We start from the raw sequence: 70,420 nt of genomic DNA, 5'->3' as shown, positions 1-70,420 counted from the left end.
CTGACAGATTTTTAATCATGCTGTAGTGGATTTTATCCGGGCCTACAGCAGTATTCCCTGAGCGAGAGATTGCTGTACATAGTTCTATTCTGCTGAATGGCACATTATATTCCTCATTAGATGGAGAGTGGAAGTTTAGATATTGTTTTTCAGATTGCACTTTGTAAGCCTGAAAATCCTTTGTATACATACTATTGCTGGATGAGGACGAAAATGTTTCACCCAAACAATCAGCAATACCTTTTATGTCACTGATTATTGTGCCATTATTTTCCAGCATGGACAGAGAGTGAGAAGCATATTTTCCATTAATTTTATGGATTTTATCCCAGACCGCTTTTGAGCTGGTGGAAGATGTTATGCTAGATACATACTTCCTCCATGAATCCCTTTGGCTTTGCCTCCTTATTTTTCTGGCATTTGCCTTTGCTTTTTTAAAAGCTATCAAATTCTCAGCAGTGGGGTATCTTCTGAAGATCCCCCATGCTTTCTTTTGTTTTTTAAATGCTACCTCACAATTTTGATCCCACCATGGTTTCGGATGTTTTGGATATCTGGTTGACGTTTTCCCCATTGTTTTTTCGGCTGCCTGAATAATACTCGATGTGACAACTTCTACTGCATCATTGATATCGGCAGTATTGACCATTTCCTCAGTGATGTTAGCCAAAGAGGAAAATGTAGGCCAATCTGCCGTTTCAAATTTCCAGCGTGGTGGACGGGCTGTTTCACAGCTTTCTCTGCCTCGATATTTTAAAAATATTGGGAAGTGGTCACTAGAGAGTGGATTAGATCCAACTCCCCATGTAAATGCTGAAAACAAGTTTGGGCTAGCTAATGATAAATCAATGGCAGTAAATGTTCTTGTTGGGGCATGGAAGTATGTCACTTCTCCGGTATTAAATATATACAGTTGGTGATTGCCTATAAATCTCTCAATGGCCCTGCCACGACGATTGATGTCGGGACTGCCCCACATTGGATTGTGACCATTGAAATCACCAAGTAGAAAGAATGGAGTTGGCAGCTGTTCAACCAAGGCATCCAATTCATCGTCATTGACTCTGACATCTGGTGGCAAGTATATCGAACAAACTGTGACAGTAACGCCAATTGAAATTCTGACTGCCACAGCTTGCAGTTCTGTTGTTATTTGTACCGGTAAAGACGGGATGCGGTTTGAAACCAGTACAGCCACACCTCCACTGGCGCGGGTGTGGCTGTCGTCATCTTTACGGTAAAGATCGAATCCTTTTAAAGAAATTCTTTCTCCAGGTTTTAGATGTGTTTCCTGGAGTGCCACGCAGAGAGATGAGGTAGAGTATGTCAGGTGTTTAACGTCAGAGAAGTTGTTGCGGAAACCACGACAGTTCCATTGGATTATTTTATAATCCATTATGTGTTTGAGGTAGCATTCTTTGCGAGGGTATCCCTCTTTAATTTAACAGGGGGTCTCTCTTTTGGAGGTGACTTTGGTTTCGTAACCTCCGTATTAGGCTCTTCGTCAGATATGTCAGAAAACTCACTCACAGATTGAGCTTCTGATTTTTTTGAAACTTTAGAGAGGGCTGCTTTCACTCTTTGTTTGTTAAGTGGGTTCTTACTGGCTTTTTTAGAACCCACATTTCTGGTTGTTACCCCTGATTTACTTACAGAGGTTTTAGTCTTTGTGATCTCCTTTTCTTCTGATTGGGTAGATGGGATCAATAAGCATCTTGCATGGCGTGTAAAAGATTCGCTTGGGAATACAGAAATATCTGTTTGAACCTCACGTGTCGTAGTAGATTTCAACACGGCAGCAAATGTCTTTTGTTGCATAGGTGCACTTGGAGTGACCATGCGACGAGCCTCTGGATATGATATGTTTTTCTCAGTTTTTACCCGTTGAATTTCTTTTTCTCTTTGCCATGCAGGGCATTTCCGGGAGTAGGAAGGATGGGCATCTTTGCAGTTCACACAGTGTGGAGTACTTTTACATTCAGTACTGTCGTGACCTTCAGTTCCACACTGTGCACATAAGCTTTTGCCTCGGCAAGACGTCTGAGAATGTCCAAATCGCTGGCATTTAAAGCAACGCAGCGGATTTGGAATATACGGACGAACTGCACAGCGCAGATACCCGGCTGTAACAAAGGATGGCAATGCAGGGTTGTTGAACGTGAGGATTAAATGTTTTGTGGGTATCAACTTGCCGTCTCGGCGGATCGAAATGCGTCGAACGGAAGTGACACCTTGGTCTGAGAGGCCGATCTGAATGTCTGATTCGTCTTCAGACATTAAGTCAAACTCAGATATCACACCACGTGATGAGTTCAAACTTACGTGTGGTGTGACCGAAATTGCCATGTCTCCAAGAGTCTTCATTGACAAAAGCTTTACTGTTTGTTGAGGAGAGGCTGTTTCTACTAGTAGATCCCCTGACCTCAATTTTTGCGTTTTTTTTAAATGCCCGATGGTTGATTCAAATAGCTTTTGAATCAAAAAAGGAGAACACTTAGCAAGGGGTTTTTCTCCAGTTGCATGTACTATTAAGTAAGCGGGTTGGCTGGAGGTCTGGTTCTTTGTCGCTTGTTTGTTGTTTTTAGGATCCATATTTAAGAATTAATATTCAGCTCCTAGTGACCCCACCCACCATGGAGTCCAACAAGGGGATGCCGTCACATGGGAGACTCCCATAGACCGTCACACCAGGGTTTCCCAGGAGCTATACCCTCACAATGCAGTCAAGAAGAGCACATCTTGTCTGACGTGTCTGCCCGGTCTGCATCGATCGGTTGACTCCAAGCCGAGGTCAACAATGACTCAACGACCAGCCGATTGACTCAAACGGAGCCTGATTTGAGCCTCCCGTTTATCCGAAGCAGGGGCCAAAGCAGTGTGTTGGGGATGGTATGTTGCCCCTCAACTACCAGGATCCCCCTTTCCGGCATACGGGACACCACGCACGGCAAACACGTGGGTGGGCGTTCAGATCCCAGCGATGGTAAAGAAGAGTTTCTAAACCATCTCTGGGAGGTCCCCTCACCACGGACAGGAACCCACATCGAGGGGCCTCTACAAGTAAATCTCCTGACCTCAATTTTTGAATTTTTTTAAGATGCCCAATGGTTGATTCAAATAATTTTTGTATTAGAAAAGGAGAACATTTCGACAGAGATGTTTCTCCCATAGCATGAACAATAAGGTAGGCTGGTTGGTTGGTGGAAATAAAATCGCTTGGTGGTGATGCATTGGTACATGGTGTTTTAGATTTTAGTGAATCCATATTGAAAAATTATTATTCAGCTCCTGGTGACCCCACCCACCATGGGGCCCAACAAGGGGATGCCGTCACATGGGAGATTCCCATAGACCGTCACACCAGGGTTTCCCAGGAGCTATACCCTCACAATGCAGTCAAGAAAAGCACATCTTGTCTGACGTGTCCGCCCGGTCTGCATCGATCGGTTGACTCCAAGCCGAGGTCAACAATGACTCAGCGACCAGCCGATTGACTCAAACGGAGCCTGATTTGAGCCTCCTGTTTATCCGAAGCAAAGGCCAAAGCAGTGTGTTGGGGACGTTATGTTGCCCCTCAACTACCAGGATCCCCCTTTCCGGCATATGGGACACCACGCACGGCAAACACGTGGGTGGGCGTTCAGATCCCAGGGATGGTAAAGAAGAGTTTCTAAACCATCTCTGGGAGGTCCCCTCACCACGGACAGGAACCCACATCGAGGGGGGAATTAGAGTAAGATTAGAATAGTGTTATTAAATGTTTAATATTTTATTTTTAAAAACACCCTCCAAATAGTATTATTTTTTTCATTTCTTTTATTGTTCTTTTTAGTATCTTTGTTATTTACTCGTTCACTTTTTTTGTTAATTTAATACTTTACTGCAGTTTAAAGACCGATATTTACTTAATATAGATTTATTTTTATATTAACTTGACGAAACTACCGCGAGAGGGCTACTGAGATCTGTTAATTTTTATTTAATTTTTTCTTGATTTATTTTTCAGACCCTCCGAATTATTGTTGTCAAGATTATTACATTACAAGTTTAGTAATTTATTATTAATTATTATTTACTTTGAAATTGATTTTTTGAATTAGTTTTATAATTTTAAAATTTTTTACATTAAAAATAATGACATGAGTGTAACGCCGAAAAAAGCCACGAGGGGGCTACAGAGCGCATCTACCACGGATGACTGCCATTGACAACTAGACAGCTATTTGTTGTAGGTTTGTAGTAAATTTTAATAAGCTAGTTTAACCGTGCTAGAATTTAGTATTTTAGTGATGCAGGCGGAGTGTAATTAATCGAATCTTGTTATTTATTAGGGATAAATAGCGGAAGTGAAACACTTTTAGCGAGAAGCTAAGACCACGTGTAGCGGGATTAAAGATGTTTTAATTTTTTAATCATTGCAAGAATTTGTTATTATTTGTAAAAGAGAAGGAGCTACCTCCGAAAAAGCTGTAGACTTTTAAATAATAACTATTGTACGATTTGTATAAACACCAGAAGTGCCTACAAGAGAGTCAACAGTGTAATGTTATTAATGTATTAAGTAATGTTGATAAATAAAGTTAATGATATAATCTAGGGACAGAAGCGACCGAACGGCCGACTACACTGAGATGCAGAGAATGTCATTTGGTTGGGAAAGTGTCGAAAAAAACACTCGGGTAAGTATTAGGAGAGATAATCGCTGTGCCGGAAGGTGTAAACAAGGTAACGGAAGTAACGGTCCCAGAAAAGCAGGAATAAGATAACTTATTTATACTTATATAACTTCAATGCTGAAAGAGAGGCGGCGACGGATGTCAGCTCAGTAGGCAACTAGAGAATATGTTCAGATTTTAATATCGAATCGAAGGCCGACACAGATAAAGGTATAGTAAGCTGGGACCAAAAGCTTTAATAATTACATAGGGACAGTAAATATTAGGGATTTTGTATCGTGAATGTGTCAGAATCTGAAGCATAAGTAAGGACTTTTTTAAGTTAAGCGAAAGCAACATCTGAAAGAAGGGCGTGGCCGTTGCCACGGCAACAGACCCCATGTGGTGAGGTGACCTAGATAGGTGTGGAAGAACAAGAATGAAGGTAGAAAAAAGTTACGATTCTGCATATTGCTAGCCTGGTAGATGAGTAGTACAGTATGTGTTTATTTCTTAAATTCTAAAATTTTTAAAGTATGCTTAGCCCAAAATAAGCCTTGCCAATAGTTAGAGAAAAGAGATAAGATCGTGCCGATATTACTCTACTTATGAATTGTCTAATAGCTTGATCGTTATCTGTTAGTGGAAGAGAATGAGGAATGACAGAGTTGAGAGTTTATAGTCGTAGTTAGGTGCTCAACAACCGGCAAGAAGAGTTAGTTCGGGCCGTAAAGACCTGCGCACTGCCCAAAGCAATTTTTAACTAAATTAAACATTTCTTCGTCACTAGTTAGCTTGTTACATGGCACCGGCCAAGCCACTAGACGCGTCGCGAAGGAAGGCTATGATCCTCATCCGCTGACGATCGAAAAGACTACAGTCATATAATATATGTTCGATTGTATCGGGAACGGGGAGGCCGCAATTGCAATTTGGATTTTCTATAATTTTGAATCTATGCAGGTAATAATTTAGTCTGCCGTGTTGGCTTAGTAATGTCGTCGTTATCGAGTCGTGCTCGTTGTATTTAATTTTTTGCCTATCTTCGACAGTCGGGAAGAATTTATGAGTTATAGAACCTTTATCGTCAGATTGCCATCTAGTTTCCCATATTCTCATCGATCGCCCGCGGAGAAGGGCCCTGGCGAAGGACAGGGGAAGGGTTGAGTAAGCGATATCGTCATTTAAATAGGCGGAAGTCGCAAGGGCGTCGGCCAAGTCATTTCCTGAGCAATCGCTGTGACTTTTTACCCAACAGGCTCGAGTGTTAAACGATATCACGCATTTTTGGAATAGTTTGTATGTTTCCAGAATTAATTTAGACGAAATTTTAGGTTTAGTTAAGAAAGTAAGCACGGTTTTAGAATCAGTGCAAAGTAAAACGTCCTTGATTTCATTTTCTATTATATAATTTAGACTATTTCGTACAGCGAGAGTTTCCGCTTGTACAATACTACAGTCCGAGTGGAGCTTGTAGTTTGATTTGTGGATCACTTGATCACCCGACAGAAATGCAAAGGCCGCGCCCACGCCTGCGAGCAGAACGGGAACCGTCCGTGAACAGTTTTAAAACGCGCGACTCATCATAAATTACAATTGCATGCTCGTGATTGTACGCAGGGTGAGGCAGCGATTTGACCGAATCTTGCGTTTCAAAAGAAAGGGAAACGTCTCCGACAACGGAGGTCCCGGTAGATTTTATGAAGAAATAATCGTAGCGCTCTTTCAAGTGCACGTCTAAGGGTATTTTATTGGCCAAAAGTATCGCGGATTCTCTAGAAATTGTTCTGTAACCTTTAATTAATCTGATGCAAATTCTCCTTTGAAATTTAAGGAGCATTTCTCTATTTTTTTGGTGCGTGAGCGCGTCCCCCCAGACACCTATAGCATAACCCAAGAGTGGTAAAATCACAGCCTCGTAAAGAATGCTAATTGATTTGGAGTGAAGACCCCATTTAAGAGTAGCGACCCTATAAAGAGATTGAAGTAATCTTTCGACCTTCCCCAACTGAATTCGGATGTGCGGCGACCAAGAGAGCTTGTCATGCAATATAACCCCAAGATATTTCAGTGTATTAACGTATTCTAGTACCTGCCCATTTAAAGTTAACGTTGGCTTTTTGACTTTAAGTTTTCGCGTTACAAAAAGCAATTTTGTTTTTCCCGTATTAAAGGATAATTTGCATTTATCAGCCCATTTTTCTAAATTCTCTAGGATTGATTTACATTTCTTTTTTAGATTATATATATTTTTATCGGTCGCCGTCACAACTAAATCGTCGGCAAAAGCCACAAGTTCACTTCCGGGGGGAGTTTAATATTAAAAACTGTATTTATTAGAATATTCCAGAGGACGGGCCCTAGCGAGGAACCTTGGGGAACGCCTAGGGACACGAATTTAGACGCAACGGCCGAATTGTAGGTTAAAGTAGCCTTCCTTTCTCTAAAATAATCTGCTAGAAGATCGTGCAAGTTTTTTGGTAATTCCGCTCTGCGGAGCTCATACAGTATTAGAGCAGGCCAAGCTGTATCAAACGCAGAAGAGATATCTAACGAGATTAATATACATATTTTTTTATTGGTTAGAGCGTCCTTCATTCGGTCGCGAACCTTAATGAGTGCATCGGTTGTACTTCGCTGCGGAGTAAATCCAAATTGGTTTTCGTTTAGAAATTTTTTTCCGTTTAGATGGTTAGTTATTCGATTTACAAGTAGGCGTTCGAGAATTTTTCCTAACACCGGAAGGAGAGAAATAGGTCGAAATGATTTCGGATTGTCTAGAATTTTGCCTGGTTTCGGGATGATTTTAACAATAGCTTGCTTCCAGGCGGCCGGAAAGCGCCCAGAAGAAAGACACGTATTATATATATGTGATAGAATGTTAGGGGATAGTCTATAGGCTTTTTTAATAATTTCTGCGTTTAATCCATCCCGGCCTGGGGACTTTTTGTTTTTCTGTGCCGAAACAACTTCTCTTATTTCCGAAATTTCGAAGGGTAAGTCGTCGTTCATGGAGTAAGGCTTATCAATGGAGTCACGGATTTCCTTATGGTAGGAATTATCTGATTGAATATCATCTGATCGAAAGAAAGTATCTAAAAATAGATTAGCAATTTCTGCATCGTTGTATATGGTTTGGCCAGAAGAGTTTTTTATAGACAATTTTTGAATTCGGGTATTGTAATCGTTTCTTAATAGCTTATATACTCTGCCGAACGGATCCGAGTTACCCTCGATAGTGCAAAAATTTTTCCACGATTCTGTTTTTGAGTTTCTTATTAATTTTTGATAGTCCCTTTTGGCAATTAAATATCTATTTCTAAAAACCGCACGATCTGGATCATCATGTCTTTGAAATCGGCGTCTTAAACGATTAACTTTTCTCCTAAGGGCCGTCAACTCTTGATTCCACCAGGGAACAATATGTTTGTATTCCTTTTTAGTAGGTATTGAGTTATCTGCGGAAGATTGGATAGCTCTAGTGTAGCTGCTTACTAGATAATCGACCGAGCAGTTTTTATTAGTTAATAAAGGGTCCAATATTTCTATTTCTTTATAAAAATCATTGTTAAAGTTATCCCATTTAGCTTTAGTTAGATTATAATTTTTTGTAAGATGATTTTTAGGTAATGAAAAATTCGAATCAATTTTAATATCGAAAGTTAAGTATCTATGTCCCGACAACGTTTCTTCTAATTGGACTTCCCAGTTTAATATCTTATTCCCTATTTCCCCTTTAGTTAGAGTAAGGTCGATATAGCTTTGTCCCTGATGAGAATAAAAAGTAGGTGGCCCTTCTCTATTTGCTATACTTAAATCTAGTTCGTAAATAAATTCTAAAAGGCGTTCGCCTCTCTTGTTAAGCAGTCTGTCAAACCACACTGGGGATCTTCCATTGCCGTCGATGCCTATTAGGGCAGGAAATTTAATGGCCGAAAAAAGCGGTTTTAAAGTTAAGAGCTGTTCCTCGATACAGCCAGAGGGAGTAAGGTAAGTTGAATTAATTATGAATTGGTAATTTGGAAAGCCAATGAGTACAGAGGTGGAGAAGTCGTTTGACAGTTCCTCGACAAGAGAAGCTGAAAGATGCTTATTAAACACTAGGACTGCTGATTTAATACTTAAACTTAAACAAACAATACTATGGGGAATTCCTAGAATTCTGTTAGTTGCGTAGGGGTCTTGAATTAGTGCTATGTCAACATGATGATCAAACGCGTATTTAATTAAATGGTCGGTAGCGGCGGAGCCCTTATCTAAATTAATTTGAATTATTTTCAGAGCCATTATGAATGTTAGTCACGAAGCTAGAATTTATCTTAATATTGCTTCGTAGAAGCATAGCTAAGCTTTATATGATACTTAAGTACAGGGCAGTTTCTGCTCCTTGCACTATGATTGGGGTCCACACGATCCTTCGGTGATCTGCAAGTTTTGTTGTATTTCAAACAGTTAATACACGTGTGATCTTCGTCTAATTCTCGACAATCTTTTGTAGGATGAGCATCCGACGCACAGTCGGAACAGATTCTTTGCTCCTTACACTGTGCTCTGGTGTGTGTATACGACCAGCAATTAGTACACCTTTTGTACTGATGGAAATCGTATACTTTTTTGGTCGTCCAGCGTACGTAAATTTTGTCTCCTTGGTCCTTTATCTTTCTTCTAAGTTTTGGGCTTACCGAGATCACCCAAGATCTCACTTTCCTGTCTTCTTTGCCCATAAAAAAGATATGTTTAATATCTTCGCTGTTCGAATATTTGTTGTCTTGTCCGAGGACGCATGCCCTGACGTCCTGCTCGGACAGATCCCAATGTAAGTTTGGGATTATTATTCGTGGGTCTCTTAAGGCTGGAGTTCTCACCTTAATATCTTCCCGTTTTTTTAATACCTCGGATAACTTATTTGCGCTGTTTGAGTCGTTGCAGCTCACTGCATACCCTTTTCTAATTCTCCGGATGTTCTCGATTCCAACTCCAATAGAGGAGGGGTTGATCTCATCTGCAATTTTATTCATTACCTCCTTAGCCTTTTCTTCTTCGTTTGGATATATTAAAATTACCCTATCGTTTGGGGGTAAAGGAGGACGTTTCACTACTTCCGCATAGGTGGCATGTTCTGGGGTTGGCTGGCTCGCGAGTGCTAAAGTGCCAGCTTTGTTAAGTTGGTTTTTGAGATGCTTGTTCTCTTCCGCCAGAGTTATGAAGGCATCCTTGAGTTGATTAAAGAGGGAAGTGGCTTCTTCGAGATTGTTGGAAAATAGATCTTTCAGCTCCCTGCTGAAGTTTTTTGATTTGTCTACAGCTGCTTTCGCGTCCTTTATTTTGTCGCCGAACGACTGGACGATCGCCGCGAGAGTCGACGGACGAGGGGACTGATTGCTAGAATCGCTCATTATTCTAATTCTAAATATTATTATTATTCGAATATTTCTAGATATTATTAAGGGTGTACCTTAATGGACCCTGCCGACACTGGTATAACTGCACAAAAACTGAAACTTACCCAAAGACTCCTTACGGAAAACGCTGTAATCTTCTCTTCACGAGAGACACTACCAAAGACTCCTTACGGAAAACGCTGTAATCTTCTCTTGATCGAGAGACACTACTGGAATCCAATGACCCCACTCTGTGCTGAAGAAGTACAAAGATTTAAAATCGCGATATCTCAGCAGGAAATCAAAAGATCGCGATCAAATTCACAAGGAAAATAGCTGAAGCGGCCCTCTACCCGATGATATAAATAGTTCTGCACAGAAGTTACAGAAAAGCCCGATGCGGGCCGAAACTTATTGCGCGAAAAAGGTCAATAAAACAAAAACGGCTGGGCCAATTTACACAAAATTTTGGTGGGCTACTCACGTCGTTAGAACGTATCCCACGGCGTCCTTAAATCCTGTTCGGAAAAGCCACGAAATCCGGAAAAACAGTCCAAAGTCACAAAAACTTAGGTGGTCCAAACTTCCAAAATTTTGTTTGCACCCGGGCAAGTTTGACATCAAAATGTTCGTCACATCCTTAGGATGTCGAAAATGCACAAAAAGATTCACAAAATCACAATAGACTTCATAAAAACTCGAAAAAACCAGGAGCACGATGTTCCCACGTCTAGCTGCTTGCTAAACTAGTCCACTCAATCTCTACTTGTGCCAGTCAGATTCCTGCGGTCTCCCCGAATTCTAGTCAAGACCTGAGGCCACGTGGTCGCCAACACAATTACACCATCAGCTGTCGTCGCCGAGTCTTTACTCCAGCGGAGAGCTCCCAATCCTTGGCTCTCTCATCTCCAGACTCCAATGCCTCCACTCCTCCCACAAGACGCCGTTGCGCAAGGCCGCCAAGAGGTTCAAGGCCCTCGAGCTCTGACTTCATCAGCCTCCACCAAGAGGATGAAGAAGCCGTCATCTCCAGCCCCCCGCCTTTGCACAGCAACACAGCTTCCTCGACCAATGTGCACCACACTCCAATTCGTCCTCGTTGCGCCAACAGGAGTCTCGCCACTATCCCGCCATCTCCTACACCGATGGTTGATTCTGATGCCCTGGTTCCTGTGGACTGCGTCCCTCCCACTACAGCTTCGCCTCATCCAGTGGCTCCATCTCCTTCACTTCCACCTCCACGGTCTTGCTCGCCGTGCCTGACCCCGGTCTCTCAAGGCCCCCAGGCGGCCCCTCCGCCTGCTCCACCTTCTCCTACTTTCCATAGCTCCAGCTCCGCTCCATCGGTCCCCTCCTGGGTCACGGCCTGGGAGGACCGCTTCAACTCCGCTGTCGACAAGGACATGTTAGAATCCATCCTGGGCGACTTCATGACCCTCGTCGTCAACATCTGCTCCATCTCGCCGTCTTCTCGCAACCGCACCATCCAGGCTCCTTCACTGCAAGCCCCCCAACATGACCAGGCAAGCTACATCCAGAAGCTTTACCGTGCCAACCGCAAGCAGGCCTTTGAAGTTATCACTGGAGGTAAGTCCCATCTTTGCAAAAATCAATCAAGATGCCATCTTTGAACATTTCAGCCATTCCTGCTCTGCTCCTGACACTCCTGTGACCCCTATTGCCACCCCAGCCTCTCCTCCTGCCTCCTCGGAAGATCCTTTTAGTCTCCCGTTTTCCTCCACGGAAGTCGCCAGTCGCCTTGCCAAGGGTAAGAACACCGCCCCGGGCCCGGACGGGGTCCGCTACCTACACTGGCGTAAGGTAGACCCTCAAGGTGTAATCCTGGCCTCCATCTTCAATGCCGTGAAACGGATTGATCACATCCCACATAGCTGGAGACTGTCTTCGACCATTTTAGCCTACAAAAGAGGCAACGAAGGGAACGTACGCAATTGGAGACCAATCTGCTTAATTAATACCATTTGTAAACTGTACACGGCATGTTTAGCTGACCGTCTCTTGAACTGGTGCTCAGTCAACAACTGCCTATCCACAGCTCAGAATGGTTTCCTCCATTTTGAGGGCTGTCTCGATCATAATTTTCTTCTCCAATCAGCCATCCAGGACGCTCGCCGAAAGCGAAGATCCTGCTATGTGGCCTGGCTAGATGTAGCGAACGCTTTCGGCTCAATCCCTCATGCAGTAATCTGGGAGTAGTAGTCCCTAAGATGGCCTACATCCTGATGCCATCCTACGAGTTACTAAACCATCTCTGGGAGGTCCCCTCACCACGGACAGGAACCCACATCGAGGGGAAGGTTTCACGGCCCCCATCTTGGTTCAAGCAGGAGTGAGACAGGAGTGCCCCATCAGCCCCCTTCTCTTCAACCTTGCCTTGGAACCAGCAATCCAGCAAATCCAAAGCCTGAAATCTGGATATAACCTTTTCAACCATCAGATCGACGCCTTAGCCTACGCTGATGACATTGCTCTCCTGAGTGACAGCGTCGCAGGTCTACAATTGATGCTTTCCTCCATTTCTGGGTAATCCTCCTGGGCGAGCATCTCGTTTAATATCCACAAGTGTGCTACCCTAGTGGTATCAGGTAAAAACAAAACATCAGTCCAGATACGTTTAAAATTAATAATACTCCCCTTCCTAGCCTCTCACTTCAGGACTCCTACAAGCATCTGGGGGTGCCCACGGGTTACTCGAGATCTGACACCGAAGAGGACGTCTTTAACTCCATCTTCAAGGATGCAGACTGCCTGGATGCCTCATGCTTGGCCCCTTGGCAAAAGATTGATGCCTTAAACACGTTTGTTCTCTCGAGGCTCCCGTTTCATCTCACCCTTGGGTCACCAACCGAACAGACATTGGACAAAATCGACAAATGTACGAAAAAACTGGTCAAGAAGTGGCTGAGCCTACCGCAGCGTGCCAGTCCAAAACTAGTCTTCCTTCCGCACAGCGAAGGAGGTGCGGGTGTCACACCAACTTCGATCGTCGCCGACATCGCACAAAGTAGCCATGCAATCCACCTGTTTGACTCTTCAGACCCAGCTGTCTCCAATATTGCGGTCGGCTCCCTCCGCCCAATTGTTGAGCAGCGTATCAAGCGCCCTCCCTCCCTCACTGACCTATGTCAGTTCTTGAACAGCACTTTGGAAGATGACCTAGGGTATACGAACTTCTCCTCTATGTGGACCAGGCTACGTATGGCAACTCGACGCATAAGGAAAAAAGCTAACGTAGAATGGTCGGATGCTGGTCTTAGCACCCCATCTCTTATCTGCAATGACAACATAGTCAAGAAGAAACTCTGCCACCGTAATCTCTGTCGCCAGTTGAACTACACCTTCCTGGAGAGTTCACTGCGTAAACCTGACCAAGGTAAGGTTTTTCAAATCACTGCTGGTAACCCAGCTAGCAACCACTTTCTAGGTAACGGGCACTACACTCGTTTTGCCAACTGGCATTTTATACACCGCGCAAGACTGAGTGTAGTCCCCCTCCGTAACCTTAAGCGCTTTGGTTCCGGTCCTAAGTCTTGTCATCGCTGTGGCTACGCCCAGGAGACGTTGGCGCACGTCTTACGCCACTGCCCGCTGAACTTCTCCACTATCACGAAGAGGCACAATGCGATTCTGAATAGACTCGTCCGTGCTTTCAACAAACAGGATGCCCAAGTCTTTATCAACCAGCGTCTACCGGGTTATGACGTGAATTGTAGGCCCGACCTGGTGATCCTTCACGACCCCACCATGACCGCAGCCGTGGTTGATGTGGCCATGCCCTTCGAGAATGGAAAAGAACACCTAGTGAGACACCTGCGCAAAAAAGGATACGACACCCATATCAGTGCCTTCTTGGTTGGGGCCCTTGGAGGCTATGACTTGGAAAATGAATCCACGCTTTGTCGTCTTGGCATTGGTAAGAACTACTCAAAGCTGATGCGCAAGCTCATGGTGAGCGACGCCATCAGGTGGAGCGGCAAAATATACCTTCAACACTTCTCTGGCCAACGCTCCTCCTAACTTTGCTTTACTTGTGTGTTTGTTTTGGCTGGCTAGTGCCCATGTATCCGCGTGTTTTTACTCTGTTTTGTTTTTTTTGGCAGGCTATGCGCCCTTGTTTTGCGTTCCTGGGCTTTGGTCCTCTCTTTCCATTGTTTTGCTGTCCATTGCCCAGCTACAAACTGGTTAACATTACCAGTTCCTTTGTCTATTTACTGTTCATATTAATATCTGTATATATGTTTGCATATTATCTAATAAAAGCTTTTTAAATCTGTTCTTATCAGCTTGATGGTTCGCCATTAAGCTGACTCACCGTTACCTTCAACTCAGCGCCCGGATTCCGAGCCTTCACTCCCCGGGGTGAGTATTACTCTTTTGGTTTTTTCTGTCCTGCTTCTTCTCTCTTCCGCTGGAAGAGTGGCCTGCACGGTTTAAACGCACCGTGTATTTGCTGCTCAACCAGCAAAACTTTCCTATCGCTTCACCGGCCTTTAGCTGGTGAACGCTCTAGTCCCTTTCCACTAGCAAAAGTCGTAGCACTCCCGCTAGTCTATGCTTCTTCTTCCTGCCTCTTCCTCGGTTGGTCGCTGTTAGTGCCCCAAGAGGCTTTTCACCCACCTTTCTTTCTCACTATCACTACACTTGATCTTGGCCTTGCCTTCTAGTAGCGCCATCGCTACGATCTTAGTGCCTTTGTGTCCCCCTACCATTGCCCTACGTGCCTGCCCACCTACCGCGACTATGTCGACAATGGGGGCTTATCGAGGCACATGCGCCGTATCCATGGGGGCTACCTCCAATTCGAGTGCCACATTTGTGGAATACAGTCCACCAAACTCAAAGAGGTTAAGCAACACCAAGCGAAAAGAAACAACTGCTCTTCACAACTGCCAGCCCTCTCTCCCAGTTCCATCAGGGACTCCAAGCCTCAAAGTCACATCTGCAACGACGAAATCATTTGTACCCACCACAGTAAGGACTATGGCCTTGATGAGGCATACCTTGCTTCTCAAGGCATCACTCCTGCTCCCACTACCAAACCTCCTTCCCAGTCCGACATCATCACCGACATTTCATTTTATTGCAGTCTGACAGGACGACTGCAATAAAATCATTTGACTTGGTAATTGGAAACTCTTTAGACTATTGTCCTGTAAATAGAAAGGTTTCCGATAACATTTCAACTTATTATTTATATTTGTGACACTTTTTTCGTAAAACTTTTCATGCATATTATAAAATAAATATTTTAGTAAAAGAATATATGTTGTTCATATTTCTATATAATTATTTATATATAAAAGCATTTATATAAAACTTTTGAACATCTGCAAGTAATTATCAATTCCCACAAGGGAAACTGGTAATAAAACTACTGCTTGGAAATGTTTATTGTACTGTAAGTAGAAAGGTTTCCGACACCGGGGTTCTCAACTGTTAAGATTTATAACAGCAATAAAAGACGTCAGATGATTGTTTCTAGAATTTCTGACCCTTTGTACTTTTTCACTCATAGTTCTACTCTTGAGTTGTTCTGTTGGATAACTTTTGTCACCTTCAGTTTTTGATATTTTTGTGCTTTTGCTTTTTGGTTTTGTGTTGCTGCAAGTAATCAAGTAAGTCACTTATCATTATAATAGTTTCCGAGAATAGGTTTTTCGCGCGTAATACAAAAAAAACAGAGTTCAGATAATTTATTTTGTTGGCAGAATGTCTTCCGATTCTGAGTATGCCCCTATTTCATCAAGTGGGTCTGAGGACAGTAGTTGGTCCAGTGAGGCGAGAGATTCGGACGCAGGTGTCCAGGATGTGCCGACAACATCGACGGCAAAGAACTGGACCCTACTGGATGTACATGATCCTCCTTCGGCTCCTCCGCGTTTTCCTTTTGTGGGAAATCCTGGCGTACAGGTGAACGTGGAAAACATCGCCGATCCATTGGAGTACTTTAAATTATTTTTTGACACCAATCTGATGCATGTAATTGTAGATAAAACGAACAGGTTCCAAACTCAACAGCCTCAGGGTTCTGAAAGTCAGTGGTATCCACTGACTGTAGAGGAATTGTTTTTGTTCTTATCTATATGCATGCTGCAAGGTATAATTAGAAAACCCGAGGAGAGGATGTATTGGACGCAAGACGCCAAATTACATACCCCGTTTTTTGGCAGAGTGATTTCGAAGAATAGATATGCAGACATAAAAAAAAATTCACATTTCATGAACAACGACACATACAACGCAGACACACACCCCAATCCTAAACTACACAAAATTTGGCCGATATTATTAGATCTAAATTCCAAATTTTTGCGATTTTATACACCGGAAAGAGTCATATCCATTGATGAGAGTTTGATGCTATACAAGGGTCGTCTTGCGTGGAAAGGGTCTTACCGGCAAATCGACTGTGTTGGATGATAAATATAAACACATGCCAGTCAGTTCACAGATTGTGCTGACTTTAGCTGATTCGTTGTTAGACAAGGGGTATTGTCTAACAACAGATAGATTTTACTCTTCCCCACAGTTGGCGGATCATCTTATTACGTGCAATACGGATTTTTATGGAACTGTACGCACGAACAGACGAGAGATGCCGCCAGCAATTCACATGCAGAAATTAAAAAAAGGGGAGACAATGGCTTATCAGAGAGGTAAGCTAATGGTAATGAAATGGCAGAATAAGCGAAGTGTAACTTTACTGTCTACAGTGCACAATCCTGCCATGGTTACTACAGTAACACATGCCGGTAAGTCAGTTGTGAAGCCACAGGTCATTGTCAACTACAACGACACGATGGGGGGTGTTGACCTTTTAGATCAATATCTCCATGACTATCCAGTGGCGAGAAAAGGTGGGAAGAAGTATTATAGGAAAATATTTTTTCATATGGTAGACTTTTGTCTAATAAATGCATTTGTGATATATAAAAAACATGGTGGCCAGAAATCCAACTTATCCTTCAGGTTGAGTCTGATTGACAGACTGGTAGAAACGTATCACACCGAAACGAGGGTAACATATTTTGCATTTATTCATGCATATAGATAAAAAAATTTATTTTGTATTTATTCATGTATAAAGATATAAAAATGTATTGCATTTTATTCAATTTATTTTGCATTTATTCATATAAACTTGTAAAAATATTTATTTGTATTTTTTTACAAATATAAATATAATATGTTAACAATAAAGTATTCATTTTATAACATTTAGTCCAGTGCTTACTTTTTTATATGCTACCCATGAGCTTTACAGGGAAAACTCCCACAAAAAATTAAAATGATAAAAATGGTAAAAATGCACTATTTTATGAAATGCATATTTTAAAATATTTTACATAAAACTTTGTATTTTCATTATATATTATTTATATTTATTGTTTCTGTCAGATTAAAAAAAAATCGCAACAAATCACGTGACGCGCACAGCTGTACTGTGTTTATACAACTAGTTGAACTTGAGACCAGCTGACTGTCGAGAATCGCGGTTGTTTCTAAAGACGCCTCAGGGGAAGATGGGTTTCTAGACGGGTGTGCAGTAGTTACCGTAAATAATCAAATATATCACTTATTTTTTGATCATATGTACGATTGCTCTGAGTGGGGACCGAAAAAAAGATCAAAAACATAAACTACTATTGGATATAAATTTAAAAGATTTTACGTCGTCATTAACAACATCCAATAGAAATAAAAACATCGCAAAAACCTGACTCTCGAGTGAGAGTCGAGCGAAAACTTTTTAGATAGTATTAATGACGTCTTGATTGAACTCAGTTCGACTGCGGGTCTGCCATCACGCATTCGTGCATCGAACTCGGTTCGACTCCGGACAAAAAAAGGTTAAAAGAATTTTTTCTCCAGGTTTTAGATGTGTTTCCTGGAGTGCCACGCAGAGAAGTGTGGTAGATGATGTACAGTGTTTAACGTCAGAGAAGTTGTTGCGGAAACCACGATATTTCCATTGGATTATTTTGTAATCCATTATGTGTTTGTTGAGGCAGCATTTTTTGTGAAAGTATCCCTCTAACTTCACAGATAATTTTCCTTTTGAAGGTGAGGTTGGTTGTGTCACCTCCATACTATTCTCTTCATCAGAAATATCATAGAACTCACTCACAGACTGAGTTTCTGATTGTTTTGATTTAGAGAGAGCTGCTTTCACTCTCTGTTTGTTTAATGGGTTCTTACTAGCCTTTTTAGAACCCAGGTTTCTCGTTATCACCCCTGTTTTAGGTAGGGGTGTTTTTTGTTTTGTATTGTCCTTTTCTAATGTTTCTTTTGATGGGATCAGTAGACATTTCGCATGATGAGTGAGAGATTCTTTCAGAAGAAACTGAAATATCCATTTGAACTTCACATGTCTTTGTGGATTTCAAAACAGCTGCAAATGTCTTCTGTTTCAATGGTGCACTTGAAGTGACCATGCAACGTGCCTCTGGGTAAGGTAAGTTGTTTACTGTTTTTACATGCTGTATTTCATTTTCTCTCTGCCATGCAGGGCATTTCCGTAGTAAGTAGAATGGGCATCTTTGCAGTTCACACAGCATGGGGTACTTTTACATTCTGTACTGTCGTGCCCTTCAGTCCCACACTGTGCACATGCGCTTTTTCCTCGGCAGGATGTTTGCGAGTGTCCAAACCGCTGGCATTTGAAACAACGCAGTGGATTTGGGATATATGGACGGACTGAGCAACGTAGGTATCCTGCTGTTATAAAGGATGGCAATGTTGGTTTGTTGAAAGTAAGAATCAGGTGTTTGGTTGGTATCAACTTTCCATCTCGACGAATTGAAATGCGCCGGACAGCAACGACACCTTGATCTGAAAGACCAATCTGAATATCTGATTCGTCTTCAGACATCAGATCAATTTCAGATATCACACCACGTGATGAGTTTAAACTTCCGTGTGGTGTGACAGTGATTTCCATTTCTCCCAGGGTCTTTGTTTCTAGAAGTTTTGCAGATTGTTGTGGGGAGGATGTTTCCACCAGTAAATCACCTGATCTTAATTTCTGAATTTTTTTCAAATCTCCAATAGTCGACTGGAACAATTTTTGAATGAGAAAAGGAGAAGCTTTAGATAAGGGTTTGTCACCAGTTGCGTGTACTATTAAGTATGCTAAGGTACTAGACATTTTTAAATTGTTTCGCTCTTTCGGATCTTTTATTTTTGAGAAATCCATGATTAAAAGTAAAACATTCAGCTTCTGGTGACCCCACCCACCATGGGGCCCAACAAGGGGATGCCGTCACATGGGAGACTCCCATAGACCGTCGCACCAGGGTTTCCCAGAAGCTATACCCTCACAATGCAGTCGAGAAAAGCACACCTTGTCTGACGTGTCTGCCCGGTCTGCATCGATCGGTTGACTCCAAGCCGAGGTCAACAATGACTCAACGACCAGCCGATTGACTCAAACGGAGCCTGATTTGAGCCTCCCGTTTATCCGAAGCAGGGGCCAAAGCAGTGTGTTGGGGACGGTATGTTGCCCCTCAACTACCAGGATCCCCCTTTCCGGCATACGGGCCACCACGCACGGCAAACACGTGGGTGGGCGTTCAGATCCCAGGAATGGTAAAGAAGAAATACTAAACCATCTCTGGGAGGTCCCCTCACCACGGACAGGAACCCACATCAAGGGGAGTCACACTCAGAATAGAACCTTGAGAAACACCCTCTTCTTGTGTGAAAGGCCTAGACAAAGTGTTGCCCATCCTGACTTGAAATCTTCGATTCTGCAAGAAGTTTTTTATAAAAATTGGCAGATTACCCCGCAGTCCAAATTCATGAAGATCACGGAGTATTCCATATCGCCAGCAGCGATCATAAGCCTTCTCATATCGAAAAACACAGACACTAAGTGCTGTCGTCTTACAAACGCTTCGCGTATAGACGTTTCAAGGTTTACTAGATTGTCTGTGGTACTTCTGTTCCTACGAAATCCACTCTAATGTGGTGAAAAGTAGTTCTTTTCCTCTAGGAGGAACATCAGGCGTCTGTTTACCATTCTCTCGAAAAGTTTGCAGAGACAACTAGTCAGAGAAATTGGTCTATAATTAGAGGGATTCTTGCAGTCTTTACCTGGCTTGGGAATGGGAATTATGATAGATAGCCTCCAAGAGTCAGGAAAAGTATGTTCTGTCCATATTCTGTTGAACAGATTTAGAAGGTTACTAAGGGAATTGTCTGACAGATTTTTAATCATGCTGTAATGGATTTTATCCGGACCTACAGCAGTATTCCCCGAGCGTGAAATTGCTGTACATAGTTCTATTCTGCTGAATGGCACATTATATTCCTCATTAGATGGGAGTGGAAGTTTAGATATTGTTTTTCACTTTGGACTTTATAAGCCTGGAAATTTGTTGTGTACATAATATTGCTGGATGGTATGGTTGGTTGGTTGGTAATAGTTTTTTGGCACAAAGGCAACACAGGCCAAGCTGCGCCACAACACATGGTGTAAATAAATACATAAATAAATAACAAAATTAAATAGAATAAAATAGAACAAAACAACAGATAAAAACAATAAACATAGAACCGATAACAAAAATAAATAACAATTAAAATGTATATAGTAACAATATGTAAATATAAAATAAACAAACAACTAAATCTGTTTATAAATATTTGTAACTTTTAGAAAGTTCAGTAATTTATCAACATTTGGCCTCTGGCCCAAAATCTCTTTAAAACTTGCATTTCCGAAATACTGTCTGCGACTCTGGTCAAAAGCAGCACAGTTGCAAAGTATGTGTTTGACACTTAAAATACAAATGCAGTACTGGCATACTGGCTGGTCATCACCCTTTAAAAGGTATTGATGAGTAAGCCGAGTATGTCCAATCCTCAGACGAGTAAGAATGACTTCAGATCTCCTATCATACTGTTTCTTGTGTGTCCAATTTTCTATTATAGGTTTGATCTCGTAAAGTTTATTGTGGACTTGTTCGTTCCACACATTTTGCCATCTCTCTGCTACTCGTTTTTTAACGACCAGCTTCAAGTCACCTCCTTCAATAAACATTCTATGCTTAGAAGGACTTGCTGACTTTGCAGCTGCGTCAGCTTCTTCATTCCCTCTTATACCTACATGGCCTGGGACCCAACAAAATTTTACAAGAATATTACTCGCAATAAGATGGCAAAACAGTTTGCGAATTTTAATCACTATAGAGTGAGAACTAGGTTCATGTGAGATCAAAGCCTGAAGTGCACTAACTGAGTCAGTGTAAATAACACAGCGACGATGACCTTTACTAATTATATATTTTAAGGCTAGGTAAATAGCCTGCAACTCTGCAGTAAAGATGGAAGAATTCGATGCGATTTGTTCTGCCACGATCTCATCCTGGCAGACAAAGGCTGAGCCAACGTAATCAACCGATTTCGATCCATCAGTATAAATAGGAATTAAATTCCTGTCACAATGTTGAATTTCTGCAAAGTGCTGCCTATAGATGTAGTCTGGGGTGGATTCCTTAGGAAACTGCTTTAAGCTAAAGTCAACATTAATCACAGGAGTTGACCAAGGTGATATATTATCGACCTCGACCTGTGAAATGTTGCTTGTGTCCAGGTCAATCGTGCTGCTTACATTCTCCATTCTAATGTCAAATGTAGGGACACAACTTGGGCGAGCTGTAAATAATCTTTTCAGCTGAGTATCTGATACTCTACAATAAACTGAAGGCTTAGCCAGAGATTTCTGTTTAATGTAATAGAACAAAGACAACTGCTCTCTCCTGAGAGATAGTGGAGGCTCATAAGCATCCACGTACAAACTTTGAATAGGGGAAGTTCGAAATGCACCAGTGCACAAACGCAATGCTTGATGGTGGATTGGATCCAGCATCCGAAGAGTAGATTCTCGCGCAGAGCCATAAACAACACATCCATAATCCAGCTTAGAGCGAACGAGGGCTCTATATATCCTGAGCATCGAACATTTGTCTGCTCCCCAGGATGAGCAGCATAATACCTTTAAAAGGTTCAGAGATTTTAAACATCTACTCTTCAAATTGCGCAAGTGTGGCAAGAACGTCAATTTATGGTCGAACACAACACCCAAAAATTTTGCTTCATTGACCATTGGGATTTTAACCCCATTTAGGTGAATTTCAGGTTCCAGGTGCAAACCACGCCTTCGGCAAAAGTGGATGCACGAGGTCTTCTCTGCATTAAAAGTAAAACCATTGATCTTCGACCAATTGTCTATGCGATTTAGGGAGGTTTGCAGTTGTCTTTCAATAAAACTCATGTTAGTAGACTGACAGGAGATCTGAAAGTCATCCACATACAATGAGTGTTTAACACTGGAAGGAAGACACTTAGCTATGCTATTAATTTTGATTAGGAACAGAGTCACACTCAGAATAGAACCTTGAGGAACACCCTCTTCTTGTGTGAAAGGCCTAGACAAAGTGTTGCCCATCCTAACTTGAAATCTTCGATTTTGCAAGAAGTTTTTTATAAAAATTGGCAGATTACCCCGCAGTCCAAATTCATGCAGATCACGGAGTATTCCATATCGCCAGCAGCGATCATAAGCCTTCTCTATATCGAAAAACACAGACACTAAGTGCTGTCGTCTTACAAACGCTTCGCGTATAGACGTTTCAAGGTTTACTAGATTGTCTGTGGTACTTCTGTTCCTACGAAATCCACTCTGATGTGGTGAAAAGTAGTTCTTTTCCTCTAGGAGGAACATCAGGCGTCTGTTTACCATTCTCTCGAAAAGTTTGCACAGACAACTAGTCAAAGAAATTGGTCTGTAATTAGAGGGATTCTTGCGGTCTTTACCTGGTTTGGGTATGGGAATAATAATTGATAGCCTCCAAGAGTCAGGAAAAATATGTTCTGTCCATATTCTGTTAAATAGATTCAGAAGGTTACTAAGGGAATTGTTTGACAGATTTTTTATCATGCTGTAGTGGATTTTATCCGGACCTACAGCAGTATTCCCCGAGCGAGAGATTGCTGTACATAGTTCTATTCTGCTGAATGGCACATTATAATCCTCATTAGATGGGGAGTGGAAGTTTAGATATTGTTTTTCAGTTTGGACTTTATAAGCCTGAAAATCCCTTGTATACATAATATTGCTGGATGAAGACGAAAATGTTTCACCCAACAAATCAGCAATACCTTTTATGTCACTGATTATTGTGCCATTACTTTCCAGCATGGACAGAGAGTGAGAAGCATATTTTCCATTGATTTTATGGATTTTATCCCAGACTGCTTTTGAGCTGGTGGAAGATGTTATGCTAGAAACATACTTCCTCCAAGAATCCCTTTGGCTTTGCCTTCTTATTTTTCTGGCATTAGCCTTTGCTTTCTTAAAAGCAACCAAATTGTTAGCAGTGGGGTATCTTCTGAAAATCCCCCATGCTTTCTTTTGCTTTTTAAATGCTGCCTCGCAATTCTCATCCCACCATGGTTTCGGATGTTTTGGATATCTGGTTGACGTTTTCCCCATTGTTTTTTCAGCTGCCTGAATAATACTGGAAGTGACAACTTCTACTGCATCATTGATATCAGCAGTATTGACCATTTCCTCAGTGACGTTAGCCAAAGAGGAAAATGCAGGCCAATCTGCCGTTTCAAGTTTCCAGCGTGGTGGACGGGCTGTTTCACAGCTTTCTCTGCCTCGATATTTTAAAAATATTGGGAAGTGGTCACTAGAGAGTGGATTAGATCCAACCTCCCATGTAAACGCTGAAAACAGATTCGGGGTTGCTAATGATAGATCAATGGCAGTGAATGTTCTTGTTGGGGCGTGGAAGTATGTCACTTCTCCAGTATTAAATAAATATAGTTGGTGATTGCCTATGAATCTTTCAATGGCTCTGCCTCGACGGTTGATATCGTGACTGCCCCACATTAGATTGTGACCATTGAAATCACCAAGTAAAAGGAAAGGAGTTGGCAGCTGTTCAACCAATGAATCCAATTCATCGTCATTGACTCTGACATCTGGTGGCAAGTATATGGAACAAACTGTGACAGTGACGCCCATAGATATTCTGACTGCCACAGCTTGCAGCTCTGTTGTTATTTGTACCGGAAAAGACGGGATGCGGTTTGAAACCAGTACAGCCACACCTCCACTGGCGCAAGTGTGGCTGTCGTCATCTTTACGGTAAAGATCGAATCCTTTTAAAGAAATTCTTTCTCCAGGTTTTAAATGTGTTTCCTGGAGTGCCACGCAGAGAGATGTGGTAGGTGATGTCAAGTGTTTAACGTCAGAAAAGTTGTTGCGGAAACCACGACAGTTCCACTGAATTATTTTATAATCCATTATGTGTTTGATACAGCATTCTTTGCAAAGGTGTCCCTCTTCAATTTAACTGATGATTTTCCTTTTAAAGGCGATGTTGTTTGGGTCACCTCCAGTTTATTCTCTTCGTCAGAGATATCAGAGAACTCACTCATCGACTGAGCCTCCGATTTTTTGGATTTGGAGAGTGCTGCTTTCACTCTCTGTTTGTTTAGTGGGTTCTTACTCGCTTTTTTGGAACCCACATTCCTAGTTGTTATCCCAGTTTTTGGTAGAGGTGTTTTTGCTTTTGTACTTTCCTGTTCTGGTGTTTTCATAGATGAGAGTATTAAACATTTCGCATGGCGTGTAAAAGATTCACTTGGGGATACAGAAATCTCTGTTTGAACCCCACATGTGTTAGTAGATTTCACCACGGCAGCAAATGTCTTTTGTTGCATAGGTGCACTTGGAGTGACCATACGACGAGCCTCTGGATATGAGATGTTTTTCATAGTTTTTACCCGTTGGATCTCTTTTTCTCTTTGCCATGCGGTACACTTTCGTGAGTAGGAAGGATGGGCATCTTTGCAGTTCACACAGTGTGGCGTACTTTTACATTCAGTACTGTTGTGACCTTCAGTTCCACACTGTGCGCACAAGTTTTTGCCTCGACAAGAGGTCTGGGAATGTCCAAATCGCTGGCATTTAAAGCAACGCAGCGGATTTGGAATATACGGACGAACTGCGCAGCGCAGATATCCTGCTGTAACGAAAGATGGCAGTGTCGGGTTGTTGAATGTTATAATTAAATGTTTAGTGGGTATCAACTTGCCGTCTCGACGGATCGAAATGCGTCGGACAGAAGTGACACCTTGGTCCGAGAGGCCGATCTGAATGTCTGATTCGTCTTCAGACATCAAGTCAAACTCAGATATCACACCACGTGATGAGTTCAAACTTCCGTGTGGTGTGACCGATATTCCCATGTCTCCAAGAGTTGTAATTGACAAAAGCTTTGTTGTTTGTTGAGGAGAGGCTGTTTCTACAAGTAAGTCCCCTGACCTCAATTTTTGAATTTTTTTCAAATGCCCAATGGTTGATTCAAACAGCTTTTGAATCAAAAAGGGGGAACACTTAGCAAGGGGTTTTTCTCCAGTTGCATGCACTATTAAGTAAGCAGGTTGGCTGGAGGTCTTTTCTTTTGTCTGTGCTTGTTTTTGGTTTTTGGTATCCATATTTAAGAATTTATATTCAGCTCCTAGTGACCCCACCCACCATGGGGCCCAACAAGGGGATGCCGTCACATGGGAGACTCCCATAGACCGTCGCACCAGGGTTTCCCAGGAGCTATACCCTCACAATGCAGTCGAGAAAGAGCACACCTTGTCTGACGTGTCTGCCCGGTCTGCATCGATCGGTTGACTCCAGGCCGAGGTCAACAATGACTCAACGACCAGCCGATTGACTCAAACGGAGCCTGATTTGAGCCTCCCGTTTATCCGAAGCAGGGGCCAAAGCAGTGTGTTGGGGACGTTATGTTGCCCCTCAACTACCAGGATCCCCTTTTCCGGCATACGGGTCACCACGCACGGCAAACACGTGGGTGGGCGTTCAGATCCCAGGGATGGTAAAGAAGAGCTTCTAAACCATCTCTGGGAGGTCCCCTCACCATGGACAAGAACCCACATCGAGGGGTCCTAGGGTTGAAGTAGACCATCCAAAGTCAGAGTAGATCAGTATGACGCGACAGCATCTTATTGATTAGTCCCATATTTAAGGCACAGGCCAAAAACCCCTTCATTTCTTTAACAGTTATACTTTTCCACTTCTTCAAATACCGGGGCACATTCCCTCCATGCCATTTATGTCTTGCTTTGCATTCCATTTATGACTTGACACATTCCCTTTCACTTGGTGTTCACAAGTGAAAGGCTTCACCCCGTATGAATTTGGATATCAGTTATCAGATGATGATTACATGTTAAAAACTTCGTTTGCATTGATCACAACTGAAAGGCTTTTCCTCTGTGTAAATTGTGATATGAATTATCAAATTCGAATGAGTTTTCGATTATTATTTAGAAAAACTTTACAGTTACTAACTTTTACCTGGTAGCTAACAAAGCCCTATTTGTCCTCTAGTATCTGAGGGGCACACCATATCTTCCCTCCATTCACTCGTCAGTTTGCAATTACCGCCACAAGATATGAATGTTCAAAACAATATGTGACCTGGACCTACAATCTACATCGATGATATTAACAATTAACTCAATTAATTCTATTCTTCCAACTCAAGGTACTTCAAAAATTTCAGATGATCAGGACAGTCCGCTGGATCTCCTTCCTTTTAGTCTCTTCCGTATGTAAAACGCATCTTAATTTTGGAGGCAATTTTTCGAAGAAAAAAGATTGAACTGATCTCTTTCAATCATCAGTCTGATAGCATTAAAGCAGCTCAGCATCAAGTATACAAACAAAGTTTTCAGGATTCAGAAGCTTTCAAAGGTAGAAGTGAACCATCCAAAGTCAAAAGTAAACCAGTATGATGCAAAAGCTGCTTTTTTGATGAGTCCATTATTTTTAAGACACAGTAGTGCTTAAGTATAACTTTATTTGCAATGTTCACAAGTGAAAGGCCTTTCCCCTGTATAATTCCGAAGATGAGTTTTCAAATGATGTTAAAGTGTGAAACATCGTTTGCAGTGTTTTGCAAATGTTTTGCAATATCTTCAAATGCAAGTGAAAGGCTTCTCCTAATATGAATTTGGATATGAGGATTGTCAATTTCCTTGATCCTTTGGGAATGTCTAGTCCAAGAAGATATGAGGGTTTCCGGTTGAAAAATGGCCATATTTATAAAGTGGCATAAAACATCAGTTGTGCCAATGTTAACATCACTTTCTGATCCATTGCTTCCTGATCTATCCTCCTCGGATTAAGGTTCCAACATTTAATGCAGCTAAATCCCCAAAACTAGATTTCCAGTTCAGTTTGTTTCAATGTAACTAACTAAAATATAACTTGTAAATCAAGCATTCTCTTGCCACCTTGCTCAATAAGCTTAACTCTCACATAATAATTGTGATTTTAAGTAATTTTCTGACAATAAATTATACAATTAGTAGATACCACAGTGGTGATCATGGTTTAAGCCAACACTGAATAACTGTCAAAAGAGTCCAAAACTAAAGGTCCTGTTGAATTTGTAATTCAAAAATCATAGCCATTACAAAAAGAACTGTTAGAGAAGAATCTGTGTGGGAAGCCGTTGTAATTGGGAATCGACGATGGCTGTGAAAAAATGGCTGTTGGCCGAACTTTATGAAAGACATTCAAAACTGATTGGCAAAGAATTTGAACCGCTGCTACTATATAAGAAGCACTTTTTTCAGCGAAAAAAAAGAGTTCTATTCTCTCTCTCTTTGAAGCCTTGCTGAAACCTTGGTGAAAGTGGACTCCCATTGGGCTATCACAAACTTTTCCTCCTCAAGAGGTGTAAAATTAGTACAAGGTTCAAGCATTTAAAATGACCGTAGCAAGTGAGAAAAACGCTGTTTAGAAAACATTTTATGAAACCACGGAACGTAACTCGCGAGAGAAGTGGACCAGTATAAAGCTATATCCAAAAGAGAGCTGAAATTTGGCACGAAGATCATAATCCAATTCTCTACAGCCAGGCAACGTGGGTTGCTCCATAATTAAATGGATCAAAACTTGCTTGGCTATATATATATATGGGCCATAACTGTTAATAGTTGTCCCTGAATTAGGGCGACTTCTTTGTTTCGTGCACCGATCAACTGTTTTGCCCAGTTGACTTCATTGTTGATGTGAAGCCGGGAGTTGAGAATATAAATAATAAATAATAATATTACTGTTTTCTTCCTATTCGAAGTCTAGTTTTAGTTTCTAGGAATCCGTTTTTGTGTTTTGAAAATAATTTAACAGGACAACTAACTTAAACGGACATCTGTTGGAAGTTCGCCCACCCCCTGTTGGCAAAGTGGTTGTCGAGTTAAAGTCGTTAAACCCGTGATTTATCCGGTAAACAAGATTGAGATGGTAAAGAAAATGGGTGCGCGAGACGATTTAATTGTCACATTCCCGACCTAATTGACAGATCCCCAATCGTAGATCGTGGGAGCAACTGACGGGATCGACTGACCGGGGTAAGTTTGGGTCATCGGGTGCACCGAGTTCAAAGCGAAATCTGTCCGGCTTTCCATCGAAGGAGGCGGTATTCTAGCGAGTGGTCCCGCTGCGCCTTCTCCAAGACAGAAAAACACATTTAGATGTAATTTACGGGACAGTCGTCCAGGGAAGGGCTTGACCCGACTCGGACAGGGAGCGGCCCGAAAGGGAGAGTTCGAAATCTTCGGCACCTCGCGGCCCAATCGCGTCCTGGCAACAGACCAGGACAATAGAGAGAAGAAACCCCCGTTCAGACCAACCAAAAATCGGGATTTCGGGAAAGAAAGGTTATAAAGCCGAAACTCTTGGAAGCATGGGGAGGCAGAAGTGAAGGTTGAGAAGAGAAGACCGAGTTGACGGATATCATATACCAGACTTCGAGGACTTCGAGCGTTTTCACCCGTGAGTGACTAAGATTAAGGGACCCAACTTCCCATCGTGGTTCTCCGAGGAACTTTTCTCCCCAGCTAGCCTCCAGTGGGAACTTTCCTCTACGGTAACAGACTCCAAAACAGACGGCGAACCACCTACCAAGAGGAACGGACTAACGAGACGACACTACTCTTATTGTAAGCATGTTTCTGTCAAAATAAACGCGTTGAAATGGAAAACACAATCTCAGGTGTGAGTCGTCTTTGCGTTCAGCAAACCACTACCCCCATACGGTAAAGGCCCTTTCGAGACATCCTGACCTAAAGCGAGTCGGGTCAACTTCGCCCCTTTCACTAAGAGGCGCAAATCCTCACAAGTGGTGTCAGAAGTGAGATTCGCAGTCCGAAGAAAAAAAATGTACAAAAATATGTATAATATATATATTTTTTTTATATACAAAAGTTGGTGAAGAACCCGTTAAAATTGGTTGGAAATAGAAAGTGGGGCTAGACAAATGGACGCAGAGGCGACGCACAGTCACGCTCAAGAAGAACGAGCGGTTTCGAGAGATAGCTTCGGCTTTGTAGGAATGTGACTGGCATATTCCGGAGAAGACGGGCGCGTAACGGACTTTTTCGAGAACGTTAGACAAAATAGTAGTCTGGCTAAATGGACTTCCCAAACAGTGCCTGAGCATTGCCAATGCAAAACTCACAGGAGTTGGCATGGGATTTCGCGCGACGCGACGTTAAAATGAAGGAAGTAAGCGATTAACGATAGTTTTAAAGCGATTAATGATTGAACGATTCGATGAACAGCCTTATTTGATCCGTGTCCAGAAATTCACGCGTGCAAGCAGAAACAGTTAGTTAGTTAGTTAGTTCTAGTTTTTTGGCACAAGAGCCAAACAGGCTATGCTGCGCCATGACAAATGGTAAAATTAAACAAAGCTAAATATATATATCACAAGGCGTCAATACAACACAAAAACACAAACAAACAGAACAACACAAATATAAATATATAATAAATAAATAAATAAATAAATAAATTAGTTAACTTAAATCTCTCTATTAATATTTATAACTTTCAAAAAGTTCAGTATCTTATCAAGATTTGGCCTCTGGCCCAAAATCTCTCTAAAAGTTGCATTTCCAAAATGCTGTCTGCGACTCTGGTCAAAAGCAACACAGTTGCAAAGTATATGTTTAACACTTAAAGTACAAATGCAATACTGGCATACTGGCTGGTCATCACCCTTCAAAAGGTATTGATGAGTAAGCCGAGTATGTCCAATTCTCAGGCGAGTAAGAATGACTTCAGATCTCCTATCATACTGTTTCTTGTGTGTCCAATTTTCTATTATAGGTTTGATCTCGTAAAGTTTATTGTGGACTTGTTCGTTCCACACATTTTGCCATCTCTCTGCTAGTCGTTTTTTAACAACCAGCTTCAAGTCACCTCCTTCAATGAACATTGTATGCTGAGAAGGACTTGCTGACTTTGCAGCTGCATCAGCTGCTTCATTCCCTTTTATACCTACATGGCCTGGGACCCAACGAAATTTTACAAAAATATTACTTGCAATAAGATGGCAAAACAGTTTGTGAATTTTAATCACTATAGAGTGAGAACTAGGTTCATGTGAGATCAAAGCCTGAAGTGCACTAACTGAGTCAGTGTAAATAACACAGCGACGATGACCTTTACTAATTATATATTTTAAGGCTAGATAAATAGCCTGACACTCTGCAGTAAAAATGGAAGAATTTGATGCAATTTGTTCTGCCACGATCTCATCCTGGCAGACAAAGGCTGAGCCAACGTAATCAACCGATTTCGATCCATCAGTATAAATAGGAATTAAATTCCTGTCGTAGTGTTGAATTTCTGCAAAGTGCTGCCTATAGATGTAGTCCGGGGTGGAATCCTTAGGAAACTGCTTTAAGCTAAAGTCAACATTAATCACAGGAGTTGACCAAGGTGATATATTATCGACCTCGACCTGTGAAATGTTGCTTGTGTCCAGGTCAATCGTGCTGCTTACATTCTCCATTCTAATGTCAAATGTAGGGACACAACTTGGGCGAGCTGTAAATAATCTTTTCAGCTGAGTATCTGATACTCTACAATAAACTGAAGGTTTAGCCAGAAATTTCTGTTTAATGTAATAAAACAAAGACAACTGCTCTCTCCTGAGAGATAGTGGAGGCTCATAAGCATCCACGTACAAACTTTGAACAGGAGAAGTTCGAAATGCACCAGTGCACAAACGCAATGCTTGATGGTGGATTGGATCCAGCATCCGAAGAGTAGATTCTCGCGCAGAGCCATAAACAACACATCCATAATCCAGCTTAGAGCGAACGAGGGCTCTATATATCCTGAGCATCGAACATTTGTCTGCTCCCCAGGATGAGCAGCATAATACCTTTAAAAGGTTCAGAGATTTTAAACATCTACTCTTCAAATTGCGCAAGTGTGGCAAGAACGTCAATTTATGGTCGAACACAACACCCAAAAATTTTGCTTCATTGACCATTGGGATTTTAACCCCATTTAGGTGAATTTCAGGTTCCAGGTGCAAACCACGCCTTCGGCAAAAGTGGATGCACGAGGTCTTCTCTGCATTAAAAGTAAAACCATTGATCTTGGACCAACAGTCTATGCGATTTAGGGAGGTTTGCAGTTGTCTTTCAATAAAACTCATGTTAGTAGACTGACAGGAGATCTGAAAGTCATCCACATACAAAGAGTGTTTCACACTGGAAGGAAGACACTTAGCTATGCTATTAATTTTGATTAGGAACAGAGTCACACTCAGAATAGAACCTTGAGGAACACCCTCTTCTTGTGTGAAAGGCCTAGACAAAGTGTTGCCCATCCTGACTTGAAATCTTCGATTTTGCAAGAAGTTTTTTATAAAAATTGGCAGATTACCCCGCAGTCCAAATTCTTGCAGATCACGGAGTATTCCATATCGCCAGCAGCGGTCATAAGCCTTCTCTATATCGAAAAACACAGACACTAAGTGCTGTCGTCTTACAAACGCTTCGCGTATAGATGTTTCAAGGTTTACTAGATTGTCTGTGGTACTTCTGTTCCTACGAAATCCACTCTGATGTGGTGAAAAGTAGTTCTTTTCCTCTAGGAGGAACATCAGGCGTCGGTTTACCATTCTCTCGAAAAGTTTGCAGAGACAACTAGTCAGAGAAATTGGTCTATAATTAGAGGGATTCTTGCAGTCTTTACCTGGCTTGGGAATGGGAATTATGATAGATAGCCTCCAAGAGTCTGGAAAAGTATGTTCTGTCCATATTCTGTTGAACAGATTCAGAAGGTTACTAAGGGAATTGTCTGACAGATTTTTAATCATGCTGTAATGGATTTTATCCGGACCTACAGCAGTATTCCCCGAGCGAGAGATTGCTGTACATAGTTCTATTCTGCTAAATGGCACATTATATTCCTCATTAGATGGAGAGTGGAAGTTTAGATATTGTTTTTCACTTTGGACTTTATAAGCCTGGAAATTTGTTGTATACATAATATTGCTGGATGAAGACGAAAATGTTTCACCCAACAAATCAGCAATACCTTTAATGTCACTGATTATTGTGCCATTATTTTCCAGCATGGACAGAGAGTGAGAAGCATATTTCCCATTAATTTTATGGATTTTATCCCAGACTGCTTTTGAGCTGGTGGAAGATGTTATGCTAGAAACATACTTCCTCCAGGAATCCCTTTGGCTTTGCCTCCTTATTTTTCTGGCATTTGCCTTTGCTTTTTTAAAAGCTATCAAATTCTCAGCAGTGGGGTATCTTCTGAAAATCCCCCATGCTTTCTTTTGTTTTTTAAATGCTGCCTCACAATTCTGATCCCACCATGGTTTCGGATGTTTTGGATATCTGGTTGACGTTTTCCCCATTGTTTTTTCGGCTGCCTGAATAATACTGGAAGTGACAACTTCTACTGCATCATTGATATCGGCAGTATTGACCATTTCCTCAGTGATGTTAGCCAAAGAGGAAAATGCAGGCCAATCTGCCGTTTCAAATTTCCAGCGTGGTGGACGGGCTGTTTCACAGCTTCCTCTGCCCCTATATTTTAAAAATATTGGAAAGTGGTCACTGGAAAGTGGATTAGATCCAACCTCCCATGTAAACGCTGAAAACAGATTTGGACTAGCTAATGTCAAATCAATGGCAGTAAATGTTCTTGTTGGGGCGTGGAAGTATGTCACTTCTCCAGTATTAAATAAATACAGTTGGTGATTACCTATGAATCTTTCAATGGCTCTGCCTCGACAATTGATGTCGTGACTGCCCCACATTGGATTGTGGCCATTGAAATCACCAAGTAGAATAAACGGAGTTGGCAGTTGTTCAACCAAGTCATCCAATTCATCCTCATTGACTCTGACATCTGGTGGCAAGTATATGGAACAAACTGTGACAGTTACTCCAATTGAAATTCTGACTGCCACAGCTTGCAGCTCTGTTCTTATTTGTACCGGTAAGGAAGGGATGCAATTTGAAACCAGTACAGCCACACCTCCACTGGCGCGAGTGTGGCTATCATCATCCTTACGGTAAAGATTAAATCCTTTTAAAGTAATTTTTTCTCCAGGTTTTAGATGTGTTTCCTGGAGTGCCACGCAGAGAGATGTGGGAGATGATGTCAAATGTTTAATGTCAGAGAAGTTGTTGCGGAAACCACGACAGTTCCATTGGATTATTTTATAATCCATTATGTGGTTGAGGCAGCATTCTTTGCGAGGGTATCCCTCTTTAATTTAACAGGCGGTCTCTCTTTTGGAGGTGACATTGGTTTTTTTACCTCCACATTATTCTCTTCATCAGAGATATCAGAGAACTCGCTCACAGACTGAGTCTCTGATTTTTTAGCTTTAGAGAGAGCTGCTTTCACTCTCTGTTTGTTTAATGGGTTCTTACTAGCCTTTTTTGAACCCAGGTTTCTTGTTATCACCCCTGTTTTAGGGAGGGGTGTTTTTTGTTTTTTATTGTCATTTTCTGCTGTTTCTTTTGAAGGGATCAGTAAACATTTTGCATGGCGAGTGAAAGATTCCTTTGGGGAAACAGAAATGTCTGTCTGAACTTCACATGTCTTTGTGAATTTCAGAGCAGCAGCAAATGTTTTTTGTTTCAGTGGTGCACTTGAAGTGACCATGCGACGTGCCTCTGGGTAGGGTAAGTTGTTGACTGTTTTTACACGCTGTATTTCTTTTTCTCTCTGCCATGCAGGGCATTTCCGGGAGTAAGCAGGATGGGCATCTTTACAGTTCACACAGCATGGGGTACTTTTACATTCTGTACTGTCGTGACCCTCAGTCCCACACTGTGCACATGCGCTTTTTCCTCGGCAGGATGTTTGCGAGTGTCCAAACCGCTGGCATTTGAAACAACGCAGCGGATTTGGGATATATGGACGGACTGAGCAACGTAGGTATCCTGCTGTTATAAAGGATGGCAATGTTGGTTTGTTGAAAGTAAGAATCAGGTGTTTGGTTGGTATCAACTTTCCATCTCGACGAATTGAAATGCGCCGGACAGCAACGACACCTTGATCTGAAAGACCAATCTGAATATCTGATTCGTCTTCAGACATCAGATCAATTTCAGATATCACACCACGTGATGAGTTTAAACTTCCGTGTGGTGTGACAGTGATTTCCATTTCTCCCAGGGTCTTTGTTTCTAGAAGTTTTGCAGATTGTTGTGGGGAGGATGTTTCCACCAGTAAATCACCTGATCTTAATTTCTGAATTTTTTTCAAATCTCCAATAGTCGACTGGAACAATTTTTGAATCAGAAAAGGAGAAGCTTTAGATAATGGTTTGTCACCAGTTGCGTGTACTATTAAGTACGCTGGGGTACTGGACATTTTTAAATTTTTCCGCTCTTTCGGATCTTTTATTTTTGGGGAATCCATGATTAAAAGTAAAACATTCAGCTTCTGGTGACCCCACCCACCATGGGGCCCAACAAGGGGATGCCGTCACATGGGAGACTCCCATAGACCGTCGCACCAGGGTTTCCCAGGAGCTATACCCTCACAATGCAGTCGAGAAAAGCACACCTTGTCTGACGTGTCTGCCCGGTCTGCATCGATCGGTTGACTCCAAGCCGAGGTCAACAATGACTCAACGACCAGCCGATTGACTCAAACGGAGCCTGATTTGAGCCTCCCGTTTATCCGAAGCAGGGGCCAAAGCAGTGTGTTGGGGACGGTATGTTGCCCCTCAACTACCAGGATCCCCCTTTCCGGCATACGGGCCACCACGCACGGCAAACACGTGGGTGGGCGTTCAGATCCCAGGGATGGTAAAGAAGAAATACTAAACCATCTCTGGGAGGTCCCCTCACCACGGACAGGAACCCACATCGAGGGGAGTCACACTCAGAATAGAACCTTGAGAAACACCCTCTTCTTGTGTGAAAGGCCTAGACAAAGTGTTGCCCATCCTGACTTGGAATCTTCGAGTCTGCAAGAAGTTTTCTGTTGATCCAATTTGTGTAAAAGAGCACAGGAATAGTAGGGTTATTGACTATAATCATCATCCTTGGATTATTCTCATCGGAATAAAGAGTTCTATAGGATGCCCGGAGACATCCCGGTGTACCTCTACAGCAGTATGGTTCTTGAACGATTGCTATATCGTTATCTTCCATTGTTTTGCTTAATGCTGAAGTTGCCCCTATTGACTTTTGGACATTTATTTGTACTATTTTAATCTTTTTAATCTGTTCATGTTCGTTAGTTTTCGCCATAATCAGTTTTGGCTATTATCATTTTCCGTATCTTCTGTACCAGGGGGCATTTCTTGTCGAATGCATTATGATTTAAAACTGTAAGCTTCTCTTTTTTACAATTGCAACATTCTGCTTGTCCCTTCTTTGGACATTCTTTGTATCTGTGACTTTGTCCGCATTGGCTGCAGACAAGCCCTTTCTCAGTGCAATCCTTTGCCATATGTCCAATTTTGCAGCACTTGAAACACTGCAGGACATTTATGTACTCTTCGATTCCACATCGGGACCATCCCAGGTTTATCTTCTTCCTGGTCAGAAGTAATCTTCTCACTCGTGGGCTGACTTCTGCAACCCAGTTCACCGTTCTCTTTGCTTTATTGCCATAGTGAAACTTTAGGTCTAATTCGTTCCTGTATTCGTCCATGTCCATATTGCAGTTAATAACATCGTTTTGTTCGAACAGGCAGTCTTTAACTTCTTCCTTTGGGGTGTCTGTTGCCACTCCATATATAACCACTCTCGGCTTCCTCTTGACCGGCTCTCGTGTCCGTAGTCCAGTCCTCTGTTCTATCGCCTTTTGTAATTTTTCCTTCTCTTCCGCAGTTGCGACCTCTATCGCCAGCCCTCCTCTTCTGAGCTTTCGTATCGCTTGGATTCCTACGCCGATCTCGCGAGGGTTGATACTTTTCTTCAGCTGCTCTTTCGTTTGTTCGGCATCTTCTCCTTCTTTCTTCAGCTCGATCAGGAGTATCTCTTTCTGTGGCCTTGTCTTCTTGGCCGTCACTTGCGCATAGCTTGGCGCCCCCACGCCTGTCTTGTCAAGTACTTTGTCTAGTTTCTCGTTTATTGTTTCCATCGTGGCTTGCAATGGAGTTATTTCACTGTCTTTTAAAAGTTCGATTATCTTGTCTATTCTTTCGCAGACAAACGACACGTGTTCCTTCGTGCCTAGTCGGCAGTTGCTGTTCTCCAGCATGTAAACTTGCACTTCTTCGCGGATCCTTTCCGCTGTAGTCACTTTGTCTTCTTGCAGTGTGACTTCCATCTGCTGTGACGACAACTCGTCGTCAGATTCTGAGAAATGAGGCCGCTTGGCCATAGTCCTGAACAGGACTATTAACGTGTTCAACAGTTCGCAGTTAGCTGATTGGTTTCACCCCTGAGGGTTACTCACAGGCAGGACCTCGTGAAGGTTCAGCTACCGCTTCCTCGTGGTCTTGTTAAGACGCAAAAGTAAGAAATGAAATCGCAAAGCAAATAACGCCTGAATAAATGCACAATCAAAAGCTCTCGAATAGCGCAAACAATACAATTGGGGCACCTTGCCCCGAGATCGGAATCGTAGAACACTCTCAATCTCCGTGGTCTTCCCCGGCATTATTAGTAAAGAAATCTGATGGTTCGCAGCGTCTTGTGATAGACTTCCGCCAATTAAATAAGGTCACTAAAAAAGACCCTTACCCTTTACCCATCATACAGGAGTCGCTGAGCCTGTTAGGGAAAGCGACCTACTTCTCGTCAACGGATACCTTGAGTGGATTTTGGCAGATAGGGTTAAAATCTAAGGAGAAGAGCGGTTTTAGTACACCCTCGAGACATTATCAATTTAATCGCATGCCGATGGGCCTCGTCAATAGCCCTAGCACCTGGCAAAGGGGAGCTGATTTGATTTTGAGCGGGCTTAAAAATAAAATTTGTCTTGTTTACATGGACGACATACTCGTGTTTAGTTCCACCTTCAAATCGCACCTCGAGCGTTTAGAATTGGTACTCCAACGATTATCCGAGTCAGGTTTAAAGCTAAAACCGAAAAAGTGTCACTTTTTACAGCGCCAAATTAAACTCCTTCAGACTTGCCGTTACTTCTCTAATGTAAAAAGATTTTCACCTTTCTTTTTGAATATTTAAAAAAAAAACATCATTTGAGTCGAAAAAGATTTTTTTTTAAATTTTTTTGAATGTGCCCTAGTTGGTTCCTAAATGGCATCTTTCCCTTTGGATAGCCAACTTTACAGGGGTACAGGAGCCTGCAATGTTGGCTTGTCTGCATGACTCCCGTGTCGTGCTGGAAAGCTGCCATTCGTAGTTAGCGTCGGTTAGCGTTTAAAAATAATTTAAGAAATGAAACATAATACAACATAAAATGAAAATAAATTTAATGACATAAAAATAAAATAAAAATAGAAAAATGACAAAATACATGAAAAATAATAAAATATTTACAAATATACATCTATAATCAAAAATATATCAAAAATTGAAAAATAAAAATAGAAAATATTTTTTGTACAATATGAAATAAAATTAAAAGTTTACTTTTGAGTGATATAATTTAAAACAAGGAGCGGGACACAAGGCCACCTTACACTGTTCGCATTGGTACCTTGTTTCTCTTCGAACTTTTTTCCCCTTGTCGTCACGTTTTTGGCAACAGACAGCACAGCATCTAGTTGGAGCAACTTTTTTCTCGGTCGGCGGAATAAAGTCCGGGAAATGTTTTTCCGTAAGTCTAAGCGGACTCGGAGTTCTCGCCCGACCATGTTTGCCGGTCATCGTTTCGCTGTGATACATAGTTATCAGTCGTTCTATCAAAGCCATTCGAAAACACAAATTAGTTTTTTCTCCACCATTTTTCTGATATAGTACGTACGCATTATATAAAGAAATATCAACTAATTGAAAAAATATTTTTTTGTAATATTTCTTCCCTCTTTTTCTCGCCACAGTATAATCATGGAGATGCTGATCTAATAAGTCAACACCTCCCATAGTGTTGTTGTAGTCTACAGCAACTTGTGGCTTCATTATTTCACCAGTTCGCGTTTCCTTCCTTACCATTGCTGGACTGTGGAATGTAGAGAGGAAAGTGACTGTTCTCCTGTCCTGCCATTTTTGAATCATCACTTTACCTCTCTGCATTGCCATTGTCTCTCCTTTTTTAAATTTTTTTTGATGTAACACTTTTGGAACATCTTTCCGTGTTGTTCGTAGTGTTCCACAACAATCAGTTTTCACCGTTATTAGATAATCTGCTAATTGTGGGGAAGTGTAATAATTATCCGTTGTTAGACAGTATCCCTTGTCTAACAACGGTTCCAGTAATGTTAACACAACTTGGCTTGTGTATAACATATTTCCGTATTTTTGGTTTAGGCAAGTGCCTTTTCCAGTATAAATAAGAAAGTTATATAGGTACCCAGAGCTGGATTCACACAACATATAAAATTTGACACCGTAACGAGCCCGTTTCTGAGGAATGTACTGCCTCCAGGAAAGACGGCCTTTGAACAATAGCAGGCTCTCGTCGATGCTTATGTTTTTTTCGGGGGTATATAAGCGGGAGAATTTTAAATTTAGATTTTTTGCTATAGGCCAAATTTTCCACAGTTTGGGATTTTCATGTGTTTCTGCATTGAAGCTGTTGTTATCTGTAAAGTGCAAATTTTGTTTAATATCCATCCATCTTTTTTTGGTCATTAATTTACTAAAAATTGGGGTATGTAGAAGATCATTCCTGGACCAGTACATTCTCTCAGCAGGTTTGTATAACAGGCCTTGTAACATACAAATTGTTAAAAAAATGTACATTTCTTTGTCCGTTACCGGCTCCCACTGATCCCTAGATGAGCGTGCCTGTTGCATCGCGAAATTATTCGTTTCACTCACAATAATGTTTATAAGTTGTAAATCAAAAAATAGCAGAAAGTATTCTAAAGGATCGAATGCATCTGTAGGGGTGAATTTACACCCCGGACTTCCCCGAAAAGGAAATTTCGGAGGAGGTGGAGGAGGATTGTCTACATTGAGTTCCATCCAGTTTTTTTCAGAGGGGACGTCTCCATAGTCGCTATTGTCTGACGACTCATCCTGGGTTCTAACAGTGATGTCTGAGTCACTGTTAGTCAGTTCCTCATATTCAAAATCTGAATCTGACATTCTGACAATAAAAAAAATTTCTAAAAACCTGTTATAACAATTATTATTATTCTCCAGAAATAATATATTTTTTATAGACTTACTTGATAAAATAGCAAAATATATTTGGTCGGACAAGATATTAGCCTTTTTCGACCTGTCTAGCAAAAGGAAAAAAATCTTTCTAAAAACCCGTTATAACAATTATTATTATTCTCCGGAAATATTATGTTTCTTATAAACTTACTTGATAATTACTGGATAAATTTTATCTAGTTGGTATTTCTACGAGCGCACTAGAACTAAAAGAGAACCTTTCTGCTAGAAAGCAAGGCAACGAGTGAAAATTTTTCGAAGCATTCGAAAAGAGAACAAAGAGAGAGAATTTCTAGGAACAAATATCTGAGACAATTTATTGCAGTCATAAATTCATTTGAGAACCCTGATGGGGACTAACTGCATCTTTAGAACTAAGACCAAAGATATCGCCACAGGCAGCGCTACACCCGCTATCGGGAACTTTTGTACTTACAGTACATTACACATTTCCATTTAGCAAATGCTTATTACAACTTCCTCATCTGAGAATTGATAATTACTTGCAGGTGTTTGGAAGTTCTTTCTAAATGCTTTTATACGTAAATAATTTTACAGAAATATGAATAACATATCACCGTTTATGATTGCTGACTACAATATATATATGTTTACAAAAATTTATAAAATTCAAGACTTGAAAAAATCAAAAAACTTTTTTGTATAAACATTCGATCAATCTGTTATGTTACGTAGACAGGTATATTTTCTCAAAAAAATCATGCAGCTTTCTAAACTGACGTAGCGATACAATATAGCTTATAGTTTACAACGCAACTAGTTTGGGGGGGCGGTTGAAGTTGTAAAAGTAGGTCAACACACATTTGTGCATGGATGGTGTATATATGATTTTGTTTATGTTATTTATACTATTATAATAACAGAGCACTATAATAAGCGATTATTACCTTATTATATGAACGACTATACATGTATTATTTTTTTATGTATTACGGAAGTACCACAATAAACCGGAATCACTTTGTTTTTTAGAAAAACTTGTGGCTGGATGATTCTGAAAAAACGTTTATAAACGTAAAATAGTATGAATATACATATAAATTTAATAAACTCGGGTAAAAATAAATGAGAGTAATGATTTATGATTGTTTGCATATGTTTATAGCTGACAAAGTCTCTCTGAGAAGGCATGGCTTTTTGCTTGAAAATTCCCACCCCACAAACCCGAATCGAAGCTTATTTGTCGAAGGATAGTCAATTAGCTATAATCTACCAAATACAGCTCAACAAGCATGTGAACGACGGTTTGTTTTATCCAATAAACAAAAGAAGGTTGTTCTATAGATATAACATAGGAAGGAGGAGTTTTGTACAAACTGTAATCAAGTCTGTAGCAATCTAAGTTTTTCATTTGCTTTCTTGTATGTGTCTTTTGACTGTCTCAACCAATAAATGTTTTGTCACCACCTCCGGACCATAAATATTTCGCGAAATACCGTCCTCTCCCATTGTAAAGCAATTAGAGATGAGGAGGCAGATTATTGGCTGATAAAATCGATAGTCAACTTCTTTTACACTGTAGTTGGTTACTTTCTGTCTATGTGGAAATTAGATCAACGAATCAGCCACCAGTGAAAACAGTGGAGCTCAAATTTCCACTAAGTGCCATCCCTCTCAGGCTACAGTCTTTGAAATATCTAAACAATCGCTATAAAATTGCTTGTTTCTATCGTTTTTAGCTCTAATTAGCTAATTTATTGTTCTTAGAGAGTATTTAGGTGAGTAAACATTATTTTAGAACTGTGAAGTTATAAATTATTTGGGAAAGTGAACATTTTTCCTTGCTATTACATAATATGAGAAAATATGTAAACAATCGCATGCAAATTTGCATAGTATAGTCGATTATTTAAAAATCGTCGAAATATTATAAAAATAATGCTTCTTATACATTATCGCTAAGAAAACTTGTGTTGACTTCGACCCTCCGATGACTCATCCACTCCCCTCCTAGGAGAGTAATTAGAGAAGTAGTGTGAAAAATGACAATAACTTCTCACTTGCTGAAGCTAGAAAGCTGTGGTTTTCAAAGAACACGTGCGTGAGTAATGAATTTACGATATTATAGCGATTTTCTATAAATAAATACATTTTTTTTTTTTTGGAACTTTAAAATTTTATTATTATAATTTTAAATTCGTGATAAACAAAATACAAAACTACAGTAAACTGTAATATGATTTTGCTAGAAAAGAAAAAAAGACTGAATGTAGCGCGAATTTGAAACGAGATAGCACATTTGAAACAATACTTGCACCCGTAAAAGTGCTTTTCCTGCAAAACATTGTATTTTTGATAGAAGAACACAGAGTTTTTATAAAAACTCTGTATATGAATATTTTTCACTAGCTTATTACCAGAGAAAGGTTTTTTTCTGTCCTACATTGCTTGAGCCGCACTACCCCCTGGAGTTTGTCATGAAGAGAGAAATAGTATATTGTAAACAATGATATTTTACACCATGAGGCTATACAAGGGCGCAGTTCGTTTATTACAAAAGAGAACATATTACTTTACATTATAAATGTAAAGTAATATCTAAATAATAAAATAAATAAATAAAATCTATTGATTTATTTTTATTTTATGATTTTTTCGAAAATGAAACATGTAAATATTATTGTAAATTTGTATATATGGATAAAATTACATCAAATGTGTTTAGATGAAAATAAAGTATAAAAATACTAACTGCAAGAAAATATTCAACAATCTGTACAGAACAATCGATATAGGAAGATAAGAAAAAATTAGGCTAGACAAGCGTGTTATTTTGATTTCCTCCATAATTGCTGGCAGGTGTTCCAAAGAACTTTTATTATAAAAGCTTTATTATGTGTATTTTTACACAAATACAAACAATTTCTTATATCACAATAATATTTATTCTATAAATATTCGTTTCTAGCTTTATATGCTGACATACAAGCTTTACAGAAAAATCTCACAAAAAATCAGAATAATTTATAATACACGATTTTACGAAATGATTTTCTAAAAAATTTTAGTTTAAAACTTTATTTATTTTATTATGTATTATTTAGAAACTTGTTATTTTTCTTATAAAACAAAACTGGCAAGAAGACACTTGACACAGGCTTCTAGCTAGCTTCACATATAGATACACAGCTGGATGACCTTGAGAACAGCTGATTGTAAACTTTCGCGGGATGTTCCCAAGATTGCCTGAAGGGGAGTAGGTTTTTCTACACGAGTCTGAACGAGTTACTGTAACTACTCGAATGTATTTCGTGATTTTTTAATAGTTTTTAGACTAGTTTCTTCTTATTACTTATATTATATGCTAAGTATAACCTCACATTATGTTTTTTTGTGTTTTACAGGAAAAACACCCAAAAATATTAAAAAAATTAATAATACACCAATTTATGAAATACATTTCTAAAAAAGTTTAGCAAAAAACTTTATTTCCTTTATTACATATTATTCAGAGACGAATTATCTTTCACAGAAAAAAAAATTGAAACGGATCACGTGACGCGCGCCGCTATTTTGTGTACATAGCTAAATGTCCTTGAGAACAGCTGTTTGTGAAAGCTAGCGGGATTTTCCCAAGTAAGCTTCAGGGGAAGATAGGTTTCTACACAGATGTGCATCAGTTACCGTATGCACATAAATACATCACGAGAATATCGGTGATTTGTGATGTTTCTATAGGAGGGGACCAAAAAATTGGTCAATAACAAAATCTTCTATTCGATGTATAATTTCAAACTTTGCTGATGTCATAGAAAACATCCAATAGAATACAAAATAAGCTTTTTCCGTAATATATCAGGCATAGGACGTTTACAAACGATTATTTAATACTTGCCCGAGATATCTCGAGTTATGGACCGCGCAGTTGTACGTGCAGCCCGAGATATCTCGGGCAAGGGCTTAAACGGCGTTAAATTCTTAGGTCATGAAGTGTCGGGGGAAGATGAGTCCCGCCGCAAAATTGAGAGCGTAGGAATTTTTTTGACCAAGAAATGACGGGATATCAGAGCGTTTTGGGATTAACCGGTATTATCGACAGGCAACATTTCCCAATACGCGAGAATTTCGAGACCCCTTTCCGATTTACTGAAAAAGGATGTCGAATTCCAATGGAATGAGGACGGGAAGCGGCGTTCAAGAGGCTGCAAAAAGACTGATTATCTCTGTCTATTGCGTTAGTTAGTTAGTTAGTTAGTTCTAGTTTTTTGGCACAAGAGCCAAACAGGCTATGCTGCGCCATGACAAATGGTAAAATTAAACAAAGCTAAATATATATATCACAAGGCGTCAATACAACACAAAAACACAAACAAACAGAACAACACAAATATAAATATATAATAAATAAATAAATAAATAAATAAATTAGTTAACTTAAATCTCTCTATTAATATTTATAACTTTCAAAAAGTTCAGTATCTTATCAAGATTTGGCCTCTGGCCCAAAATCTCTCTAAAAGTTGCATTTCCAAAATGCTGTCTGCGACTCTGGTCAAAAGCAACACAGTTGCAAAGTATATGTTTAACACTTAAAGTACAAATGCAATACTGGCATACTGGCTGGTCATCACCCTTCAAAAGGTATTGATGAGTAAGCCGAGTATGTCCAATTCTCAGGCGAGTAAGAATGACTTCAGATCTCCTATCATACTGTTTCTTGTGTGTCCAATTTTCTATTATAGGTTTGATCTCGTAAAGTTTATTGTGGACTTGTTCGTTCCACACATTTTGCCATCTCTCTGCTAGTCGTTTTTTAACAACCAGCTTCAAGTCACCTCCTTCAATGAACATTGTATGCTGAGAAGGACTTGCTGACTTTGCAGCTGCATCAGCTGCTTCATTCCCTTTTATACCTACATGGCCTGGGACCCAACGAAATTTTACAAAAATATTACTTGCAATAAGATGGCAAAACAGTTTGTGAATTTTAATCACTATAGAGTGAGAACTAGGTTCATGTGAGATCAAAGCCTGAAGTGCACTAACTGAGTCAGTGTAAATAACACAGCGACGATGACCTTTACTAATTATATATTTTAAGGCTAGATAAATAGCCTGACACTCTGCAGTAAAAATGGAAGAATTTGATGCAATTTGTTCTGCCACGATCTCATCCTGGCAGACAAAGGCTGAGCCAACGTAATCAACCGATTTCGATCCATCAGTATAAATAGGAATTAAATTCCTGTCGTAGTGTTGAATTTCTGCAAAGTGCTGCCTATAGATGTAGTCCGGGGTGGAATCCTTAGGAAACTGCTTTAAGCTAAAGTCAACATTAATCACAGGAGTTGACCAAGGTGATATATTATCGACCTCGACCTGTGAAATGTTGCTTGTGTCCAGGTCAATCGTGCTGCTTACATTCTCCATTCTAATGTCAAATGTAGGGACACAACTTGGGCGAGCTGTAAATAATCTTTTCAGCTGAGTATCTGATACTCTACAATAAACTGAAGGTTTAGCCAGAAATTTCTGTTTAATGTAATAAAACAAAGACAACTGCTCTCTCCTGAGAGATAGTGGAGGCTCATAAGCATCCACGTACAAACTTTGAACAGGAGAAGTTCGAAATGCACCAGTGCACAAACGCAATGCTTGATGGTGGATTGGATCCAGCATCCGAAGAGTAGATTCTCGCGCAGAGCCATAAACAACACATCCATAATCCAGCTTAGAGCGAACGAGGGCTCTATATATCCTGAGCATCGAACATTTGTCTGCTCCCCAGGATGAGCAGCATAATACCTTTAAAAGGTTCAGAGATTTTAAACATCTACTCTTCAAATTGCGCAAGTGTGGCAAGAACGTCAATTTATGGTCGAACACAACACCCAAAAATTTTGCTTCATTGACCATTGGGATTTTAACCCCATTTAGGTGAATTTCAGGTTCCAGGTGCAAACCACGCCTTCGGCAAAAGTGGATGCACGAGGTCTTCTCTGCATTAAAAGTAAAACCATTGATCTTGGACCAACAGTCTATGCGATTTAGGGAGGTTTGCAGTTGTCTTTCAATAAAACTCATGTTAGTAGACTGACAGGAGATCTGAAAGTCATCCACATACAAAGAGTGTTTCACACTGGAAGGAAGACACTTAGCTATGCTATTAATTTTGATTAGGAACAGAGTCACACTCAGAATAGAACCTTGAGGAACACCCTCTTCTTGTGTGAAAGGCCTAGACAAAGTGTTGCCCATCCTGACTTGAAATCTTCGATTTTGCAAGAAGTTTTTTATAAAAATTGGCAGATTACCCCGCAGTCCAAATTCTTGCAGATCACGGAGTATTCCATATCGCCAGCAGCGGTCATAAGCCTTCTCTATATCGAAAAACACAGACACTAAGTGCTGTCGTCTTACAAACGCTTCGCGTATAGATGTTTCAAGGTTTACTAGATTGTCTGTGGTACTTCTGTTCCTACGAAATCCACTCTGATGTGGTGAAAAGTAGTTCTTTTCCTCTAGGAGGAACATCAGGCGTCGGTTTACCATTCTCTCGAAAAGTTTGCAGAGACAACTAGTCAGAGAAATTGGTCTATAATTAGAGGGATTCTTGCAGTCTTTACCTGGCTTGGGAATGGGAATTATGATAGATAGCCTCCAAGAGTCTGGAAAAGTATGTTCTGTCCATATTCTGTTGAACAGATTCAGAAGGTTACTAAGGGAATTGTCTGACAGATTTTTAATCATGCTGTAATGGATTTTATCCGGACCTACAGCAGTATTCCCCGAGCGAGAGATTGCTGTACATAGTTCTATTCTGCTAAATGGCACATTATATTCCTCATTAGATGGAGAGTGGAAGTTTAGATATTGTTTTTCACTTTGGACTTTATAAGCCTGGAAATTTGTTGTATACATAATATTGCTGGATGAAGACGAAAATGTTTCACCCAACAAATCAGCAATACCTTTAATGTCACTGATTATTGTGCCATTATTTTCCAGCATGGACAGAGAGTGAGAAGCATATTTCCCATTAATTTTATGGATTTTATCCCAGACTGCTTTTGAGCTGGTGGAAGATGTTATGCTAGAAACATACTTCCTCCAGGAATCCCTTTGGCTTTGCCTCCTTATTTTTCTGGCATTTGCCTTTGCTTTTTTAAAAGCTATCAAATTCTCAGCAGTGGGGTATCTTCTGAAAATCCCCCATGCTTTCTTTTGTTTTTTAAATGCTGCCTCACAATTCTGATCCCACCATGGTTTCGGATGTTTTGGATATCTGGTTGACGTTTTCCCCATTGTTTTTTCGGCTGCCTGAATAATACTGGAAGTGACAACTTCTACTGCATCATTGATATCGGCAGTATTGACCATTTCCTCAGTGATGTTAGCCAAAGAGGAAAATGCAGGCCAATCTGCCGTTTCAAATTTCCAGCGTGGTGGACGGGCTGTTTCACAGCTTCCTCTGCCCCTATATTTTAAAAATATTGGAAAGTGGTCACTGGAAAGTGGATTAGATCCAACCTCCCATGTAAACGCTGAAAACAGATTTGGACTAGCTAATGTCAAATCAATGGCAGTAAATGTTCTTGTTGGGGCGTGGAAGTATGTCACTTCTCCAGTATTAAATAAATACAGTTGGTGATTACCTATGAATCTTTCAATGGCTCTGCCTCGACAATTGATGTCGTGACTGCCCCACATTGGATTGTGGCCATTGAAATCACCAAGTAGAATAAACGGAGTTGGCAGTTGTTCAACCAAGTCATCCAATTCATCCTCATTGACTCTGACATCTGGTGGCAAGTATATGGAACAAACTGTGACAGTTACTCCAATTGAAATTCTGACTGCCACAGCTTGCAGCTCTGTTCTTATTTGTACCGGTAAGGAAGGGATGCAATTTGAAACCAGTACAGCCACACCTCCACTGGCGCGAGTGTGGCTATCATCATCCTTACGGTAAAGATTAAATCCTTTTAAAGTAATTTTTTCTCCAGGTTTTAGATGTGTTTCCTGGAGTGCCACGCAGAGAGATGTGGGAGATGATGTCAAATGTTTAATGTCAGAGAAGTTGTTGCGGAAACCACGACAGTTCCATTGGATTATTTTATAATCCATTATGTGGTTGAGGCAGCATTCTTTGCGAGGGTATCCCTCTTTAATTTAACAGGCGGTCTCTCTTTTGGAGGTGACATTGGTTTTTTTACCTCCACATTATTCTCTTCATCAGAGATATCAGAGAACTCGCTCACAGACTGAGTCTCTGATTTTTTAGCTTTAGAGAGAGCTGCTTTCACTCTCTGTTTGTTTAATGGGTTCTTACTAGCCTTTTTTGAACCCAGGTTTCTTGTTATCACCCCTGTTTTAGGGAGGGGTGTTTTTTGTTTTTTATTGTCATTTTCTGCTGTTTCTTTTGAAGGGATCAGTAAACATTTTGCATGGCGAGTGAAAGATTCCTTTGGGGAAACAGAAATGTCTGTCTGAACTTCACATGTCTTTGTGAATTTCAGAGCAGCAGCAAATGTTTTTTGTTTCAGTGGTGCACTTGAAGTGACCATGCGACGTGCCTCTGGGTAGGGTAAGTTGTTGACTGTTTTTACACGCTGTATTTCTTTTTCTCTCTGCCATGCAGGGCATTTCCGGGAGTAAGCAGGATGGGCATCTTTACAGTTCACACAGCATGGGGTACTTTTACATTCTGTACTGTCGTGACCCTCAGTCCCACACTGTGCACATGCGCTTTTTCCTCGGCAGGATGTTTGCGAGTGTCCAAACCGCTGGCATTTGAAACAACGCAGCGGATTTGGGATATATGGACGGACTGAGCAACGTAGGTATCCTGCTGTTATAAAGGATGGCAATGTTGGTTTGTTGAAAGTAAGAATCAGGTGTTTGGTTGGTATCAACTTTCCATCTCGACGAATTGAAATGCGCCGGACAGCAACGACACCTTGATCTGAAAGACCAATCTGAATATCTGATTCGTCTTCAGACATCAGATCAATTTCAGATATCACACCACGTGATGAGTTTAAACTTCCGTGTGGTGTGACAGTGATTTCCATTTCTCCCAGGGTCTTTGTTTCTAGAAGTTTTGCAGATTGTTGTGGGGAGGATGTTTCCACCAGTAAATCACCTGATCTTAATTTCTGAATTTTTTTCAAATCTCCAATAGTCGACTGGAACAATTTTTGAATCAGAAAAGGAGAAGCTTTAGATAATGGTTTGTCACCAGTTGCGTGTACTATTAAGTACGCTGGGGTACTGGACATTTTTAAATTTTTCCGCTCTTTCGGATCTTTTATTTTTGGGGAATCCATGATTAAAAGTAAAACATTCAGCTTCTGGTGACCCCACCCACCATGGGGCCCAACAAGGGGATGCCGTCACATGGGAGACTCCCATAGACCGTCGCACCAGGGTTTCCCAGGAGCTATACCCTCACAATGCAGTCGAGAAAAGCACACCTTGTCTGACGTGTCTGCCCGGTCTGCATCGATCGGTTGACTCCAAGCCGAGGTCAACAATGACTCAACGACCAGCCGATTGACTCAAACGGAGCCTGATTTGAGCCTCCCGTTTATCCGAAGCAGGGGCCAAAGCAGTGTGTTGGGGACGGTATGTTGCCCCTCAACTACCAGGATCCCCCTTTCCGGCATACGGGCCACCACGCACGGCAAACACGTGGGTGGGCGTTCAGATCCCAGGGATGGTAAAGAAGAAATACTAAACCATCTCTGGGAGGTCCCCTCACCACGGACAGGAACCCACATCGAGGGGAGTCACACTCAGAATAGAACCTTGAGAAACACCCTCTTCTTGTGTGAAAGGCCTAGACAAAGTGTTGCCCATCCTGACTTGAAATCTTCGATCCTGCTCAACGCAAGTCATATCTCTGTTGATCCAATTTGTGTAAAAGAGCACAGGAATAGTAGGGTTATTGACTATAATCATCATCCTTGGATTATTCTCATCGGAATAAAGAGTTCTATAGGATGCCCGGAGACATCCCGGTGTACCTCTACAGCAGTATGGTTCTTGAACGATTGCTATATCGTTATCTTCCATTGTTTTGCTTAATGCTGAAGTTGCCCCTATTGACTTTTGGACATTTATTTGTACTATTTTAATCTTTTTAATCTGTTCATGTTCGTTAGTTTTCGCCATAATCAGTTTTGGCTATTATCATTTTCCGTATCTTCTGTACCAGGGGGCATTTCTTGTCGAATGCATTATGATTTAAAACTGTAAGCTTCTCTTTTTTACAATTGCAACATTCTGCTTGTCCCTTCTTTGGACATTCTTTGTATCTGTGACTTTGTCCGCATTGGCTGCAGACAAGCCCTTTCTCAGTGCAATCCTTTGCCATATGTCCAATTTTGCAGCACTTGAAACACTGCAGGACATTTATGTACTCTTCGATTCCACATCGGGACCATCCCAGGTTTATCTTCTTCCTGGTCAGAAGTAATCTTCTCACTCGTGGGCTGACTTCTGCAACCCAGTTCACCGTTCTCTTTGCTTTATTGCCATAGTGAAACTTTAGGTCTAATTCGTTCCTGTATTCGTCCATGTCCATATTGCAGTTAATAACATCGTTTTGTTCGAACAGGCAGTCTTTAACTTCTTCCTTTGGGGTGTCTGTTGCCACTCCATATATAACCACTCTCGGCTTCCTCTTGACCGGCTCTCGTGTCCGTAGTCCAGTCCTCTGTTCTATCGCCTTTTGTAATTTTTCCTTCTCTTCCGCAGTTGCGACCTCTATCGCCAGCCCTCCTCTTCTGAGCTTTCGTATCGCTTGGATTCCTACGCCGATCTCGCGAGGGTTGATACTTTTCTTCAGCTGCTCTTTCGTTTGTTCGGCATCTTCTCCTTCTTTCTTCAGCTCGATCAGGAGTATCTCTTTCTGTGGCCTTGTCTTCTTGGCCGTCACTTGCGCATAGCTTGGCGCCCCCACGCCTGTCTTGTCAAGTACTTTGTCTAGTTTCTCGTTTATTGTTTCCATCGTGGCTTGCAATGGAGTTATTTCACTGTCTTTTAAAAGTTCGATTATCTTGTCTATTCTTTCGCAGACAAACGACACGTGTTCCTTCGTGCCTAGTCGGCAGTTGCTGTTCTCCAGCATGTAAACTTGCACTTCTTCGCGGATCCTTTCCGCTGTAGTCACTTTGTCTTCTTGCAGTGTGACTTCCATCTGCTGTGACGACAACTCGTCGTCAGATTCTGAGAAATGAGGCCGCTTGGCCATAGTCCTGAACAGGACTATTAACGTGTTCAACAGTTCGCAGTTAGCTGATTGGTTTCACCCCTGAGGGTTACTCACAGGCAGGACCTCGTGAAGGTTCAGCTACCGCTTCCTCGTGGTCTTGTTAAGACGCAAAAGTAAGAAATGAAATCGCAAAGCAAATAACGCCTGAATAAATGCACAATCAAAAGCTCTCGAATAGCGCAAACAATACAATTGGGGCACCTTGCCCCGAGATCGGAATCGTAGAACACTCTCAATCTCCGTGGTCTTCCCCGGCATTATTAGTAAAGAAATCTGATGGTTCGCAGCGTCTTGTGATAGACTTCCGCCAATTAAATAAGGTCACTAAAAAAGACCCTTACCCTTTACCCATCATACAGGAGTCGCTGAGCCTGTTAGGGAAAGCGACCTACTTCTCGTCAACGGATACCTTGAGTGGATTTTGGCAGATAGGGTTAAAATCTAAGGAGAAGAGCGGTTTTAGTACACCCTCGAGGACATTATCAATTTAATCGCATGCCGATGGGCCTCGTCAATAGCCCTAGCACCTGGCAAAGGGGAGCTGATTTGATTTTGAGCGGGCTTAAAAATAAAATTTGTCTTGTTTACATGGACGACATACTCGTGTTTAGTTCCACCTTCAAATCGCACCTCGAGCGTTTAGAATTGGTACTCCAACGATTATCCGAGTCAGGTTTAAAGCTAAAACCGAAAAAGTGTCACTTTTTACAGCGCCAAATTAAACTCCTTCAGACTTGCCGTTACTTCTCTAATGTAAAAAGATTTTCACCTTTCTTTTTGAATATTTAAAAAAAAAACATCATTTGAGTCGAAAAAGATTTTTTTTTAAATTTTTTTGAATGTGCCCTAGTTGGTTCCTAAATGGCATCTTTCCCTTTGGATAGCCAACTTTACAGGGGTACAGGAGCCTGCAATGTTGGCTTGTCTGCATGACTCCCGTGTCGTGCTGGAAAGCTGCCATTCGTAGTTAGCGTCGGTTAGCGTTTAAAAATAATTTAAGAAATGAAACATAATACAACATAAAATGAAAATAAATTTAATGACATAAAAATAAAATAAAAATAGAAAAATGACAAAATACATGAAAAATAATAAAATATTTACAAATATACATCTATAATCAAAAATATATCAAAAATTGAAAAATAAAAATAGAAAATATTTTTTGTACAATATGAAATAAAATTAAAAGTTTACTTTTGAGTGATATAATTTAAAACAAGGAGCGGGACACAAGGCCACCTTACACTGTTCGCATTGGTACCTTGTTTCTCTTCGAACTTTTTTCCCCTTGTCGTCACGTTTTTGGCAACAGACAGCACAGCATCTAGTTGGAGCAACTTTTTTCTCGGTCGGCGGAATAAAGTCCGGGAAATGTTTTTCCGTAAGTCTAAGCGGACTCGGAGTTCTCGCCCGACCATGTTTGCCGGTCATCGTTTCGCTGTGATACATAGTTATCAGTCGTTCTATCAAAGCCATTCGAAAACACAAATTAGTTTTTTCTCCACCATTTTTCTGATATAGTACGTACGCATTATATAAAGAAATATCAACTAATTGAAAAAATATTTTTTTGTAATATTTCTTCCCTCTTTTTCTCGCCACAGTATAATCATGGAGATGCTGATCTAATAAGTCAACACCTCCCATAGTGTTGTTGTAGTCTACAGCAACTTGTGGCTTCATTATTTCACCAGTTCGCGTTTCCTTCCTTACCATTGCTGGACTGTGGAATGTAGAGAGGAAAGTGACTGTTCTCCTGTCCTGCCATTTTTGAATCATCACTTTACCTCTCTGCATTGCCATTGTCTCTCCTTTTTTAAATTTTTTTTGATGTAACACTTTTGGAACATCTTTCCGTGTTGTTCGTAGTGTTCCACAACAATCAGTTTTCACCGTTATTAGATAATCTGCTAATTGTGGGGAAGTGTAATAATTATCCGTTGTTAGACAGTATCCCTTGTCTAACAACGGTTCCAGTAATGTTAACACAACTTGGCTTGTGTATAACATATTTCCGTATTTTTGGTTTAGGCAAGTGCCTTTTCCAGTATAAATAAGAAAGTTATATAGGTACCCAGAGCTGGATTCACACAACATATAAAATTTGACACCGTAACGAGCCCGTTTCTGAGGAATGTACTGCCTCCAGGAAAGACGGCCTTTGAACAATAGCAGGCTCTCGTCGATGCTTATGTTTTTTTCGGGGGTATATAAGCGGGAGAATTTTAAATTTAGATTTTTTGCTATAGGCCAAATTTTCCACAGTTTGGGATTTTCATGTGTTTCTGCATTGAAGCTGTTGTTATCTGTAAAGTGCAAATTTTGTTTAATATCCATCCATCTTTTTTTGGTCATTAATTTACTAAAAATTGGGGTATGTAGAAGATCATTCCTGGACCAGTACATTCTCTCAGCAGGTTTGTATAACAGGCCTTGTAACATACAAATTGTTAAAAAAATGTACATTTCTTTGTCCGTTACCGGCTCCCACTGATCCCTAGATGAGCGTGCCTGTTGCATCGCGAAATTATTCGTTTCACTCACAATAATGTTTATAAGTTGTAAATCAAAAAATAGCAGAAAGTATTCTAAAGGATCGAATGCATCTGTAGGGGTGAATTTACACCCCGGACTTCCCCGAAAAGGAAATTTCGGAGGAGGTGGAGGAGGATTGTCTACATTGAGTTCCATCCAGTTTTTTTCAGAGGGGACGTCTCCATAGTCGCTATTGTCTGACGACTCATCCTGGGTTCTAACAGTGATGTCTGAGTCACTGTTAGTCAGTTCCTCATATTCAAAATCTGAATCTGACATTCTGACAATAAAAAAAATTTCTAAAAACCTGTTATAACAATTATTATTATTCTCCAGAAATAATATATTTTTTATAGACTTACTTGATAAAATAGCAAAATATATTTGGTCGGACAAGATATTAGCCTTTTTCGACCTGTCTAGCAAAAGGAAAAAAATCTTTCTAAAAACCCGTTATAACAATTATTATTATTCTCCGGAAATATTATGTTTCTTATAAACTTACTTGATAATTACTGGATAAATTTTATCTAGTTGGTATTTCTACGAGCGCACTAGAACTAAAAGAGAACCTTTCTGCTAGAAAGCAAGGCAACGAGTGAAAATTTTTCGAAGCATTCGAAAAGAGAACAAAGAGAGAGAATTTCTAGGAACAAATATCTGAGACAATTTATTGCAGTCATAAATTCATTTGAGAACCCTGATGGGGACTAACTGCATCTTTAGAACTAAGACCAAAGATATCGCCACAGGCAGCGCTACACCCGCTATCGGGAACTTTTGTACTTACAGTACATTACACATTTCCATTTAGCAAATGCTTATTACAACTTCCTCATCTGAGAATTGATAATTACTTGCAGGTGTTTGGAAGTTCTTTCTAAATGCTTTTATACGTAAATAATTTTACAGAAATACGAATAACATATCACCGTTTATGATTGCTGACTACAATATATATATGTTTACAAAAATTTATAAAATTCAAGACTTGAAAAAATCAAAAAACTTTTTTGTATAAACATTCGATCAATCTGTTATGTTACGTAGACAGGTATATTTTCTCAAAAAAATCATGCAGCTTTCTAAACTGACGTAGCGATACAATATAGCTTATAGTTTACAACGCAACTAGTTTGGGGGGGCGGTTGAAGTTGTAAAAGTAGGTCAACACACATTTGTGCATGGATGGTGTATATATGATTTTGTTTATGTTATTTATACTATTATAATAACAGAGCACTATAATAAGCGATTATTACCTTATTATATGAACGACTATACATGTATTATTTTTTTATGTATTACGGAAGTACCACAATAAACCGGAATCACTTTGTTTTTTAGAAAAACTTGTGGCTGGATGATTCTGAAAAAACGTTTATAAACGTAAAATAGTATGAATATACATATAAATTTAATAAACTCGGGTAAAAATAAATGAGAGTAATGATTTATGATTGTTTGCATATGTTTATAGCTGACAAAGTCTCTCTGAGAAGGCATGGCTTTTTGCTTGAAAATTCCCACCCCACAAACCCGAATCGAAGCTTATTTGTCGAAGGATAGTCAATTAGCTATAATCTACCAAATACAGCTCAACAAGCATGTGAACGACGGTTTGTTTTATCCAATAAACAAAAGAAGGTTGTTCTATAGATATAACATAGGAAGGAGGAGTTTTGTACAAACTGTAATCAAGTCTGTAGCAATCTAAGTTTTTCATTTGCTTTCTTGTATGTGTCTTTTGACTGTCTCAACCAATAAATGTTTTGTCACCACCTCCGGACCATAAATATTTCGCGAAATACCGTCCTCTCCCATTGTAAAGCAATTAGAGATGAGGAGGCAGATTATTGGCTGATAAAATCGATAGTCAACTTCTTTTACACTGTAGTTGGTTACTTTCTGTCTATGTGGAAATTAGATCAACGAATCAGCCACCAGTGAAAACAGTGGAGCTCAAATTTCCACTAAGTGCCATCCCTCTCAGGCTACAGTCTTTGAAATATCTAAACAATCGCTATAAAATTGCTTGTTTCTATCGTTTTTAGCTCTAATTAGCTAATTTATTGTTCTTAGAGAGTATTTAGGTGAGTAAACATTATTTTAGAACTGTGAAGTTATAAATTATTTGGGAAAGTGAACATTTTTCCTTGCTATTACATAATATGAGAAAATATGTAAACAATCGCATGCAAATTTGCATAGTATAGTCGATTATTTAAAAATCGTCGAAATATTATAAAAATAATGCTTCTTATACATTATCGCTAAGAAAACTTGTGTTGACTTCGACCCTCTGATGACTCATCCACTCCCCTCCTAGGAGAGTAATTAGAGAAGTAGTGTGAAAAATGACAATAACTTCTCACTTGCTGAAGCTAGAAAGCTGTGGTTTTCAAAGAACACGTGCGTGAGTAATGAATTTACGATATTATAGCGATTTTCTATAAATAAATACATTTTTTTTTTTTTGGAACTTTAAAATTTTATTATTATAATTTTAAATTCGTGATAAACAAAATACAAAACTACAGTAAACTGTAATATGATTTTGCTAGAAAAGAAAAAAAGACTGAATGTAGCGCGAATTTGAAACGAGATAGCACATTTGAAACAATACTTGCACCCGTAAAAGTGCTTTTCCTGCAAAACATTGTATTTTTGATAGAAGAACACAGAGTTTTTATAAAAACTCTGTATATGAATATTTTTCACTAGCTTATTACCAGAGAAAGGTTTTTTTCTGTCCTACATTGCTTGAGCCGCACTACCCCCTGGAGTTTGTCATGAAGAGAGAAATAGTATATTGTAAACAATGATATTTTACACCATGAGGCTATACAAGGGCGCAGTTCGTTTATTACAAAAGAGAACATATTACTTTACATTATAAATGTAAAGTAATATCTAAATAATAAAATAAATAAATAAAATCTATTGATTTATTTTTATTTTATGATTTTTTCGAAAATGAAACATGTAAATATTATTGTAAATTTGTATATATGGATAAAATTACATCAAATGTGTTTAGATGAAAATAAAGTATAAAAATACTAACTGCAAGAAAATATTCAACAATCTGTACAGAACAATCGATATAGGAAGATAAGAAAAAATTAGGCTAGACAAGCGTGTTATTTTGATTTCCTCCATAATTGCTGGCAGGTGTTCCAAAGAACTTTTATTATAAAAGCTTTATTATGTGTATTTTTACACAAATACAAACAATTTCTTATATCACAATAATATTTATTCTATAAATATTCGTTTCTAGCTTTATATGCTGACATACAAGCTTTACAGAAAAATCTCACAAAAAATCAGAATAATTTATAATACACGATTTTACGAAATGATTTTCTAAAAAATTTTAGTTTAAAACTTTATTTATTTTATTATGTATTATTTAGAAACTTGTTATTTTTCTTATAAAACAAAACTGGCAAGAAGACACTTGACACAGGCTTCTAGCTAGCTTCACATATAGATACACAGCTGGATGACCTTGAGAACAGCTGATTGTAAACTTTCGCGGGATGTTCCCAAGATTGCCTGAAGGGGAGTAGGTTTTTCTACACGAGTCTGAACGAGTTACTGTAACTACTCGAATGTATTTCGTGATTTTTTAATAGTTTTTAGACTAGTTTCTTCTTATTACTTATATTATATGCTAAGTATAACCTCACATTATGTTTTTTTGTGTTTTACAGGAAAAACACCCAAAAATATTAAAAAAATTAATAATACACCAATTTATGAAATACATTTCTAAAAAAGTTTAGCAAAAAACTTTATTTCCTTTATTACATATTATTCAGAGACGAATTATCTTTCACAGAAAAAAAAATTGAAACGGATCACGTGACGCGCGCCGCTATTTTGTGTACATAGCTAAATGTCCTTGAGAACAGCTGTTTGTGAAAGCTAGCGGGATTTTCCCAAGTAAGCTTCAGGGGAAGATAGGTTTCTACACAGATGTGCATCAGTTACCGTATGCACATAAATACATCACGAGAATATCGGTGATTTGTGATGTTTCTATAGGAGGGGACCAAAAAATTGGTCAATAACAAAATCTTCTATTCGATGTATAATTTCAAACTTTGCTGATGTCATAGAAAACATCCAATAGAATACAAAATAAGCTTTTTCCGTAATATATCAGGCATAGGACGTTTACAAACGATTATTTAATACTTGCCCAAGTTATCTCAGGTTTAATTCCGCGCAAGTTGTACGTGCAGCCCGAGATATCTTGGGCTAAGGGCTTAACGCTGTAAATTCTTTAGGTCATGAAGTGTCGGGGAAGAAATCTGTCCCGACCCAGCAAAAATTGAGAGCGTTAGGAATTTCCTTGACCGCAAAATGAACGGGATATCAGAGCGTTTTTGGGATTAACCGGGTATTATCGACGGCACATTTCCCAATACGCGAGAATTTGGAGACCCCTTTCCGATTTACTGAAAAAGGATGTCGAATTCCAATGGAATGAGGAACGGGAAAGCGGGTTCGAGATGTAACTAAAAGCACAATTTAATTTTGTCTGTATTATTATTTAAATATTGATTATGTTAGTTAGTTAGTTAGTTAGTTCTAGTTTTTTGGCACAAGAGCCAAACAGGCTATGCTGCGCCATGACAAATGGTAAAATTAAACAAAGCTAAATATATATATCACAAGGCGTCAATACAACACAAAAACACAAACAAACAGAACAACACAAATATAAATATATAATAAATAAATAAATAAATAAATAAATTAGTTAACTTAAATCTCTCTATTAATATTTATAACTTTCAAAAAGTTCAGTATCTTATCAAGATTTGGCCTCTGGCCCAAAATCTCTCTAAAAGTTGCATTTCCAAAATGCTGTCTGCGACTCTGGTCAAAAGCAACACAGTTGCAAAGTATATGTTTAACACTTAAAGTACAAATGCAATACTGGCATACTGGCTGGTCATCACCCTTCAAAAGGTATTGATGAGTAAGCCGAGTATGTCCAATTCTCAGGCGAGTAAGAATGACTTCAGATCTCCTATCATACTGTTTCTTGTGTGTCCAATTTTCTATTATAGGTTTGATCTCGTAAAGTTTATTGTGGACTTGTTCGTTCCACACATTTTGCCATCTCTCTGCTAGTCGTTTTTTAACAACCAGCTTCAAGTCACCTCCTTCAATGAACATTGTATGCTGAGAAGGACTTGCTGACTTTGCAGCTGCATCAGCTGCTTCATTCCCTTTTATACCTACATGGCCTGGGACCCAACGAAATTTTACAAAAATATTACTTGCAATAAGATGGCAAAACAGTTTGTGAATTTTAATCACTATAGAGTGAGAACTAGGTTCATGTGAGATCAAAGCCTGAAGTGCACTAACTGAGTCAGTGTAAATAACACAGCGACGATGACCTTTACTAATTATATATTTTAAGGCTAGATAAATAGCCTGACACTCTGCAGTAAAAATGGAAGAATTTGATGCAATTTGTTCTGCCACGATCTCATCCTGGCAGACAAAGGCTGAGCCAACGTAATCAACCGATTTCGATCCATCAGTATAAATAGGAATTAAATTCCTGTCGTAGTGTTGAATTTCTGCAAAGTGCTGCCTATAGATGTAGTCCGGGGTGGAATCCTTAGGAAACTGCTTTAAGCTAAAGTCAACATTAATCACAGGAGTTGACCAAGGTGATATATTATCGACCTCGACCTGTGAAATGTTGCTTGTGTCCAGGTCAATCGTGCTGCTTACATTCTCCATTCTAATGTCAAATGTAGGGACACAACTTGGGCGAGCTGTAAATAATCTTTTCAGCTGAGTATCTGATACTCTACAATAAACTGAAGGTTTAGCCAGAAATTTCTGTTTAATGTAATAAAACAAAGACAACTGCTCTCTCCTGAGAGATAGTGGAGGCTCATAAGCATCCACGTACAAACTTTGAACAGGAGAAGTTCGAAATGCACCAGTGCACAAACGCAATGCTTGATGGTGGATTGGATCCAGCATCCGAAGAGTAGATTCTCGCGCAGAGCCATAAACAACACATCCATAATCCAGCTTAGAGCGAACGAGGGCTCTATATATCCTGAGCATCGAACATTTGTCTGCTCCCCAGGATGAGCAGCATAATACCTTTAAAAGGTTCAGAGATTTTAAACATCTACTCTTCAAATTGCGCAAGTGTGGCAAGAACGTCAATTTATGGTCGAACACAACACCCAAAAATTTTGCTTCATTGACCATTGGGATTTTAACCCCATTTAGGTGAATTTCAGGTTCCAGGTGCAAACCACGCCTTCGGCAAAAGTGGATGCACGAGGTCTTCTCTGCATTAAAAGTAAAACCATTGATCTTGGACCAACAGTCTATGCGATTTAGGGAGGTTTGCAGTTGTCTTTCAATAAAACTCATGTTAGTAGACTGACAGGAGATCTGAAAGTCATCCACATACAAAGAGTGTTTCACACTGGAAGGAAGACACTTAGCTATGCTATTAATTTTGATTAGGAACAGAGTCACACTCAGAATAGAACCTTGAGGAACACCCTCTTCTTGTGTGAAAGGCCTAGACAAAGTGTTGCCCATCCTGACTTGAAATCTTCGATTTTGCAAGAAGTTTTTTATAAAAATTGGCAGATTACCCCGCAGTCCAAATTCTTGCAGATCACGGAGTATTCCATATCGCCAGCAGCGGTCATAAGCCTTCTCTATATCGAAAAACACAGACACTAAGTGCTGTCGTCTTACAAACGCTTCGCGTATAGATGTTTCAAGGTTTACTAGATTGTCTGTGGTACTTCTGTTCCTACGAAATCCACTCTGATGTGGTGAAAAGTAGTTCTTTTCCTCTAGGAGGAACATCAGGCGTCGGTTTACCATTCTCTCGAAAAGTTTGCAGAGACAACTAGTCAGAGAAATTGGTCTATAATTAGAGGGATTCTTGCAGTCTTTACCTGGCTTGGGAATGGGAATTATGATAGATAGCCTCCAAGAGTCTGGAAAAGTATGTTCTGTCCATATTCTGTTGAACAGATTCAGAAGGTTACTAAGGGAATTGTCTGACAGATTTTTAATCATGCTGTAATGGATTTTATCCGGACCTACAGCAGTATTCCCCGAGCGAGAGATTGCTGTACATAGTTCTATTCTGCTAAATGGCACATTATATTCCTCATTAGATGGAGAGTGGAAGTTTAGATATTGTTTTTCACTTTGGACTTTATAAGCCTGGAAATTTGTTGTATACATAATATTGCTGGATGAAGACGAAAATGTTTCACCCAACAAATCAGCAATACCTTTAATGTCACTGATTATTGTGCCATTATTTTCCAGCATGGACAGAGAGTGAGAAGCATATTTCCCATTAATTTTATGGATTTTATCCCAGACTGCTTTTGAGCTGGTGGAAGATGTTATGCTAGAAACATACTTCCTCCAGGAATCCCTTTGGCTTTGCCTCCTTATTTTTCTGGCATTTGCCTTTGCTTTTTTAAAAGCTATCAAATTCTCAGCAGTGGGGTATCTTCTGAAAATCCCCCATGCTTTCTTTTGTTTTTTAAATGCTGCCTCACAATTCTGATCCCACCATGGTTTCGGATGTTTTGGATATCTGGTTGACGTTTTCCCCATTGTTTTTTCGGCTGCCTGAATAATACTGGAAGTGACAACTTCTACTGCATCATTGATATCGGCAGTATTGACCATTTCCTCAGTGATGTTAGCCAAAGAGGAAAATGCAGGCCAATCTGCCGTTTCAAATTTCCAGCGTGGTGGACGGGCTGTTTCACAGCTTCCTCTGCCCCTATATTTTAAAAATATTGGAAAGTGGTCACTGGAAAGTGGATTAGATCCAACCTCCCATGTAAACGCTGAAAACAGATTTGGACTAGCTAATGTCAAATCAATGGCAGTAAATGTTCTTGTTGGGGCGTGGAAGTATGTCACTTCTCCAGTATTAAATAAATACAGTTGGTGATTACCTATGAATCTTTCAATGGCTCTGCCTCGACAATTGATGTCGTGACTGCCCCACATTGGATTGTGGCCATTGAAATCACCAAGTAGAATAAACGGAGTTGGCAGTTGTTCAACCAAGTCATCCAATTCATCCTCATTGACTCTGACATCTGGTGGCAAGTATATGGAACAAACTGTGACAGTTACTCCAATTGAAATTCTGACTGCCACAGCTTGCAGCTCTGTTCTTATTTGTACCGGTAAGGAAGGGATGCAATTTGAAACCAGTACAGCCACACCTCCACTGGCGCGAGTGTGGCTATCATCATCCTTACGGTAAAGATTAAATCCTTTTAAAGTAATTTTTTCTCCAGGTTTTAGATGTGTTTCCTGGAGTGCCACGCAGAGAGATGTGGGAGATGATGTCAAATGTTTAATGTCAGAGAAGTTGTTGCGGAAACCACGACAGTTCCATTGGATTATTTTATAATCCATTATGTGGTTGAGGCAGCATTCTTTGCGAGGGTATCCCTCTTTAATTTAACAGGCGGTCTCTCTTTTGGAGGTGACATTGGTTTTTTTACCTCCACATTATTCTCTTCATCAGAGATATCAGAGAACTCGCTCACAGACTGAGTCTCTGATTTTTTAGCTTTAGAGAGAGCTGCTTTCACTCTCTGTTTGTTTAATGGGTTCTTACTAGCCTTTTTTGAACCCAGGTTTCTTGTTATCACCCCTGTTTTAGGTAGGGGTGTTTTTTGTTTTTTATTGTCATTTTCTGCTGTTTCTTTTGAAGGGATCAGTAAACATTTTGCATGGCGAGTGAAAGATTCCTTTGGGGAAACAGAAATGTCTGTCTGAACTTCACATGTCTTTGTGAATTTCAGAGCAGCAGCAAATGTTTTTTGTTTCAGTGGTGCACTTGAAGTGACCATGCGACGTGCCTCTGGGTAGGGTAAGTTGTTGACTGTTTTTACACGCTGTATTTCTTTTTCTCTCTGCCATGCAGGGCATTTCCGGGAGTAAGCAGGATGGGCATCTTTACAGTTCACACAGCATGGGGTACTTTTACATTCTGTACTGTCGTGACCCTCAGTCCCACACTGTGCACATGCGCTTTTTCCTCGGCAGGATGTTTGCGAGTGTCCAAACCGCTGGCATTTGAAACAACGCAGCGGATTTGGGATATATGGACGGACTGAGCAACGTAGGTATCCTGCTGTTATAAAGGATGGCAATGTTGGTTTGTTGAAAGTAAGAATCAGGTGTTTGGTTGGTATCAACTTTCCATCTCGACGAATTGAAATGCGCCGGACAGCAACGACACCTTGATCTGAAAGACCAATCTGAATATCTGATTCGTCTTCAGACATCAGATCAATTTCAGATATCACACCACGTGATGAGTTTAAACTTCCGTGTGGTGTGACAGTGATTTCCATTTCTCCCAGGGTCTTTGTTTCTAGAAGTTTTGCAGATTGTTGTGGGGAGGATGTTTCCACCAGTAAATCACCTGATCTTAATTTCTGAATTTTTTTCAAATCTCCAATAGTCGACTGGAACAATTTTTGAATCAGAAAAGGAGAAGCTTTAGATAATGGTTTGTCACCAGTTGCGTGTACTATTAAGTACGCTGGGGTACTGGACATTTTTAAATTTTTCCGCTCTTTCGAATCTTTTATTTTTGGGGAATCCATGATTAAAAGTAAAACATTCAGCTTCTGGTGACCCCACCCACCATGGGGCCCAACAAGGGGATGCCGTCACATGGGAGACTCCCATAGACCGTCGCACCAGGGTTTCCCAGGAGCTATACCCTCACAATGCAGTCGAGAAAAGCACACCTTGTCTGACGTGTCTGCCCGGTCTGCATCGATCGGTTGACTCCAAGCCGAGGTCAACAATGACTCAACGACCAGCCGATTGACTCAAACGGAGCCTGATTTGAGCCTCCCGTTTATCCGAAGCAGGGGCCAAAGCAGTGTGTTGGGGACGGTATGTTGCCCCTCAACTACCAGGATCCCCCTTTCCGGCATACGGGCCACCACGCACGGCAAACACGTGGGTGGGCGTTCAGATCCCAGGGATGGTAAAGAAGAAATACTAAACCATCTCTGGGAGGTCCCCTCACCACGGACAGGAACCCACATCGAGGGCCTCATATCTTGAAACGGTCGCCCTTGGACTTTGAAAGTCCCTTTTATTTTAGCGACGGATGCATCGAACGCCGCAATCGGCGCGGTGTTGTCGCAGGAGGACGAACGAGGGCGAGCTTCCGGTGGCCTACGCCAGTCGACTCCTCAAAAAGGCGGAAAGAAATTATAGCACTACGGAGAAAGAGTGCTTGGCGGTGATTTGGGCGATCAAACAGTTTCGCCCGTACCTTTACGGCAGACAATTCAAGGTTGTCACCGATCACCGTCCGCTCAAATGGCTCATTAACGTGAGGGACGAGAGCTCGCGCCTGAGTCGGTGGAATCTCGCCCTGCAAGAATATCAATTCGAGATCGTTCATAAACCGGGTAAGGCTCATTCAAACGCGAATGGTTTGAGCCGTTTGCCGATTGCGGCAAGTAGAGGAGGTAACCCCGATCATTAGTAAGGCTCAGATTAAGGAAACAGCAGCAGGGTGATGAATTTTGTAACCGCGTCAGACAGCGCTTGCTGGAAGACACTCCCTCGCGGCAGGGCGATCTTAATGTCGATTTTAACCTCTTATTACTTAGACGCCGACCAAGTCCTATATCATAAAAAATTAATCCCCGAACGGAACGAGGTTTGGGAACAGATCGTCGTGCCGAAGACCCTGGTAGATCATGTGCTAAAGTTGTTTCACGATATCCCCACGGCGGGACATTTGGGCGTGAAAAAAATGAGACGAAAGATCTCGGACGCAATTCTTCTGGCCCGAAATGGCTAGGGATATAACCCGTTATTGCCAGAACTGCGAGGAATGTGCCCTGCGTCGTCGTCAAGTTCCGGGACGTCAGGCACCTTTGCAGTCTTTCCCTCGGATTACGAGACCTTTCGAGATGACCGCAATGGATATACAGGGCCCGTTTCCAACGACACATAAAGGCAATAAATACTTGCTAGTGTTTATAGACCACTTTTCCCGGTGGGCGGAGGCGGTCCCTATCCCAAACGCTACGGCGGAGACGGTCGCTAAGGCTTTCGTGACCCAGATTGTTTTACGTCACTCGGTACCCAAGAAATTACTCACTGATCGCGGAACCAATTTTACGTCAAAGCTTATGCAGGAAGTGTGCAAATTATTGCGCATAAATCGCCTCCTTACTACCGCGTATCATCCAGAATGTAACGGTATGGTAGAACGTCTAAATAAAACGCTCGTTGACATATTAACTCATTACGTCGATTGAGATCAGCGGAACTGGAACGAAATGATCCCGTACGCGCTTTTCGCTTACAACACAACGGTACACGCCAGTACCGATGACGTTCCCTTTTTCCTGCTGTATCAAAGAGATCCAGTCTACCCCTTTGATGTTGTAACTGCGCCAAATAGACCCCTGTATGATAGCGATGAGAATTACGCAAGCGAGTTAAGATTACGGCTAGCCACCGCGTATCGTTTAGCTCAAGAGCATGCGGCTTTCTCCGCAAGTGATAGACAACGGTATCATCAGCAGAAAAATAAACCGTATCAGTTTGCAGTGGGGGATAGAGTATTTGTAAAAGAGGCAGCAGTTGCCCCCGGATTGAAGCGCAAATTAGCTCCGCGCTAGTCCGGTCCTTTTAGAATCATTGCCGAAACCAGTCCAGTCAATTTCGATGTCCAGCACGTACATACCGGAAAGAAATTGCATGTGCATGCGAACCGTTTAAAACCGGCGGTTGTGCATTCGGAGACCTCGGCAACGGCACCGAGAGACCCGGACTCCCGCGCCAATGACCAAAGCGATGTGCCGACGGTAAACAGACCGCAATTAGCAGAGCCCGTGGATCCGTGAGAACGAGGTTATCTTAACCTCAATCACCCAGGACCAAATGGAGGAAATGACTCCCGAAGAGTCTGACCCTCAGGCAGTTAGCGCGCGTGCGTCGCATGGTTATGCGTTGAGAAGTCAAGGTCCAGTGCCCGAACAGCCCTGGGTCTTGCCAACCACTAGTCAGACTAGACAGGGGTAACGCCTCGGGTGGCGAACAAGCTGTGATCAATACGGGTATAGATTCAAGCGCGGAAGAGGAGACTGACGGTTCGGGAATGGCAGATCAGGGCCAGACGTATCCCCAATTGCCTTTAGTTCCTCATGGTCTGTTCACTCGATGTGAATGATGGTCTCTTCCCATAAGGAGAGGTCATCATCAAAGAGACCGTAAAGTATTTTTGTAAACAAAAAAAATAAAAATATATATATATTTTTAATTTTCTTTATACATGTCTATTTTGCGTGCAAGAAACTCAGGAAATTGTCGGGTTGACGCCCCTAATGTAATCACCCTGTGAACCAAACGGAAAGGTCACAGAAAGGGGTTCAAGTCGTATGGAGACGTAATGATTTGTAAAGATTGAGCGTCGCATACAAACGAATATGAAGTCGCTAAACAATGGTCGTGAAGCTAGCTGAACGAAAGGAAAAAGGAAGAACGTGCAAATCGGGTGGACCGCCTCGACGGAAATACGAGGTTTGATGAAAACACGAACGCGAGAATAGGATAGGAGCAGTCGACTAATTTCAACGTCTCGTTTATTTGTTTTTAGGAAGGAAAAATAGAAAAAAAATGGCGACCAACGGACGAAGGGACCGAGAAGACCGGGAGACCGCTGGGCGCACCGTCGACCTTACGGAGATGGCCCTCACACTCGCCGGGTTGGTGGACTGCCCGGTGTGTTGGGATAGGGCTGCCCCTCCCGTCACCCTGTGTGAAAATGGTCACATTGTGTGTCCCCGATGTCGGGGACGCGTAGAGAGTTGCCCGATATGTCAGGGGCTCTTAAGTGAGGGAAAATGCTTTATATTGGACCAACTAGTCAACGCCCTTGCGCACCCCTGTCGGTATCGACGAGAGGGGTGTAAGAAACTTTTAGGGAAAAGGGACCGGGAGGCCCATGAAAAATATTGTCCGTTTTGGACGTGCCGCTGTCCGGCCCTTGCCCCGGGGTGCTGTTGAGAGGGCTTTCGGGAAGCCATTTCTCAACACCTGGCGGGGGCCCATCCCGCAGTAGTGGAAGAGGAATCTTCCTCATTACGAATGATCTGCATGGGATGGCACCATGGAATGTTCATGGGTTGCCGGCATCGCCTGGAACCACAGCAAATTCTTGGCCCAGGTCGTGAGAGAGAAAAAAAGGGAGGACCAGGTCTATTTCCCCATGGTCTATTTCCTCCTCTGGTCTCTGGGCACCCGCGAAGACACTCGGCGTTTTCGCTACTACATCCACCTAGGAGAGTGGGCCCAGCGGGTGACCTATGAGGACGAGCCCCGATGAGTAGCAGGCAGTGTGCTCAGTACCTTTAAGCACGGGGACTGCCTGGCTTTACCCATCGCCCTCGTCGAGGGCCTGTCCGAGGACAAGGCCGTCGAGGTGACAATGGCCGTTCGTTCCATGGGCGAGAGGAAACCGGAGGAGGCGATGCCCTCTCCCCTTCTTCGGAAAGTGGTGGCCTCGGCAAACGAAACCGAAGTGACTCCCCCGCTTCGAAGGAAAGATGGTGAAGGAGACCCTTAGGAGGTGGAGTCGGTGCCTGGGTCAACGCCCCAGGAGTCAACTTCCAAGGGCAGTACCTCGGTCCCCGAGGACCAACTGAAGAAGGCGATCCAGAAAGCCAAAGCCTGGTGAGCAGGCAGTCAGGAGACCGTAGTTCTCCTCCCAGTGGGCGAGCCCCTGCTGAGGGAGATCAGCGAGTTCGAGAAGCGTCGCCGCAGGGTCAGGGTCGAAACTTGTGCCGGTGCAGAGCCTGGGCTGGAACAGGCCCCGGGAATAAGCCGTTTGGGGGCTATCCGCTAAGAGATAGCCTCTCGCTACGGCCGCTCCACATGGTGTAAATAAATACATAAATAAATAACAAAATTAAATAGAATAAAATAGAACAAAACAACAGATAAAAACAATAAACATAGAACCGATAACAAAAATAAATAACAATTAAAATGTATATAGTAACAATATGTAAATATAAAATAAACAAACAACTAAATCTGTTTATAAATATTTGTAACTTTTAGAAAGTTCAGTAATTTATCAACATTTGGCCTCTGGCCCAAAATCTCTTTAAAACTTGCATTTCCGAAATACTGTCTGCGACTCTGGTCAAAAGCAGCACAGTTGCAAAGTATGTGTTTGACACTTAAAATACAAATGCAGTACTGGCATACTGGCTGGTCATCACCCTTTAAAAGGTATTGATGAGTAAGCCGAGTATGTCCAATCCTCAGACGAGTAAGAATGACTTCAGATCTCCTATCATACTGTTTCTTGTGTGTCCAATTTTCTATTATAGGTTTGATCTCGTAAAGTTTATTGTGGACTTGTTCGTTCCACACATTTTGCCATCTCTCTGCTAGTCGTTTTTTAACAACCAGCTTCAAGTCACCTCCTTCAATAAACATTGTATGCTGAGAAGGACTTGCTGACTTTGCAGCTGCATCAGCTGCTTCATTCCCTTTTATACCTACATGGCCTGGGACCCAACAAAATTTTACAAAAATATTACTTGCAATAAGATGGCAAAACAGTTTGCGAATTTTAATCACTATAGAGTGAGAACTAGGTTCATGTGAGATCAAAGCCTGAAGTGCACTAACTGAGTCAGTGTAAATAACACAGCGACGATGACCTTTACTAATTATATATTTTAAGGCTAGGTAAATAGCCTGCAACTCTGCAGTAAAGATGGAAGAATTCGATGCAATTTGTTCTGCCACGATCTCATCCTGGCAGACAAAGGCTGAGCCAACGTAATCAACCGATTTCGATCCATCAGTATAAATAGGAATTAAATTCCTGTCATGGTGTTGAATTTCTGCAAAGTGCTGCCTATAGATGTAGTCCGGGGTGGATTCCTTAGGAAACTGCTTTAAGCTAAAGTCAACATTAATCACAGGAGTTGACCAAGGTGATATATTATCGACATCGGCCTGTGAAATGTTGCTTGTGTCCAAATCAATCGTGCTGCTTACATTCTCCATTCTAATGTCAAATGTAGGGACACAACTTGGGCGAGCTGTAAATAATCTTTTCAGCTGAGTATCTGATACTCTACAATAAACTGAAGGTTTAGCCAGAGATTTCTGTTTAATGTAATAGAACAAAGACAACTGCTCTCTCCTGAGAGATAGTGGAGGCTCATAAGCATCCACGTACAAACTTTGAACAGGAGAAGTTCGAAATGCACCAGTGCACAAACACAATGCTTGATGGTGGATTGGATCCAGCATCCGAAGAGTAGATTCTCGCGCAGAGCCATAAACAACACATCCATAATCCAGCTTAGAGCGAACGAGGACTCTATATATCCTGAGCATCGAACATTTGTCTGCTCCCCAGGATAAGCAGCATAATACCTTTAAAAGGTTCAGAGATTTTAAACATCTACTCTACAAATTGTGCAAGTGTGGTAAGAACATCAATTTATGGTCAAACACAACACCCAAAAATTTTGCTTCATTGACCATTGGGATTTTAACCCCATTTAGGTGAATTTCAGAGTCCAGGTGCAAACCACGCCTTCGGCAAAAGTGGATGCACGAGGTCTTCTCTGCATTAAAAGTAAAACCATTGATCTTGGACCAATTGTCTATGCGATTTAGGGAGGTTTGCAGTTGTCTTTCAATAAAACTCATGTTAGTAGACTGACAGGAGATCTGAAAGTCATCCACATACAAGGAGTGTTTCACACTGGGAGGAAGACACTTAGCTATGCTATTAATTTTTATTAGGAAAAGAGTCACACTCAAAATAGAACCTTGAGGAACACCCTCTTCTTGAGTGAAAGGCCTAGACAAAGTGTTGCCCATCCTAACTTGGAATCTTCAATTCTGCAAGAAGTTTTTTATAAAAATTGGCAGATTACCCCGCAGTCCAAATTCATGCAGATCATGGATCGCCAGCAGCGATCATAAGCCTTCTCTATGTCGAAAAACACAGACACTAAGTGCTGTCGTCTTACAAACGCTTCGCGTATAGATGTTTCAAGAATTACTAAATTGTCTGTGGTACTTCTGTTCCTACGGAATCCACTCTGATGTGGTGAAAAGTAGTTCTTTTCCTCTAGGAGGAACATCAGGCGTCTGTTTACCATTCTCTCGAAAAGTTTGCAAAGACAACTAGTCAGAGAAATTGGTCTGTAATTAGTCAGGGTCGGGACTTGTGCCGGTGCAGAGCCTGGGCTGGAACAGGCCCCGGGAATAAGCCGTTTGGGGCTATCCGCGAAGGAGATTAGCCTCTCGCTACGGCCGCGTCCGCAGAAGCCAGGATGCCGGTTTTACCCTGGGTAAAACCCCCGAGAGAAAAAAAAAATATAGAGAAAAAAAAGAGAAGGAGGACTTATGACCGCCAAAAGGAATATTCAACTTACATACAATTACTTCAATATTCAATATCTTTAATATCCGACTTCAATATTACTTATTCAAGACAAAGAAAATCAATATTACTTATTCAAAAAAAAAAAAAAAAGGAAAAAATTTTTTTTTATATTTTTTTGTGAATTTTAATAAATATATATATATATTCCTTTTTTATGAGATTCGAGTTTTTCTTTGTTTAACGTGGGACGAGACGACGGTCGGTTTAGTACCCAAAGTGTGACTGTCAAAGAATCGCTGTTACAAAAAACGTTTCGAAGTTTGTCTCCCCCGATCAGGCACGTGCCAAAGTGGCTAGATCATGTTTCGGTCGGACGGACAGAAAGGATCGCACACGAGGGACGACTAATTGCCCGAAAAAGGAGGCAGCTATTAAGTCTTAAGCGTAACGAAAAAAGTTAACAATTGCGGGGGAGAAACAC

General features: G+C 40.8%; 8 protein-coding genes and 1 long non-coding RNA gene across 9 annotated transcripts; 2 read left to right on the top strand and 7 right to left on the bottom strand.

The window, feature by feature from the left end:
• Positions 1-4,130: 4,130 nt before the first annotated feature.
• On the top strand, positions 4,131-4,596 carry LOC136971650 (uncharacterized). Its single transcript, XR_010880198.1, has 2 exons — positions 4,131-4,232; positions 4,332-4,596. It is a non-coding gene; the product is annotated as an uncharacterized lncRNA (long non-coding RNA).
• Positions 4,597-15,766: 11,170 nt separating this feature from the next.
• On the top strand, positions 15,767-16,477 carry LOC136971649 (piggyBac transposable element-derived protein 4-like). Its single transcript, XM_067266117.1, has one exon. The coding sequence runs from the start codon at positions 15,767-15,769 to the stop codon at positions 16,475-16,477; it is 711 nt and encodes a 236-aa protein (XP_067122218.1).
• Positions 16,478-18,530: 2,053 nt separating this feature from the next.
• On the bottom strand, positions 18,531-19,253 carry LOC136971648 (uncharacterized). The gene has a single exon (XM_067266116.1). The coding sequence runs from the start codon at positions 19,251-19,253 to the stop codon at positions 18,531-18,533; it is 723 nt and encodes a 240-aa protein (XP_067122217.1).
• A 5,123-nt stretch (positions 19,254-24,376) lies between these two features.
• On the bottom strand, positions 24,377-25,573 carry LOC136971647 (uncharacterized). Its single transcript, XM_067266115.1, has one exon. The coding sequence runs from the start codon at positions 25,571-25,573 to the stop codon at positions 24,377-24,379; it is 1,197 nt and encodes a 398-aa protein (XP_067122216.1).
• Positions 25,574-35,684: 10,111 nt separating this feature from the next.
• LOC136971646 (uncharacterized) lies at positions 35,685-36,779 on the bottom strand. The gene has a single exon (XM_067266114.1). The coding sequence runs from the start codon at positions 36,777-36,779 to the stop codon at positions 35,685-35,687; it is 1,095 nt and encodes a 364-aa protein (XP_067122215.1).
• A 1,205-nt stretch (positions 36,780-37,984) lies between these two features.
• On the bottom strand, positions 37,985-39,616 carry LOC136971645 (piggyBac transposable element-derived protein 4-like). Its single transcript, XM_067266112.1, has one exon. It carries the CDS (start codon positions 39,614-39,616, stop codon positions 37,985-37,987), a length of 1,632 nt encoding a protein of 543 aa, XP_067122213.1.
• A 10,198-nt stretch (positions 39,617-49,814) lies between these two features.
• Positions 49,815-50,909, bottom strand: LOC136971644 (uncharacterized). Its single transcript, XM_067266111.1, has one exon. The coding sequence runs from the start codon at positions 50,907-50,909 to the stop codon at positions 49,815-49,817; it is 1,095 nt and encodes a 364-aa protein (XP_067122212.1).
• A 1,206-nt stretch (positions 50,910-52,115) lies between these two features.
• On the bottom strand, positions 52,116-53,747 carry LOC136971643 (piggyBac transposable element-derived protein 4-like). The gene has a single exon (XM_067266110.1). The coding sequence runs from the start codon at positions 53,745-53,747 to the stop codon at positions 52,116-52,118; it is 1,632 nt and encodes a 543-aa protein (XP_067122211.1).
• Positions 53,748-61,939: 8,192 nt separating this feature from the next.
• On the bottom strand, positions 61,940-63,142 carry LOC136971641 (uncharacterized). Its single transcript, XM_067266109.1, has 2 exons — positions 62,161-63,142; positions 61,940-62,085 (listed from the first exon to the last, which is right to left on the bottom strand). The coding sequence occupies exons 1-2, from the start codon at positions 63,140-63,142 to the stop codon at positions 61,940-61,942; spliced, it is 1,128 nt and encodes a 375-aa protein (XP_067122210.1).
• Between the last annotated feature and the right edge of the window lie 7,278 nt (positions 63,143-70,420).

Source organism: Centruroides vittatus, unplaced genomic scaffold, assembly GCF_030686945.1.
Source record: "Centruroides vittatus isolate TY-2023 unplaced genomic scaffold, ASM3068694v2 contig_266, whole genome shotgun sequence".
NCBI lineage: Eukaryota > Metazoa > Arthropoda > Arachnida > Scorpiones > Buthidae > Centruroides > Centruroides vittatus.
The sequence above is the reverse complement of the archived record's forward strand: the minus strand, read 5'-3'. Positions and strand labels throughout refer to the sequence as shown.

Bases quoted from the DNA above. Each gene is read 5' to 3' on its own strand.
- LOC136971649 (XM_067266117.1), top strand. From the start codon at position 15,767: ATGTCTTCCGATTCTGAGTATGCCCCTATTTCATCAAGTGGGTCTGAG.
- LOC136971648 (XM_067266116.1), bottom strand. From the start codon at position 19,253: ATGGATTTCTCAAAAATAAAAGATCCGAAAGAGCGAAACAATTTAAAA.
- LOC136971647 (XM_067266115.1), bottom strand. From the start codon at position 25,573: ATGGATACCAAAAACCAAAAACAAGCACAGACAAAAGAAAAGACCTCC.
- LOC136971646 (XM_067266114.1), bottom strand. From the start codon at position 36,779: ATGGCCAAGCGGCCTCATTTCTCAGAATCTGACGACGAGTTGTCGTCA.
- LOC136971645 (XM_067266112.1), bottom strand. From the start codon at position 39,616: ATGTCAGATTCAGATTTTGAATATGAGGAACTGACTAACAGTGACTCA.
- LOC136971644 (XM_067266111.1), bottom strand. From the start codon at position 50,909: ATGGCCAAGCGGCCTCATTTCTCAGAATCTGACGACGAGTTGTCGTCA.
- LOC136971643 (XM_067266110.1), bottom strand. From the start codon at position 53,747: ATGTCAGATTCAGATTTTGAATATGAGGAACTGACTAACAGTGACTCA.
- LOC136971641 (XM_067266109.1), bottom strand. From the start codon at position 63,142: ATGGATTCCCCAAAAATAAAAGATTCGAAAGAGCGGAAAAATTTAAAA. The intron at 62,086-62,160 runs GTTCAAAAAAGG...CTAAAAAATCAG, and splicing joins GGTGATAACAAGAAACCTGG to AGACTCAGTCTGTGAGCGAG.